Consider the following 72,089-nt stretch of genomic DNA (forward strand, 5'->3'; position numbering starts at 1 on the left):
TATTCAGTACAGCCTTTCTAATTACTTGTCCAGATTCCCTTTACCGTGGGCTATGTTGTGATGTTGGGCTTTCAATTGTAGGCTATAGATCGACTCGAAAAAAACACAAAGTTTTCGGTCCACATCATCCCATAATGATTATCTGGTCATCACCGAAAATTATAGGCGTTGTCCTTGACCATAACTTAAATAATAGCTGAGTACATAAGCACCTGTAAATATGTATGTGTAACTCCCACATCCGAGTTAAAGGTCAACCACTCCTCTTGGATATTATATCAACTTCTCGGGTCTACCTCCTTCAGGAGTAAATATATACGCCATAGAATACAAATTTTGTCATTTCTCACACAAAAGTCAGAGTCCATTTGAACCGCTGAATATTGGCCAATCTTTACGAAAAGAGTCATGCTTATTCTTTGGCCCGATCCTCTTCTCCATGTAAAAACTCGCGATGTTTGGGTCATAATTGCGGCCTCTGGAGCGACCAGAAAAAAACAACAAAAGTTAAGTATTTGGTTCATTTCATCCCCTAAATATTAACCGATTGGGTCTAGGACCAATACTTCCCGGCGCTACAAACTCCGCATGGCCGCATGGCGTGGATTTGAAAGTCATATTTTTTGATGAGGTTACGAGACGTGGATTTAAAAAATATATTTTTTTGAAAAATAAAAGAGTCTGCATTTAAAAAAAAAAAATTAAGAAATCACAAATCCTGGAATTTTATAAACATATTTTTTGAAGAATCCACAAATCCTGGACAAAAATTCCCCAGTGAAGCATAGGTTTTCTCTACAAAAACGGCCACAGTGAAATTGAGTCTTCCTTGATTGTCCTCGAATGTTCTGTAGAAACATAGCCTCTGTGTAACTGAGTGCGTAGAGGAGGGTCTGCTATAGAAAGAGAGCCTATGCTATACGAAAATGCCCTTTATAAACAGTACACCTTTCGTAGGTCTTCCATAGATAGAGGAGTTCCGATCTGAACTTTCCAAATTTACAGAAGAGTTTTGAAAGTCTTCTGTTGTCAAAAGACCTCTCGAAGTTCGTCTATACAAAAATTCCCCAGTGAAGCATAGGTTTTCTCTACAAAAACGGCCACAGTGAAATTGAGTCTTCCTTGATTGTCCTCGAATGTTCTGTAGAAACATAGCCTCTGTGTAACTGAGTGCGTAGAGGAGGGTCTGCTATAGAAAGAGAGCCTATGCTATACGAAAATGCCCTATAAACAGTACACCTTTCGTCGGTCTTCCATAGATAGAGGACTTCCGATCTGAACTTTCCAAATTTACAGAAGAGTTTCGAAAGTCTTCTGTTGTCAAAAGACCTCTCGAAGTTCTTCTATACACAGAAAAGGTAATTGTTTTGCATGTCTATAAGCCTAAAGAAGGCCCCACACAGATAGCTAGTAGAATAAAAATAGTATAATTAATCGAAATTATTCTACGGACGAAAGTCTTTTCGAAGGACTCCGAACTCTCAAACATACCGAAGGTCTTTAATAAAGAATTCACAAATCCTGGAATTTTATAAAAATATTTCTTGAAGAATACACAAAGTCCGGGGTTTTTAAATAAACTTAAAGAACTAATAAGTGCTGAATTTTGTAAGAAAAATATTTTGAAGAACTCGGAAGGCGTGGATTTGAAACAAATAATTTTGGAAGGGCCCAAATATACGATTAAAAATTATCCTGAAGAGGTATATTAGGTCTGAAAAGATATTCTGTCTATAGAAGAATACATAGATGACCTTCAAAGACCTCTATGTATTCTACTATAGACAGAAACCTTTATCGTTTTTCAATTACTTCCAAACGTTCTCATCATTAGAAGACCCTCTTTCCGACCTCCATAAAAATAAAAACAACAACAACATGAAAATTTAAATAAATTAAATTCAAGAAACCCAAAAAAAAAGAAAAAACGAGGTGAAAGAAAAGAAAACCATTTCGTTTACACTTTCAAATTGAAATACACGATTTCAATTTCAAACAAAATTACAAAAAAAAAGAAGAAGAAAACAGTATCGAAGTATACAAAAAAACTTACCTTTGGAAATTTTGTCTTTTTACATAATTCTCACGAACAAAATCAATAATTTGCTTTTGTGTACGACCGCTATAACTAAAAATGTTTACAAGCAAAAAAACGAAAAATTGAAAACAAATTAATATATTTTTTGGTTAAATATATAAACAAACAGATTACAGATGGTGAATTTGCATGGTTGAACATTTGATGGGATTCAGAGACAGGGGTGGGTGGGGTTGTACAAATTGTACTTAACAATTAACATAGAAAACAACTCCTCCGGAGAATACTTACCGAAATGAACTGCCACGTGACATGACACGGGCCTTACGCCTGGGCGTACTTTGTACCACTGTGCAACGGAAGAAACCATGATTTTCAACACATTTTTTCCAAAAGTTTTTACACTGATTACGACCGGGAAATAGAAATTCCACAGTGTTATTATAGTAACCCTGAAAAAGAGCGGAGATTTAATTTCAAATTCTGAAATTTCAATTCACTTCGTCTACTCACATAACCCTCGGGATGTAATTTAACTAGGAATCGTTTTCGCTTAAATGATATTTTCCGTATCTTAGCCCATGAGAATGTATTGATGCGTGTTAGATTCTGGAAGACTGCTATACCCATGTGAGCTACAGATAGATTTAATGGCATATCATCGTGATCCTTGGCCGGATGCATTTTCATGCCATATAATTCACAACGTCTGGCCGTTTCTAAGAGATTTAAATCGGCCTCAGCTGGGGATTGGCCACTGTAATAAAAACAAAAATCATTTATTTAAAAAAAAAGGTCTTCAGGGGAGGTGTTCCGATACTTACACATGTTTCTTATGATTTTCCATAATTTTTATTTGCATGGCCTCATCCTGATTGGGTACAAAACGATACGATGACAAGTATGTGTGATCGGGATAATCTTCAGCCACATAATCACCACACGAAGCCTGTACAATATAGCTGGCCATAAGGGCGGCGGTATTTTCATTACATTGCAGGCTGCCCGTGGCAAGGTCACGTTTTATTTGGAGGCAAAAGAGATACCTATGGGAAAGGAAGAGAGAGAAAACAAATTAATATAACAACCACAACCAGATAAGATTAGGGACTTTCATAGAGGTCCTAGATATTTTTGTCAATGGAAATGACAGGCCTCAGTGGAGCTGAGGTTCTAGAGATTTTTTGCTATAGAAAGAAAATAGACGTCAGTGGAAATGAGGTTCTAGAGATTTTTTTCTATAGAAAACAATAGTCATCAGTAAAGCTGAGATTTTTTCATAGAAAAAATAGCCTTCAGAGAGGGCTATAGATCTATTCTATAAACAAATCTATAGCCCGCTTCTGCGGAACTGAGGTTCTACAGTTTTTTTTTTCTATAAACAAAGATTTCCCTCGAAATTTTTTCTATAGAAATAATTAGCATCAGTGTAACTGTAGTCCTTGAGATTTTTTTCTATTAAAAGCATAGCTTCACTGTCATTGAGGCCTTAGAGATTTATTCTATAGAAATAAAGGACTGGATGGAACAGAGGACTGGGAGATTTTTTTTTGTAGAAAATAGGTTCTAGAAATCATTTTCCCTTGAAAAAAGCCTTAAATAGAACGGAGGTCCTAGAGATTTTTTCTATAGAAAAAATAAGTCTTAGTGTAACTGTAGAAAAAATCCTTAAAATAGCTTCTAAAAAAAGGACTCACTGGATAGAAAAAAGACTCCTAAGATAATTTTCTATGCGACAAAAATGAGGAGCAGAGGTTCTTCAGATTTGTTCTCCACAAAAAGGCCACAGTGAAACTGTCTCAGCTGGCTTCAATAGAATTGACGATCAAGAGATTTTTCTATTAAAAAATATGCCCTAGATAAGCTGAGTCTAAAGAAATATTTTCTCTACAAAAAGAGACCCGAGAGCAGAGCTTCTACAGATTTTTTTTATCTACAAAAAAGGCCTCACTGAAACTGAGTCTTCCCTGATATTTATCCATTTTTTTTTTCTGTAGAAAAAATAGTCTCTGTGTAGCTGAGGCCCTAGAGGTTTCCTTTTTTACGGAAAAATTATCAAAAGTGTAACAGAGGTCCTGCAGACTGTTTTGTTTAAAAAACAATTCAGAGGAATAGAAGACTTCTTATATTTGGAGAAGTCCTTGCGCAGCCTACAGGAGGCCCCTAGCAGGTCTTATATGGACGATAGAGGTGTTCTATGCGCAGAAGTCTTATCGACAGTGTGCTATATAAATATGGCTTCTGCTGTAGTAAGCGGGCCTCTACTATAAACAGTACACCTTTCGTAGGTCTTCTATAGACAGAGGGCTTCCGTTCAGAACTTCCCAAAGCTCTTCCATATACATTAGTCTTTCGATCATCTGTCGACAGTAGAATAAATCAAAATTATTCTAGGGCTTCTCAAAGATCTACTACAGACTAAGGACCTCTCAATATTCTTCTATAGACAGTAGAATTATCGAGGGTCTTCCATAGATAGAGGATTTTGGAACCAGACCTCCCGAAGGCCTTTTATAGACACAGAAGATCCTCGAAGTTATTATTATGACAGAGAACCTGTTGAAATTTTTCTATAGACAGAATATTTCCAGAAGTTCATTTTACGACAGAAGACCTCTCGAAAGTCTTCTATAGACAGATCTCTCGAAAGGTCTTCCATAGACAAATGACGTTTCGAAGTTCTTCACTAAACGGACCTACAAACCGAAAACCTCTAGAAATTTGTTTATGGACAAAGGGTCTTTCGAAATTCTTCTATAGACGAAAGGTCTCTCGATGTTATTCCATGGTCAGAGAACCTCTTAAAGTTCTTCTATAGAGGGAGAACCTCTCCAAGGTCTCTTATATACAGAGGACCTCTTTATGTTCTTCTATGTACAGAAAATCTCTCAATGTTACTCTATGGTCAGAGGACCTCTAGAAGGTTTTTTATAGACAGCGGACATCTCGAAATGTTTCTATAGACAGAGGACACTTTGAACTTCTTCTATAGATATTTTTTATATACAGAGGACTTTCGAAGTTCTTCTATACACATTGGACCTTTTGAAGTTCTTCGTTATTTTACAGACAGAAAATCTCTCCAAGTTTTTGTATAGACAGGGAATCTTTTGAAATTGAAGAGAATACCTCTCGAAGTTATTCTAAACAGAAGACAGCTCGAACAGGGAATCTCTCAAAGCAATTCTATAGGCAGAAGACCTCTCGAACTTATTCCATAGATATTTTTTAATAGACAGAGGATTTTCGAAGTTCTTCTATAGACGGGGTATCGCTCAAAGTTCTTCTATAGACAGGGAATCTCTTGAAGTTCTTACATGACAGGGAACCTCTCAGTGATTTTATGGTCAAAAATCTATCTCAAAGGTCTTCCTTAGGAATAATACGTATAAAAAGGTCTGGGCATCGTGAAATGCCAAAGAAAAAGGCTAAGGCCCCCGGAATATTTTTTTCTATAGAAGAAATATCAAAAAACAAAAAAAAATCAACAGCTCCCACAGAAAAATGCAAGCAATCCTAAGAGAGTTTCTAGAGATTAAAGACCTCTCACAAATGTATTTTTGAAGGTGTAGTCTCTAAAATTTGTTCAGCTTCTATTTTCTATACATTTTGTTCTGTTTTCGTCAACTCTACCACTTCCAGCTGCGATGAATCTGGTGTATAGAATGCGTATATGAAAAACGCTTCTGACAAGATAACCCGCCTAAAAAAGCCTGAGTTACGATGGGGTTCCAGAGATGCCCAAGAAAAAGACTAAGGCTCCCGATGTTTTTTCTATAGAATAAATATCCAAATAATCTAAATCTTCCATAGCAAAAGACCGACAATCTCCCAGAGAGTTCCTAGAAAAGAACATCTCTCAGGTTTTTTAAAGGTTCAGGACCTCTAAAACTTCTTCTAATTCTAAGTTCATAAAAAAAATTATCCTTATTTCAGAAAACTTACCTCGTATATTCCTCCTCCAGCTGTGATGGATCTGGTGTATAGAATTTGACGCAAAACCTTAACATCGGATCGACAAGGGATAGACCAACCTGGCGATTTAGCGACTTTTCCAGATCTAGCCAATATTTGGTTTGTGTGGTCTTCTCCTGATATTCCAGACCGAAATAGTCCGATTCCAAGAGATTTAGTTGGCGGCAGACTTGTTCGAATAGTACGCGACCCAGTGCTTTGGCCTATAAGGGGAGAGATGAGAAGAGAAAAAGAGAGAAAATTATTAAAAAATTAGTTTATTTTAAAGAAGAGAAGCAAGAATTTTTTTCTTCTGCCCATAGCAGATCTTCCCTAGGGTCTGCTATAGAAAAATGTCCTCTGCTATAGTAGGCGGGCCTCTTCCATAAAAAGTACACCTGTCGTAGGTCTTCCAAACCTAGAAAAATATCCTCAGGTCTTGCAGAATTTTTTCGTTCTTTCTTTGAAGGGAACTGCGGTTTCTCCGATTTTAAATTTGTTCCTTCGCGAAAAGACAAACGTTCTCACAGAAGATCTTTCAAAAGGTGATTAAGCTTCCCAAAGGGGCGGAAGACTTCCCGAGGATTTGCTATAGAAAGAGGGCCACGGCAATAGTAAAAGGGTCTCTTACATAAACATTACACATTTCGCAGGTTTTCCATAGCCAGAGGATATTCGAACCGGAAAAAATAACATCTGTGTAACTGAGGTCCTAGAGTTTTTTTTTCAATAGAAAAAAAAATAACCTCAGTGGAACTGAGGTCTCGCAGATTTTTTTCTAAAAAAAAAGCGCTTCAGAGGATCTTCGGTTTTTGCGATTTTAAATTTGTCCTCGAGAAGACAAATGTTCTTAAAGAAAATCTTTCAACGGTCCAGAAGCAGCCTACGGCCTCGGCTCTAGTAACAGTACCTCTTAAATAAACAGTATAACTTTTGCAGGTCTTCAAAAGACATGGGATATTCGAATATCATTTGTTTAACTGAGGTCCTAGATATTTTTTCTGTAGGAAAAAAACTATCCTCAGTGGGACTGAAGTCTTGTAGACTTTTTCTTTCATCACTGCGGTTTCTCCAATTATAATTTGTTTGCCCCCGAGAAGACAAAAATATCTCTCAAATATCCTTGCCTAGCCTACAGGAGGCCCTAAGCACAAGGCTTCCCGAGTGGCAGAAGACTACCCGAGGGTCTGCTATGGAAAGAGGGTCTCTGCTATCGGTATTTAAGGTGTTAATGTGCCAGTGGCTAATTTTTTAAGATGCCTAGCCTACAGGAGACCCCAAGCACAAGGCTTCCCGAGCGGCAGAAGACTTCCCGAGGGTCTACTATAGAACGAGGGCCACGGCAATATGGAAGAGGCCCACTCTTCCATAACCACTACACATTTCGCAGGTCTTCCATTGACAGGAGATATTCGAACCGGAAAAAATAACATCTGTGTTACTGAGATCCTAGAGATTTTTTCTATAGAAAAAAAAATATCCTCAGTAGAACTGAGGCCTTGTAGATTTTTTCTTAAAAAAAAGGCTTCAGAGGAACTGCGGTTTCTCCGATTTTAAAATTGAGTATCTCTCAAAGTTCCTGGCACAGCAGGCCTCTAAGAGATCTTCTATGGGCAGAAGACTTCCCGAGGATCTGCTATAGAAAGTGGGTCTCTGCTATAGATATTTAAGGTGTTAATATGCCAGCGGCTTATTTTCAAACACAAAAATAAATAAATAAATATTTAACATATTTAAAACATTTATTTATTTTTTTCAATATTTGTTATTGTTGTTATTAAATTGTTTAACTGCCTGTAAAGGCATTAATTAAAATCTCGTCATGGAACCAAACACCACACCATTGGGAGAGCTATTTAACAAACATAGCCCCTTCCTCCCCCCACACACAGAGAGTTCCAGTGTGCTAATGGCAATGCTGCAGTTGCTGTTGGGTTTTTGTTGTTGTAAATTTGCATCATTCCCGTCATAGCTGTGGCACACTTCACTGCACAGCATTCCAAAATAGAGTATTAAATTACCGCTGTTATTGTTGTTGCTGTTGCCATCTCTTTAATTAATTTGTTCTCAATTGGTTCAATGTTGTTGTTATTAATCGAAATGAAACATTAAATAAATATGCAATGACAATAACAACAATAAATATTATATGGAATGCATAAATTTTTAATTGAGGCCCATTTCAGAGATTCAATCAAAGTTGAAGATGACATGAATGTGTGGTCAAAGCCATTCTAATGATGGCTGGAACTAAATATGACAATTTGTATGTCTTTGACAATAATTAGCGTCGCATCGGCAATTTACAACAATTCACTTGTTTCACATGGTCGGTTGTTCGGTTGTTCTTTCTACATTTCTTTTTTTTTTTTTAAATAAAAATGTAGGTCAACGGTTTGTTGTTGTCGATGACAAATCTGATGACATCAAAAGAAATATTTGCTTCCAATAACAACCTTCCGAATACTGGGCATAACAAATTGGTCATTGAAGTGGTCGTCTTTAATCGATTTGTTGCCATCAAGTCACGGCAATTAAGTTTCATTGGTAGAGAGCTCAAGACAACGTCAATGCAATTGTTGCAACGTGAGGTCCAAAAGTATATTTTTTATTTATAGATGTGTGTCACGCAATGACATTTATTCAGGAAGAGGCATTAATAATTTAAATCGAAATGTCTTTTAAGTAAAAAATCGAAATCTCCAAACAAGCAAAAAAGAAAATGACATTAAGTTCGGCCGGGTCGAGATTTTTATATCCTCCAACATTGGTGTACATTCACAATTTCGTTAAATTGGTCGGTACATTTACATAGAGACTATGCTATTGCCTTATGAGATAGTATGTTGTTCCTGCATTCCATATAATAAAAAGTTTATCTTACAATAAAAACTATGACATTGATCCAACGGGCCACCCTGACATTAAATCCTGTGTACGTGTATGGTGGGACTTTTTTGTGTAGGCTACATGAAAATTTGAACTTATAAAGAAAATGTTTCGCAAAAATCAGTTTTACCCTCCAATATCCTGGAATGCAAAATTACAGCCACTACAATGGGAAAATGTGCCTAAGCCCTTAAAAATACAAACATCAACGCTCTAACCTTATATGACAGGGTTATATTAAAAGATGGACCTATATTCCATATTTTCTGTACATATGTGAGGCATATATGTCCGGCCATTTAATAGCAAATTACAACCACATTGGTGGGAAAATGCGGCTAGAGCCTTGAGAATATCTAAAATTGTTCATAGTATTTAATATGGGAGCTATACCAAAATTAGGAGGTAATTAAGTTGAAAAACGTGTCCAAACCTCCAAAAACGATAAAATACCTATATATGGGGGTTATCCTTTTTGGTAGAGGAGGTTATCCTTTGGGAGATTTCCTGCTCAGTCTTCTGAGGTGTATTTTTTCTATAGGAATATATTCCTCAGGCTCCTGAGTTTTCATACATTCCATGGTAAACTTAACTTTTCAGACAAACATGACGATTTTTTCCAGACCTCCAGGGCCTGAGAAAATTCTTTCTATACAAAGAACACACCTCAAGGCTTGAGGTGTCTTCTTAGTCCTTGGGGATGTCTTTCTTCTGTATAAAATATTCCTCAGTTGTAATTTTTCTATAGAAAAAAATCCATATGTATCTTTTTTCTACTGGAAAATTTCTCACATCTCTAAGGTGTCTTCTTTAACAGAAAAACAAATTCTCAGTTCTCTGAGTGTCTTCTTTCAATAGAAAAAAATACTCAGTTCCCTGAGGTGTCTTTTTTTTATAGAAAAAAGTCCTCAGGCCACTGGAGTGTCTTTTTTCTATAGAAAAAAGTCCTCAGGCCACTGAGGTGTCTTTTTTTATAGAAAAAAAAAATTGGTCAGAGTATCTAATATGGGAGCTATACCAAAATTAGAACCAATTCAGTTGAAAAACATGTCCAAACCTCCAACAAACGATAAAATACCGATATATTGGGTTATCCTTTTTGGTAGAGGGAGATTTCCTGCTCAGGCTTCTGAGGTGTATTTTTTCTATAGGAATACATTCCTCAGGCTCCTCAATTTTCATTCATTCTATGGTAAAATTAACTTTTCAGGCAAACATGACAATTTTTCCAGACCTCCAGGGCCTGAGAAAATTCTTTCTATACAAAAAACACACCTCAAGGCTTGAGGTGTCTTCTTAGTCCTTAGGGATGTCTTTCTTCTGTATAAAATATTCCTCAGTTGTAATTTTTCTATAGAAAAAAATCCATATGTATGTTTTTTCTACTGGAAAATTTCCCAGATCTCTGAGGTGTCTTCTTTAACAAAAAAACAAATTTTCAGTTCTCTGAGGTGTCTTCTTTCAATGGAAAAAATCCTCAGTTCCCTGAGGTGTCTTTTTTCTATAGAAAAAAGTCCTCAGGCCACTGAGGTGTCTTTTTTATAGAAAAAATTCTTTAGGTCACTGAGAATCATAATAAAATACTCCACAATTTTTTCTGTAGGAAAAAGACACCTCCGGGGCTTGAGGATTTTTTTCTATAGAAAAACAGACACCTCTGGGACCTTAGGCGTTAGGAGTGACAAATTTAATAAACACTCCACCTTGTCGTAGAGGGAATATTAACAGCCTTAGTAGAGGATGTAGTTGTTGTTTTTTTTTTTTTTTTTTTAAATAGCCTCAGTTGGACAGATATACTAGAGATTTTTTTCTATAGAAAAAAGCCTTTGTACAACCGGTCCGGAATATTTTTTCCTATAGAAAAAAAACAAATAATCTCGGTGTAACTTAGGACCGGAAGAAAATAATATAGGCAAAGTAGAATTGCGGCTTTGTAGATAAATCCCTCAATGAATAACCTTTAAGAGATCGTCTGCTGATAGAATACCATTCGGATGTCTTGTATGGACAAATCTATTTCGAAGGTCTTCTCTAGACATGGACCCTCTTGAAGTTCTTCTATAGACAAAAGACCTCATAAAGTTATTTTACAGACATAGGGACCTATCGTAGGTCTACTATATACAGATGACCTCTACATATTCTCTTATAGACAGTAGACATCTCAATGTTGCTACATGGTCAGAGGAACTCTAGAAGAATTTGCATAGACAGAGGATATCTGAAAGTTCTTCTATGGACAGAGGACATCTGGAAGTTCTACTATGGACAGATGACACCTACAAACAGAAGATGATCATTTTATAAAAAGAGGATTCTTCTCTAAGTTCGTCTATAGATAATAGACCTCCCAAAGTTATTTCTATAGACAGAGGACCTTTTGGACTTCTTCTATAGACAGAGAATCTTTTGAAGTTATTTTATAGACATAAGTCTATAGGATACATACAAATGTATCCTATAGACAGATAAATTCTCGAAGTTCCTTTATGAAAGAAAACGCCTCAAACTTATTGTATATAGAGAGGAGATGTAGTCAAAATATATCTCAAAAGTCTTCTTATAGACAGAATACGTCACGAAGTCCTTAGTAGATATAACTATTAAATGACTTCGATATAATGAAGTTCTCTCGATGTGCACTACATAGAAACATAAATGAAATCCTTTATGCGGAAATTTTAATAAAAATGGGGATATTCACTTTTAAAAAAATGTATAAGTTTTATTGGGAAATCTTGGAGGGCATAAAAATATCGACCAGTTAAAACTTTTCGAAATTTTTACACGCTTTATTTATTGTTTACGTTATTTTTATCGAAATAATTTATTTGCCCAGTCTTTTTCTAAGCTATTATTTATCGAACCTGTCATAAAAGATAACAAAATATTTACAATCACATCGACAATGTCGTTCCGATATTACAATTAAATTCCTAAACAAATATCTGATAAATTATTAATGCAATATTTCCCCCCTCCGCAAATATTGAAGATATGTGGAACGTCAGTATTTCACAGAGATCAAAATTTAAGGTAATGGCATTTTTTATAATTTTTATAAATAACAAAAAAATATTTTCATTTAAACTTCTTGACAATCTCCACTTAATAGATATTTAATTTTATCCAAGTACAACCAACCATCGGACACAACCATTCAACCCAACATTACCATGAACAAACCTTAAATGAAAAAATGTTTTTTTTTCTGTTCCTTATTTATTAACAAAGTTGGTGACATGGTCGTGTATTTTATGACCAAATAGGCTTAGAGAGAGTGGAGGCAATGGAGGACCGGCTGACTGAAAAAGTCAAGAACGTGCTTAACATGTCTTATGAGCCATGCTGAACAAAAAAAGCAATAACAAACTATGGTTGTTATTTTTACCGGCTTCTTTTTGTCGAGGTTTGGTTGTGTGGTCAATGTTGCACGAAAAAACACAGTAGAGAGGCCTAACCAATGGTCCCCCACCATATATGAATTGAGCATGTGTTGAGTAGCGTGTCTGTTCTTTATGAGTAACAAAAAAAAAAAACAACTATCATTGCAACTGTTTTCCATGTAGGATCTACATTGCAGAGGACAGGAACAGGTAGTAAGTGTGAATTTATTGGCGAGCATTTTTTTTATAGCAAAAATATATCTCAGGGCCCTACGAAAATTTTCTTCTATAGAAAAAACTCAACTCATGGAACTGAGGATTTTTCCTATAGAACAAATACAATATACACTTTTTCTATAGAATAAAAGACCTCAGGAAAACTGACAAATTTTTTTCTATAGAAAAAAGACCTCAGGAGATCTGATGAATTTTTTTCTATAGAAAAAATACCTCAGGAGACCTGATGAATTTTTTTCTATAGAAAAAAGACCTCAGGAGACCTGATGAATTTTTTTCTATAGAAAAAAGACCTCAACGTAGACCTGACGTATTTTTTCTATAGAAAAAAGACCTCAGGCGAGACTGACGAATTTTTTTCTATAGAAAAAAAGGCCTCAGGCGAGCCTGACGAATTTTTTTCTATAGAAAAAAAGACCTCAGGCGAGCCTGACGAATTTTTTTCTATAGAAAAAAAGACCTCAGGCGAGCCTGACGAATTTTTTTCTATAGAAAAAAGACCTCAGGCGAGCCTGACGAATTTTTTTCTATAGAAAAAAAGACCTCAGGCGAGCCTGACGAATTTTTTTCTATAGAAAAAAAGACCTCAGGCGAGCCTGACGAATTTTTTTCTATAGAAAAAAAGACCTCAGGCGAGCCTGACGAATTTTTTTCTATAGAAAAAAAGACCTCAGGCGAGCCTGACGAATTTTTTTCTATAGAAAAAAAGACCTCAGGTGACCTGACGAATTTTTTTCTATAGAAAAAAAGACCTCAGGTGACCTGACGAATTTTTTTCTATAGAAAAAAAGACCTCAGGTGACCTGACGAATTTTTTTCTATAGAAAAAAAGACCTCATGAGACCTGGCGAATTTTTTTATATAGAAACACAGACCTCATGAGACCTGACGAATTTTTTTCTATAGAAAAAAAGACCTCAGGAGACCTGACGAATTTTTTTCTATAGAAAAAAAAGACCTCAGGAGACCTGACGAATTTAGAAGAGAAATAAATTGTCGAATAATATATGCAGTTTTATAAGGATTTTTGTAGGCCCCTTTTAACAAATCCCTTAAATCTGTACACCCCTTCCTACCTAACCAGAAATAAATGTTTGTAAGTTCCGAACATCATTTATTCTTCTTCCATTATAATTATTAATTAATTTAATTTGTTTATTACTTAAATGACCTCTAACCGGTATGAAAGACATAAACCTTGGATGCGAACAAACATAATCACATTCCAGAAATATGGTCCCACCACAAATACATACTCCTCCCTTCATTTACAAAGTACTAACAAATAGTGGCTTCTTCATTTGTGGCTACCTCTACAGCTCCCTCCAACAGACACACACACTCACACATATTGGACCTATAATTGGAAGTTACGTTCAAACAATTAATTTGTTAGCAAGAAAGGGATATGCAGAAGTTGAAACAGGTGGTGCGGGGCCCAATGAATTATATGGTAAATACTAAAATATGCACAACTAATGTTGTCGATGAGCCCGACTACAGCGTGGTTGCTGGCTGGATGGAAATGTCCAACTAAAATTAAAATAACCTAGCAAAGAATTATTAATGGCTATTTGGGTATGCAAAGAAATTTACACGCGCACACATACATACTTCTGAGTGTATGTGTGTAAGATTGAGCAGTTAATAATTTTGTTAAGCTCCATGAAGTTGAGTAGATATTTTGCTATTTAAAGACCCAAAGGATACTTTGATTTTATAATAATTATTTATAGGAGGAAGGACAGTAGGGTTAATGAGCAGAATAATCTTCTGCTCTCCGATGAAAAAAATCATCACAATTTCTGCGGTCTATTTTTCTATAAAAAATCGTTAGGTCACCTCACGTCTTTTTTCTATAAAAAAAAATTCGTCAGGCCTCTTCAGGTCTCTTCAGGTTTTTTTATAGAAAAAAATTCATCAGGTTTCCTGTGGTCTTTTTTTCATAGAAAAAAAAATCGTCAGGTCTCCTGAAATCTTTTTTTATAGAAAAAAATTCGTCAGGTCTTCTAAGGTGTCTTTTTTCTACAGTAAAAAAAATCCTCAGGCCCATGAGGTGTCTTTTTTCTACAGAAAAAAATTCCTCAGGCCCCTGAGGTGTCTTTTTCCAATAGAAAAAAATCCTCAGGCCCCTGAGGTGTCTTTTTTCAGTAGAAAAAATTCCTCAAGCCCTTAGGTGTCTTTTTTCAATAGAAAAAAATCCTCAGACCCCTGATGTTTTTTTTCTATAGAAAAAAATTCCTCAGTCCCCTGAGGTGTCTTTTTGCTATAGAAAAAAAATTCGTCAGACCCCTGAGGTGTCTTTTTTCTTTAGAGAAAAATTACTCAGGCCTCTGAGGTGCCTTTTCCTATAGAAAAAAATCCTCAAGCCCCTGAGGTGTCTTTTTTCAGTAGAAAAATTCCTCAAGCCCTTAGGTGTCTTTTTTCAATAGAAAAAATCCTCAGACCCCTGATGTTTTTTTTTCTATAGAAAAAAATTCCTCAGTCCCCTGAGGTGTCTTTTTGCTATAGAAAAAAAATCCTCAGACCCCTGAGGTGTCTTTTTCCCTGAGGTGTCTCAGGTCCCTGAGGAATTTTTTTCTATAGAAAAAAATCCCTGAGGTGTCTTTTTCTATAGAAAAAAATCGTCTGGTCTCCTGAGTTCTATTTAGCTATAGAAAAAGTCCGCACGTCTAATTATTTCTTACTTTAAATCTTAAATTCCGTCAAGCCCTGCCATTTGAAATACACCATTTATTCAGCCCCGCATTTTTGTGTGACAACAAAAAGATCCCCTTCCTGCCCTCACTCCCTACTTTCATATCCTGCATTCGTTGAGTGCCACTATTCCTAGTTTTGTTCTGCATAGTGTGGCCCTAAGGCTAAGGGGAAATACATTGCGCTGAAAAAGAACAGAGAAAAAAACTTTTCTTCTTCAAACACAAAAAAGTTCTTTTGCAACATTTTTCTCCCGTTCTCTGTTTGCTCTTTTGTGTGATGTTTTATGAGCTATTATTGCTGTTGTATTTGTTGTTGTTGCTGCTGCTGCTACTGTGTTATTGTTGCCAGTTTCTGGAATGCCAAGCTCTTAAATATTTGCGAATAACTATTTTCATTTTGAGGTTGAAGGAATAAAACGCTTGTGATGAATAGTTGCAGTGCTGGGCAGGAATGATGAAATATTTGGGGAGGGAAGTGTTTGCAAATATTTGATTACAACCAAAGGCAATGATGTAGGACAGATTGCGGAATATGATGATGATGCTGATGGTGGTAATGGTATTGGAACTAGGAAGTTACACAGTGGCTAATGTGAAAGTGTGTTGATAGACTGTCGAAGGATAGGTCTGAGTGTTCGCCGGCCGGCAATCTCTCAGTTCCCCAATACCACTGTAGTAATAACTTATTGATTTGTTTTGTGCTTCTTGTAGTTCGCTAGGCATAATGGTTTTTGTGCATTGTTTGCTAGAAATTACCGGCATTTTTCGGTTTTGTTTTTTATTTAGCGGAAAACAGCATTGGTCGCGTGTCCATAAAACATTTTCCGGGGTTTTTCCCAAAGCACATAACCATAAAGAAGAGAATAATAAAACAAAGTTTTGTTTGTTTTAATAAAAAAAGAAGAATGGTGGAGAGGCTAAATTAATTGGTAGTGAGCATTATGCGAACATTCAGGTGGGACGTACAATTTTCAGAGGCATGCATATTTTTTATTTAGAAAAAGTATAAAAAATAGACCTCAGGCGAGCCTGACGAATTTTTTTCTATAGAAAAACAGACCTCAGGCGAGCCTGACGAATTTTTTTCTATATAGAAAAACAGACCTCAGGCGAGCCTGACGAATTTTTTTCTATATAGAAAAACAGACCTCAGGCGAGCCTGACGAATTTTTTTCTATATAGAAAAACAGACCTCAGGCGAGCCTGACGAATTTTTTTCTATAGAAAAAAAGACCTCAGGCGAGCCTGACGAATTTTTTTCTATAGAAAAAAAGACCTCAGGCGAGCCTGACGATTTTTTTTCTATAGAAAAAAAGACCTCAGGCGAGCCTGACGATTTTTTTTCTATAGAAAAAAAGACCTCAGGCGAGCCTGACGATTTTTTTTCTATAGAAAAAAAAGACCTCAGGCGAGCTTGACGAATTTTTTTCTACAGAAAAAAAAGACCTCAGGCGAGCCTGACGAATTTTTTTCTATAGAAAAAAAGACCTCAGGCGAGCCTGACGAATTTTTTTCTATAGAAAAACAGACCTCAGGCGAGCCTGACGAATTTTTTTCTATAGAAAAACAGAACTAAGCGAGCCTGGCGAATTTTTTTCTGTAGAAAAAAAGACCTCAGGCGAGCCTGACGAATTTTTTTCTGTAGAAAAAAAGACCTCAGGCGAGCCTGACGAATTTTTTTCTGTAGAAAAAAAGACCTCAGGCGAGCCTGACGAATTTTTTTCTATATAGAAAAACAGACCTCAGGCGAGCCTGACGAATTTTTTTCTATATAGAAAAACAGACCTCAGGCGAGCCTGACGAATTTTTTTCTATAGAAAAACAGACCTCAGGCGAGCCTGACGAATTTTTTTTATATAGAAAAACAGACCTATAGAAAAACAGACCTCAGGCGAGCCTGACGAATTTTTTTCTATAGAAAAACAGACCTCAGGCGAGCCTGACGAATTTTTTTCTATAGAAAAACAGACCTCAGGCGAGCCTGACGAATTTTTTTCTATAGAAAAACAGACCTCAGGCGAGCCTGACGAATTTTTTTCTATATAGAAAAACAGACCTCAGGCGAGCCTGACGAATTTTTTTCTATATAGAAAAACAGACCTCAGGCGAGCCTGACGAATTTTTTTCTATATAGAAAAACAGACCTCAGGCGAGCCTGACGAATTTTTTTCTATATAGAAAAACAGACCTCAGGCGAGCCTGACGAATTTTTTTTTATATAGAAAAACAGACCTCAGGCGAGCCTGACGAATTTTTTTCTATATAGAAAAACAGACCTCAGGCGAGCCTGACGAATTTTTTTCTATATAGAAAAACAGACCTCAGGCGAGCCTGACGAATTTTTTTCTATATAGAAAAACAGACCTCAGGCGAGCCTGACGAATTTTTTTCTATATAGAAAAACAGACCTCAGGCGAGCCTGACGAATTTTTTTCTATATAGAAAAACAGACCTCAGGCGAGCCTGACAAATTTTTTCTATAGAACAAAGACTTCAGGAGACCAAACGATTTTTTTCTCCACAAAAGAATAGACCTCAGGAGATCTGGAGAGAAGAAGACCTGATTTTTTTTAAATGGAACCTTAGGGTTTTCTGAGTTATTTGTTGATTTGTTTAAGACCCGCCTTAATGTCTCTGTATTGCGTGTGTACTCATAATACACTTCTAATGTAAACAATTAGTTGTTGTTCATCAACATGTCAGTCACTGGTGGTAGTGGTGGCTCTGCTGCTGCCGCCCGTGTAGTTGTCAGTTGTTTCTGATCTTGTTAATATCTTTGTTTTCTATGTTCGAGTTCGTGGCGTTTCTTCAGATGTTTTACCAGATGTTGTGTTGTGGCAGCCAAACACATGCACACACACACACACACACCTAATAAACATTATTACCATCCGCCCGTTCCCTTTATCCCACCGCCTAACACTTTTTATATGGCTCTAGTAGAAACATTCTGTTGATAGAAGTCGGCACGAACATCATTAGCAGTAGCAACATCAGCTTCGTCAGTATTTTCCATAGCCTTAGCCATTTGCTGATGCTGCTAATTTCGGAAATTCTTTTCGTTTATTAAAACTTGATCATGCCATTAGTGCTGGCATCCATCAGTGGGTTCATTTGACGGAATGGATTCAAGCATTCGGTATAAGTAGTTTATGGAGATTTTTTCTTTTTATTTTTTTGTGAACATATGTCGGGTCTGCTGGACTCCATCATTTATAAATAAATCGTTTATTTGCCAAAGGCAATATAACATGTGTAGTGTTGTAGAATGTGTTGTTGTTGTTGTTGCTGTGGTATGGGTGCGGCCAAAACAAATTTATTTAGTATCGTAATTTAATATTAAGTCAATAAACATTGAAAAGTTAATCAAGCAAACGATTGGAAAGAGTAAAGAAGGAAGAGACACTCGCTAGGGGTCCTGGCGATTATTTTTCTCTAGAAAAAGAAATACCTCAGATGAGCCTGTGGGATTTTATTTCTATAGAAAAAACCACAGGCGAGTCTGTCGCATTTTTTTATAGAAAAAGAAAGCCCTCTGGAGATCGAACGATATTTTTGTTCTAGTAAAATATACCAAAAGATTTTTTTCTATAGAGAAAATACCTCAGGCGAGCCTATCGGATTTTTTTTTTATAGAAAAAGACCTCAAGCGAGTCTGTCAGATTGTTTTCTATAGAAAACGAAAGACCTCAGGCGAGTCAGACGAATTCGTTTCTATAGAAAAAGAAATCGTCCAGGCGAGCCTGCCAAAAAGAGAGACCTTAGGCGAGCTTGTCGGGTTTTCTATAGAAAAAGACCTCAGGTAAGCCTGTCGGATTTTTCCCCTTGAAAAATAACTCATGCGAGCCTAATGATTTTTTTTCTATAGAAAAAAGCCAGATTTTCCCTTTAGAAAAATACATCAGGCGAGCATGTCAAAATTTTTCTATAGGAAAAGACCTCTAGGAAAAGACTGTCGCATTTTTTATAGAAAAAGAAAGCCCTCTTGATATCGAACGATTTTTTTCTAGTAGTATAGACCAAAAGATTTTTTTTCTATAGATAAAAGACCTCAGGCGAGTATATCGGAATTTTTTTTATAGAAAAAGACCTCAAGTCAGATTGTTGTCCGACGAATTCGTTTCTATAGGAAAAGAAATCACCCAGGCGAGCCTGCCAATTTTTTTCTATAGAAAAAGAGAGACCTTAGGCGAGCTTGTCGTATTTTCTATAGAAAAAGACCTCAGGCAAGCCTGTCGGATTTTTTTTCCGTTGAAAAAGAACTCATGTGAGCCTAATGTATTTTTTCTATAGAAAAAGACCAGATTTTTCCTTTAGAAAAATACATCAGGCGAGCCTGTCAAAGTTTTTCTATAGGAAAAGACCTCTGGCAAACCTGTCGGATTTTTTCCTATAGAAAACCTAGGTCCTCAGGGACATAATGAAGATTTCTAACGAAGATTTTTAAGACCAGCATGAGCTCAATAGTGGTGGGTTTTTAAAGAAGATTTCTGACGAGAATTTTAAGGACCAGCTCCATAGGCGTGGATTTTTAAAGATGATTTCTGACGAGGATTTTAAGGACCAGCTCCATAGGCGTGGATTTTTAAAGAAGATTTCTGACGAGGATTTTAAGGACCAGCTATATAGGCGTGGATTTTTAAAGAAGATTTCTGACGAGGATTTTAAGGACCAGCTATATAGGCGTGGATTTTTAAAGAAGATTTCTGACGAGGATTTTAAGGACCAGCTATATAGGCGTGGATTTTTAAAGAAGATTTCTGACGAGGATTTTAAGGACCAGCTATATAGGCGTGGATTTTTAAAGAAGATTTCTGACGAGGATTTTAAGGACCAGCTATATAGGCGTGGATTTTTAAAGAAGATTTCTGACGAGGATTTTAAGGACCAGCTCCATAGGCGTGGATTTTTAAAGAAGATTTTTGGGACCAGGCGTCCATTTTTAAAAAGATTTTTGGGACCAAGCGTCCATTTGTAAAGAAGATTTCTGGCGAGGATTTTAAGGACCAGCTCCATAGGCGTGGATTTTTAAAGAAGATTTCTGACGAGGATTTTAAGGACTAGCTCCATAGGCGTGGATTTTTAAGGAAGATTTCTGACGCGGATTTTAAGTACCAGCTCCATAGGCGTGGATTTTTAAAGAAGATTTCTGACGGGGATTTTAAGGACCAGCTCCATAGGCGTGGATTTTTAAAGAAGATTTCTGACGGGGATTTTAAGGACCAGCTCCATAGGCGTGGATTTTTAAAGAAGATTTTTGGGACCAGGCGTCCATTTTTAAAGATGATTTCTGGCGAAGCTTTTTGGGACCAGCTCCATAGGCGTGGATTTTTAAAGAAGATTTTGGGACCAGCTTGCGCTCCTTTGGCCTGGATTTTTAAAGAAGATTTTGGGACCAGCTTGCGCTCCTTTGGCCTGGATTTTTAAAGAAGATTTTGGGACCAGCTCCTTTGGCCTTGATTTTTAATGAAGGACCAGCTCGAGATTTATGAGTGGAGATTTTTAAAGAAGATTTTGGGACCAACTTGCGGTCCTTTGGCCTTGATTTTTAATGAAGGACCAGCTCGAGATTTATGAGTGGAGATTTTTAAAGAAGATTTTTAGGGATAGGCGTTGATTTTTTTAGATATTTTTTTGAGAACCACAGGCGTGATTTTTATACCCTACACTACTATGTTGTCAGGGTATTATAGCCTTGTGCAGCCCCAAGAGTTTGTAACGCCGCGAAATATTGGTTCTAGACCCACCTTTAAGTATACCGATCGTCATATCTCGAATAGCTGAGTCGATCTAGACATGTGTGTCTTTCCGTCCGTCCGTCTGTCCATTATAATTTGTAAAGACGATACAGGCCACCGTTATGGACCAATCTTCACGAAATTGGGACCGGTTCTAGCCAATGAAGACTCCTATTGTTTTTGGTAAAGATTGGTTAGTATTTAGGGGATGATATGGACCAAATACTTAATTTTTTGTCAGTTTTTCTGGTCGCTCCAGAGGCCGCAATTATGGCCCGAACATCGCGAAATTTTACATGGATAAGGGGATCGGGTCAAAGAATAACCATGCCTGTTTTGATAAGGATTGATCAATATTTAGCGGGTCAAATGGACCCTGACTTTTGTGTGAAAAATTACAAAATTTGTATTCTATGGCGTATATATTTACTCGTGAAGGACATAGGTCCGAAAAAGGGGAGTAGTTGACCTTAAGAGGAGTGGTTGATCTTAAATTGATACCAATTATATGGTCGTATGTACTCTGATGTGGGAGTTACACTTAAATATTTACGGGTACTTACGTATTGAGATATTATTTATTAACCCATTACCACACTAGAGGTCGGTAATATAGCGCTGATCGCTTTGAAATTTTCTATGAAGTTCTAGGTATGGTCAAGGACAACGCTTATAATTTTCGGTGATAATCAGATAATAATTTTGGGATGAAGTAGACCGAAAACTTATTTTTTGGGTGTTTTTTTTTCGAGCCGATCTAATAGGCCACAATTGAAAGCCCAACATCACAACATAACCCAAGGTAAAGAGAATCTGGCCAAGTACAGCCCTCGTCTACAGAATATTAGAAATATTTGTTGACATCTAGTCGGTCAAGAGGGTGCAAATATCGCGACATATTGCCCAAGCTCAGAATATATAACCACTGAAAGTTAGATTTTCGTGGAAGTTGTGTAGGTAGGGTAGGGTAGAGGTCGGAAATATAGCGCTGATCGCTTTGAAATTTTCTATGAAGTTCCAGGTATGGTCAAGGACAACACTTATAATTTTCGGTGATGATCAGATAATAATTTTGGAATGAAGTGAACCGAAAACTTATTTTTTGGGGTTTTTTTTCGAGCCGATCTATAGGCCACAATTGAAAGCCCAACATCACAACATAACCCAAGGTAAAGAGAATCTGGCCAAGTACAGCCCTCGTCTACAGAATATTAGAAATATTTGTTGACATCTAGTCGGTCAAGAGGGTGCAAATATCGCGAAATATTACCCAAGCTCAGAATATATAACCACAGAAAGTTAGATTTTCGTGGAAGTTGTGTAGGGTATCATATGGTCGGCAACGTCCGACTATACTGCTCCGTTCATTGGTTTAAAAATATATTCTACATAGGTGTGTATTTCCAAAAATATATTTAGGGCTATCTTGAGCTCAGCTTGAGCTATATAGGGTTGGATTTTTTATGAGATTTAGCGCTATACCACAAAAACATTGGTGTGGATTTTTAAAGAATACCTTGTGGGTCATTACAATTCCATCGGTTTGGATTAAAAAAGATTAACAGGTGGGTAGACTTGTTTACTCTGAAGATCTTTTCTATATAAAAAAACACCTCAGAAGGGACTTAGAAGCATTTTTCTATAGAAAATCCCACCTCGGGGTGATCTGCGGAATTTTTTCAATAGAAAGGAGATATCCCAACGCAGCGTGATATATTTTTTTCATAGAAAAAAGGTAAATCATCGAAGCTTGAGGTTTTTTTTAAGATTAATACATCTCAGAGGTTTCTGATGATATTTTAATTAGAACAAAATTATTTTTCTATAGAAAACAAAATTGTCCTATTTTTTATTTTCTATATAAAAAAATAATTATAGAAAAACTCTCAAGGATTTTTCCTACAGAAAAGCGTATTTTTTATTAGTGTGTGTGTTTTTTTTATCGCTAACCTATATTGACACTCTGCAGTTAGTTGACCTATAAACTCGTCAATCATTGCTTTATTTTCCGGCCACAAACCACAACTGAACTACATAAATCATACTTTGTAATACAAATCGGCTCAGACATTTAAGACCGAAAGGAAAGTACGTTGGCAAACAAAATGGAATGGCAGACAGGTAATACTCAGAAATGCATACAGCTATGGTTGAGAAAATAGCACATCATTTTAATGATACCCACAGTCAGACTCCATTAATATCAACTATTCATGAAACAGCTTGATTGAATGGTGTTATTAAAAAAGCCAAAATCACATCCACTGCTATTTTTTTACACACAACTGTCTCTATGCCATAGAAATTATAGGGGCATTTAAACTCTTTCTTTTTGTGGGTGTATGTGTAGAAATACTTAGTGTCAACATTGTCATAAATGATAACTGAACTCCACATTTTATGGCACATTAAGTATGAATACCTTTCATACTTAGGACCTACCTGCCGCCCCTCCTATCTACCGGCTCACTTAACTATCTACTCATCCGGGCAGCTAGGCATTCATTCAGTCAGTCATACAGCTAGCTAGCAACTCATTTAGACAACAGCATTCGAAAATAATGAATGAATGAAAAAAGAATTGCAGAGGTCCACAAAACGGCACTACTATTGTACCGTCATGCGGTTCCAGTCTTTGCCAACCATAAACGATGACATTAAAATGTTTCAACAGCAACAAAAAACGAGAGAAGAAGGCTTAAAAACTTGTGTTTGTTGAAATCTGATTGAGTGGTGGGATCTTTGTCCCACAGACTCCCCCGGGCTCAGGCTCTGTGTATGATGCCCTCTGAAGCTCCACACACACACACAGTTGGTTATGGTGACCCCCTTTCGAGAGGAATTTACAAGTCCTTAACTTCAAATAAACAACAGCAACAACAACAAAACATAGGTTTTTGTAGTCACATCAAAAGTTTTGAAGTAGTGTGACTGCGCCCGCAAAAGTGCCGAGGATGAAGTACCCACTTACTCATTCCGTTAAATATCTCTCGCATGTCAAGAGAATTTACATTTTTTCTCGTCCCCATCATCGCCATCGTCGTAAAGTTTGTTTTGACGGAAATGTCCTAAAAATGTGACAAGAAATTTCGTGTAATGTCTGCGGAGGGGGAGAAGGGTTGTGCAGATTGATTTTGTGTGATAACCGATTTGAATAGATTTAATTGAGAATCCTTCTCGCTTGAGGTTTTTTTTTCTATGGAAAAAATCCTGCTGGCTCGCCTGAAGTCTTTCTCTAAAGAAAAAATTGAGAGGTCTCCTGAGGACTTCTTTTTCTGTAGAAAAAAATGCATCATGTCCACTGAGGACTTCCTCAGGTCTTCAGGAATTCCCAAGTCCTCAGGTCCCCTGAGGATTCATAAGAGAAAATCCAACAGACTCGCATAGATTATTCTCTGTCCTCCTCCATAGATCCTCTGAAAACTTTTCTATAGAAAAAAAATTCTCCTGCCCCCTGAGGACTTCTTTTTCTATAGAAAAAATTCTCCTGCCCCCTGAGGACTTTTTTATCTATAGAAATATTTGTTGACATCTTGTCGGTCAAGAGGGTGCAAATATCGCAAAATATTACCCAAGCTCAGAATATAAAACCACAGAAGGTTAGATTTTCGTGGAAGTTGTGTAGGGTATCATATGATCGGCCCCATCCGACTATACTGCTCCGCTCACTGTTTTAAAAATATATTCTACAAAGGGGTGTATTTCCAAAAATATATTTAGGGCTATCTTGAGCTCAGCTTGAGCTGTATAGGGTTGGATTTTTTATGAGATTTAGCGCTGCTATACCACAACAACATTTGTGTGGATTTTTAAAGAATACCTTGCGGGTCTTCAGGACTTCCAAAGTCCTCAGGTTCCCTGAGGATTCATAACAATAATCCAACAGTGTCGCATAGATTATTCTCTGTCCTCATGACTTCTTTTTCTTTAGGAAAAAAATTCTCAGATCCTCTGAAAACTTCTTTTTCTATAGAAAAAAATTCTCCTGCCCCATTGAGGACTTCTTTTTCTATAGAAAAAAATTCCTCTGGTACCCTGAAGATTTCTATTTCTATAGAAAAATTTTCACAGGTCCTCTGAAAACTTATTTTTCTATAGAAAAAAATTCTTCTGCACACTGAGGACTTGTTTTTCTATAGAAAAAAATCCTCAGGTACCCTGATTATTTCTATTTCTATAGAAATTTTTTCTGAAAAAAAAATTGTTATTCTATAATAAAAATATTCAGACCCAACAGAGGTATATATTTTCTATAGGAAAAATTCGTAGGACCACCATTAGATATTATTTCTTATACAAAAAATCCTCATTCGTCTCAGAGGTACTTTTTATCTATAAAAAATTCCTGGGAACCATTTTCTATACAAAAAAAATTCCTCAGATCCTCTATAGAAAAAAATTCTCCTACCCCCTGAGGACTTCTTCTATACAAAAAAAATCCTCAGGTACCCTGAAGATTTCTATTTCTATAGAAAAATTTTCTCAGGTCCTCTGAAAACTTATTTTTCTATAGAAAAAAATTCTTCTGCACACTGAGGACTTGTTTTTCTATAGAAAAAAAAAATTCCTCAGGTACCCTGATTATTTCTATTTCTATAGAAAATTTTTCTCAAAAAAAAATTTGTTATTCTATAATATAAAATCTTCAGACCCAACAGAGGTATATTTTTTCTGTAGGAAAAAATCGTCAGACCACCATTAGATATTATTTCCTATACAAAAAAATCCTCATTCGTCTCAGAGGTACTTTTTATCTATAAAAAATTCCTGGGAACCATCTGAGGACATCTTTTTCTATAGAAAAAAATTCCTCAGATCGTTTGGAAACTTCTTTTTCTATAGAAAAAATATCTCTATAGAAAAAAATCCTCTGACCTCTCAGAGGTAATTTTTTCAGAGAAGTGTCTTCTTCTATAGAATAAATCCCGCATCCAAAAAAGAGCAGCAATCAAATATAATTCTATTTTTGGCCTTATAATAAAGAAGGCAATTCGGAGGATTAGTACAGTTACGGAAATGTCAGTACTTCAGGACACAAGAAATGAGAAGTATCCTCAGGGACTTGAGGATATTTTTCTATAGAAAAATGTGTCCTCAGGTACCAGAGGATTTTTTTTGTATAAAAAAGTATCCTCAGGGACATCAGGATATTTTCTATAGAAAAAAGTAGTCCTCAAGGGACCTGAGGAATTTTTTTCTGGGATCTTTTTTCTATAGAAAAAAATCCTCTAACCTCTCTGGGGTAATTTTTTCCGAGAGGTGTCTTCTTCTATAGAATAAATCCCCCAAAAACACATTTGAGGTCTCTTTTCTCAATAGAATAATATTTATTATTTAAACTTATATTCCTCTTCTAAAAAGCAGCCTTACCACCACTCTCCATCCCATTCAATTACCCCAACTTCTGCAATCAAATTAAAAACGGAACTTTCAATAATTGTTATCTTATAAATGACACCAATTCTCTGTCACATAAGCTCCGTTCGCTTTATTCATAACTTCGAAATTAGTTTTGACTGCACAATCCCACAATATCAGGACTAAGTGGTTTAAAGGCTAGGCAGAACATAGCTGAACAGGATAAAAGTCATCAAGACCATTAATTTCCAAGTCTGTTTGTTCGAATGGTTGGATGAATAGATAAAACAGTGTTTGTTATCCGTCCTACAACCCATTCAAGCTAAAAACTCCAAAAGTTAGTCCTCCGTTTTGTTGAATAGTTTATAATCCAATTAGTGGCTTCCGTTTACTTGAAGAGAGGAAGAGCTGGAGCTAAGAGGACGACCATTGTGTTGGTGACAATGCCGAATGTCACATTCGTGAAGAGAACGTACGTGTGTGTTTGTCAAACAATATCAACAACAGCAAAGGGTAGGAGTACCAATTTGTGTTGTTGTTTACAATCTGTACAAAAGTCTCGAGTTGTTGTTGTGTTTTCTCACCAGGATTCTAAGGATTTGTTTGTTAGCAGCATAGAAACTAATAATACTGCTCGTGGTGGTATCACCACACAATAGCTGCAGAATTACGACGAACAATTCAACAGCATCCAAAAAAAGAGCAGCAATCAAATAAAATTCTATTTTGATGCGATCCTAATGCTATGGAGCATGACAATGTTTGCAGCAATCAAGGCTGCCTTCTTTGGCCTTATAATATTAATAAAATTTGTAACTTTCGATAACATAAAGAAGGCAATTCGGAGGATTAGTACAGTTACGAAAATGTCAGTTCTTCAGGACACAAGAAAATTTAATTTTAAGAATGAGAAAATAAACTGCGAAGTATCCTCAGGGACCTGAGGATTTTTTCTATAGAAAAAAGTAGTCCTCAGGGGACCTGAGGAATTTTTTATATAAAACAGTATCCACAGGGACCTGAAGAACTTTTTGCTGTAGTGTCCTCAGGGACCTAAAGAATTTTTTTTCTATAGAAAAAAGTAGTGCTCAGGGGACCAGAGGTTTTTTTTTTCTATTGAGAAAAAAGTCTCCTCAGGGACCTGAGGAATTTTTTGCTTTAGAAAAAGTTTTTCTATAGAAAAAAATCTCCTCAAGAACCTGAGGAATTTTTTTCTATAGAAAAAAAGTCTCCTCAAGGACTTGAGGTTTTTTTCTATAGAAAAAAGTAGTGCTCAGGGGACCTGAGGTTTTTTTTTCTATTGAGAAAAAAGACTCCTCAAGGACCTGAGGTTTTTTTTTCTATAGAAAAAAGTAGTCCTCAGGGGACCTGAGGATTTTTTTCTATAGAAAAAAAGTAGTCCTCAGTGGACCTGAGGATTTTTTTCTATAGAAAAAAGTAGTCCTCAGGGGACCTGAGGATTTTTTTCTATAGAAAAAAGTAGTCCTCAGGGGACTTGAGGAGACTTTTTTCTATAGAAATAATGAATTTCTACATGAGGAATTTTTTTTTCTATAGAAAAAAGTAGTCCTCAGGGGACCTGAGGATTTTTTTTTCTATAGAAAAAAGTAGTCCTCAGGGGACCTGAGGATTTTTTTCTATAGAAAAAAGTAGTCCTCAGGGGACCTGAGGAATTTTTTTTTCTATAGAAAAAAATAGTCCTCAGATACCTTAGGAATTTTTTCTATAGAACAAAAGTGGTTCTTGGAATACCTGAGGATTTTTTTTTTCTATAAAAAAGTGTCCCAAAGGACCTGAGGGTTTTTTCTGTAGAAAATCGTGTGCTCAGAAAAAATGTCCTCAGGGATCTGCGGGAATTGTTTTATATAGAAAAAAGTGTCCAAGTGTCCTTTCTATAAAAATTCTGTACAGAAAAGTGTACTCAGGGACCTCATCATTTCTTCCTTAAACAAAAAAGTATCCTCAGGGACCTGGGGATGTTTTCCTTTAGAAAAGAATTATTGTTAGGGACCTGAGGATATTTTATATACAAAAAAGTATACTCAGGGACCTGAGAATTTCATTCCTATAGCAAAAAATGTCCTCTGGTGCCATATAATTTTTTCCTATCGGAATTGCTACAAAAAATCTCTCTTCTGCTTCACTAAATACTGTTCACACCAATCAATAAAATCCGACAAAAACGAACAGTCATTCGCAAATAAAGCCATTCACCATTCACAGACCAAAACGAAAACTGTTATCGAATACCGACACTCGAAGCGGGCAACAAAAAACCGCACATCACTTCACAGAAATGCATCCATTTAGCACTCCAAGCAATTATGATGGCTGCCTGCCATCGAACGGCGTGGTAGCTAAAAATAGCGCCTGCCAAGAACGAAGGTTCAACACCACAACCACCACCACCTCTGTAGCAATTTGGACTGGGTCAGGACAAAAAATGTTGCCGCGACACAATAGGAAGAGAAATGAATGTGCCACGCCATGAACTGGATGAATGAAAGAATTGGTGGAAGACGAATGCGGACAGATTAAGAAACAGCCAAATAACAACACCAGTCGTTAGTCGTAATTCCTAGAAGTGTGGTGTCAGTTGTTGTTCTTGTTGTTGTTCTAATGCAATCCGAATTTTAGCAAAAGATAAATTGAAAGCAGAAATAATGGTTGATGCCATTCCAGAGAAGAGAAAAAAGGACAACTCTGAAATGCTGGAGTATTTCCGAGCCAAATGAAATAGGGGGACTTTAAAAGACAAATGTAAAGGGGAACACAAAGTGCAAATTGCAAAAACAAATATTCAAGCTTTTACAAATACATCCTGACAAGAATTTTTTTAGGTTACAAAAAGGATGAATGGGTTGTTCATTCAAAGAAAAGAAAAACAAAAATAAAACTTGGCAACCATCCTCTATATTTAGTTACGTGACACAAAAGCCATGGACAAACAGAGGCTGGGTAAACCAACAACAACATGAATGGCTACAACTATAAACTGAATTTACCTCCACTTTCAATGGAACGAGTAACAGTATCAGTGTCAGGTCTTTTTGTGAAATGAGGAAGGTCTATGACCGTTTGGTTTACGCCCATATTGTGTTCTCTATGGGTGGTATTTCATGCTAATGGGGACTTTTTGTGCATTTTTTCTATAGAAAAAAGACACCTCAGGGACCTGAGGAATTTTTTTCTATAGGAAAAAGACACCTCAGGGACCTGAGGAATTTTTTTCTATAGAAAAAAGACACCTCAGGGACCTGAGGAATTTTTTTCTATAGAAAAAAGACACCTCAGGGACCTGAGGAATTTTTTTCTATAGAAAAAAGACACCTCAGGGACCTGAGGAATTTTTTTCTATAGAAAAAAGACACCTCAGGGACCTGAGGAATTTTTTTCTATAGAAAAAAGACACCTCAGGGACCTGAGGAATTTTTTTCTATAGAAAAAAGACACCTCAGGGACCTGAGGAATTTTTTTTATAGAAAAAAGACACCTCAGGGACCTGAGGAATTTTTTTCTATAGAAAAAAGACACCTCAGGGACCTGAGGAATTTTTTTCTATAGAAAGAGACCTCAGGGACCTGAGGATTTTTTTCCTATAGAAAAAAGACACCTCTGGGACCTGTGGAATTTTTTCCTACAGAAAAAGGACACCTCAGGGACCTGTGGAATTTTTTCTATAGAAAAAAGACACCTCAGGGACCTGAGGAATTTTTTTATAGAAAAAAGAAATCTCAGGGACCTGAATAATTTTTTTTCTATAGAAAAAAGACACCTCAGGGACCTGAGGAATTTTTTTCTATAGAAAAAAGACACCTCAGGGACCTGAGGAATTTTTTTCTATAGAAAAAAAGACACCTCAGGGACCTGAGGAATTTTTTTCTATAGAAAAAAGACACCTCAGGGACCTGAGGAATTTTTTTCTATAGAAAAAAGACACCTCAGGGACCTGAGGAATTTTTTTCTATAGAAAAAAGACACCTCAGGGACCTGAGGAATTTTTTTCTATAGAAAAAAGACACCTCAGGGGACCTGAGCGAATTTTTTTCTATAGAAAAAAGACACCTCAGGGTCTATAGAAAAAAGACACCTCAGGGACCTGAGGAATTTTTTCTATAGAATTTTTTTCTATAGAAAAAAGACACCTCAGGAACCTGCGGATTTTTCTATAAAAAAATACATCTCAGGTACCTGAGGAATTTTTTTCTATAGAAAAAATAGAAAAAAGACACCTCAGGGACCTGAGCGAATTTTTTTCTATAGAAAAAAGACACCTCAGGGACCTGAGCGAATTTTTTTCTATAGAAAAAAGACACCTCAGGGACCTTAGCGAATTTTTTTCTGTAGAAAAAAGACACCTCAGGTGTCTGAGGAATTTTTTTCTGTAGGAAAAAGACATCTCAGGGGCCTAAGGATTTTTTTTCTATAAAAAAGTCATCAGTGACCTGAAGACACTCAGCTTCCAAAGGAGTGGGAATATTGAAAATCTTTTTATTTTAAATATTCCACAATAATAATTTAATACCCAGGCCAGACATAAAAGGTAATGCAGGGTCAGCCGTTCATTCATAAATAACAATTTCGGATTTTTGTTTCTGTTTTTTTCGAACTTCCAGCCAAGTTAACGAACTTGTAAATATTCCTTAATGGTGGCAAAGACGGCTCTGCCGTGCTGGGCAGAGCCAAGAGGAACAATGTTTGCGGCATAACAGTTCGTTTTTTTATTTGAAACTTATTTTTGTTGTCTGCTGCTGCTTCTTCTTCTTCTTCTTTTGGCAATAAATCACAGAGGCAATGAAAAAAGGCAAGAAGTATCTTTTAATTATGTGGCAAGAAGATGAGGACGTGGTGAAGTCTAAGAAGTTGTTGGTTTTCAAGAACCCGCAGAAGTTTAGTTGGAGTTGTTTGAAAGTGGATGAATATTCATTTCTTTGGGAGGAAAATATCTTCAATAGATTTTAAAGGCCTATAAGGCTTGATGAGTAAATAAAGTATGGAATACCGGAGCGTAGCTGGTTGCTGCCCCAGGAGGGTATTTCTCTACTATTCCATTTAGCCCTTTTGAAAGGCTGCATAAATAAAATCGTGACTGAGCGGTTGTCCTAAATAAAACAGAAGTCTGCCACCTCAAGCTGCAGTTGGTGGCATCTACTGATTACATCCTGAAAAAACAAAATTATTTTTCCTTCTTTACCCAGGATTGCAAAAGTTTGTTTTATTTTCTGATGTTGAAAGCAACAAAAAAATCATTTTTTCTGGCTACCGAAAAAAACACTCCTGCTAAATTATGCAGGACTTGCATGAAAGCATGCAAGACCAACAGAAAAAAATCCCTTCCTTATTTTCTTGGCCATTTTCCAAAAACCATGATCACATTAAAGTTAAAAGGAAACCAACGAACGGAATAAATTTCTTTGCTGCTCTTCTTTGTCTTTTGGCTAGGAAATGAAAAGAAACAAAAAATCCGTTATCCTTTTTTTCCTTCGCCACAAATTTTCTTAGCAGCCTGGCATTAGTTTTCCATTAAAACATGTCCATGGTTCCAAATGAAGGGAACAAATTTTGTTTGTTTTGTTTGCGGGGGAAGGGGTTCCTAAGGGATCCATTGGAATTACTTGCCAATATGGGGAATGTATTTCAGTCGTGGTGGTAAATGCAAGGTGTGTGTGTGTGTGCGTTTTTTCTTCCGTTTTTTGTTTGTCTTTTTGGCAATCGGATGCTGTGTATGATGATATTACAAAGAAGGAACCATGGAAGGATAGTAATATTGTCATTACAATAAGTACTACAGTTGTCACACAAAACGGAGATCCTGTCAAAATAGGATACATACGTTCATTATCCTCAAGAGACACAAACATCGTTCCATTGAAGAACAAAAAAAGGTCTCAGCGAGTTTTGAGCAAGATTTTCTATACAAAAGACACCTAAGAGACCCGAGTTGTCACACAAAACGGAGATCATGTGAAAATAGGGTACAGACGTTCATTATCCTCAAGAGTCACAAACATTGTTACATTGAAAGAACAAAAAAAGGTCTCATCGAGGTCTTGGGAAGATTTTCTATACAAAAGACACCTAAGAGACCCGAGTATTTTTCTATATTTCAAAATAATCCTCATTGACCTGAGGAGGAGTCAAGAAGGCCTGATCACACCAAAAAAGCACTATGTAAGGTCTGAGGTATTTATCTTTAGATAGCAAAATGGAGAAAAAAACAGCCCTCTGAGTAAGACCCCAAAAAAGAATACACCTACGGATCTTTTCCATATAAAAAAATCCTCATTGAGGCACTAGGAATTCTGTCTATAAAAAAAAGTCCTCATCGAACTGATTATTTTGATCCTTTAGGGAAAAAGAGTCATGGGTGGCCTGTGGATTTTTTCGTCCTTTGAAATAAGGACCCTCGCTATCCTTATGAATGTTTTTCTATAGAAAAAAATTCTGTTGAAATGTTTCTTCTATAGAAAACGGCACATGTGGAAGGTCTGTGGATTTTTTTTTAGAACCAATGGATTTTTTCCTTTTAAAAATAGACCTCAGGGGGATAAGGACTATTTTTTTTATAGAAAGACAACATAAGGAATCAAATAATTCAACTCAACTGACCATTTAAAAAATCATCAGGGACTCTGAGGACTTTGTTCTATAGAGAGATAACTTGAGGCTATGTTAGCGATTTTTTCTATAGAAAATAATTTTTTAAGACCCACTTTCTATTAAAAAACCCTCAGGTGTCCCGAGGTGTATTTTCTTCTACAGGTAAACCTTTAACGGAAGAAAATCCTGGATTCTCAGAGGTGCATTTGTTATTAAAAAAAATCCTCAGAACCCTTGAGGTGCCGAATATCAATAAAAAAATATATCTCTCAGTTCTCAGATCTAAGAACCATTTTCTTCTCTGGAAAACAATTTTTGAGGGACATCTGAGGACTACTTATTTTCTATAGGTCTCCTGAGAATTATTTTTTTCCATAGGAAAAATTCCTCAGGTATCATGAGGTCTATTAAGGTCACCTGAGGACTACTTCTAGAAAAAATTGACCAGGCTCGCATGATAGCTAAAACTATTTAACCAAAAAGTTTTCCACATCCCCTAAAAATTGTAAAAAAGACACATTGAGCTGATAAAGGAAAGAGGTGAATTAATGGGGTCCGAAATGGTATCCCAAAATTTGTTTCTGTAGGAAAAAAGAGTCCTTTAAAATGATTAAGTAATTTTTTTCTATAAAAGAAATTCCTCAGAGGAAAAGTGTACTCAAGAAGGCATAACGAATATCTTCGATATATAAACCGAAACCTGAGAGAAACCCTGAGGAAGGGTTATTTAAAAAAATTGCCGCAAGGGGGGAGGAGATTTATGGAACATGTTCTATAGAAAACAGAAGATCTCAGAGATCCTCAGGAGCCATGCGAAGTTTTTTTCCTATATAAGAACTATGTTCATAGGGCCTTGAAGAATATTTCCCACGCTCCATGGCCTCAAGATGTGACTTGGCGAGATTTTTAAAATAAAATCAGTGAGCGGAGCAGTATATTCGGGCGGGGCCGACCATACGTTACCCTACACAACTACCACGGAACTCTAACTTTTTGTGGAAGTTTATTCCGAGCCTGGGCAATATTTCGTGATATTTGCCCCGACTTGCCTGATTAGAGGTCAACAGCACCTCTACCTTACACTGAAATATTTTCGGAATATTACTAATATTCAGTACAGCCCTTCTAATTACTTGCCCAGATTCCCTTTCGCCGTGGGTTAAGTTGTAATGTTCGGCTTATATTCGACTAGAAAACACACAAAAGAAATTAAGTTTTTAGTCCACTTCATCCCAAAATGTTATTCTGATCATCACCGAAAATTATAAGCGTTGTCCTTGACCATAATTGGAACTTCATGGAAAATTTCAAAGCGATCTGCGCTATAGTTCCACTCTCTAGAGTGATTATGGGTTACTAAATAATATACGAATACGGAGATACCTATAAATATGTAGGTGTAACTCCCACATCTGAGGACTTACAACAATGTAGTTTGTATTAATTTAAAGGTCAACCATTCCTCTTGGATATAATATATCGGGTCTATGTCCTTCAGGGGTAAATATATACGATGTTCGGGCCATTATTGCGGCCTCTGGAGGGATCATAAAAACCGACAAAAATTAAGTATTTGCTCCATTTCATTCCCTAAATATTAACCGATCTTTACCAAAAACAATAGGGGTCTTCATTGGCCAGAACCCATCTTATATGCAAAATTGCGTGAGGATTGGGACATAACTGTGGCCTGTATCGTGTTTACAAATTATAATGGACAGACCGACGGACACACATGTCTAGATCGACACAGCTAGTCGAGATATGACGATCGGTATACTTAAAGGTGGGTCTAGGACCAATATTTCGCGGCGTTACAAACTCTTGGGGCTGCACAAAGCTATAATACCCTGACAACATAGTTCTGTAGGGTATAAATAATCCTCATTGACCTGAGGAGGAGTCATGAAGTCCTGATCATATAAAAAATAGCACTATGTAAGATCTGAGGTATTTATCTTTAGATAGCAGATTGGAGAAAAAACAGTCCTCTGAGTAAGAACCCAACCCAAAGATAGTGAGGGAAGAAGAGCGGAAGAGAGGTTATTTTAGCCATGTAAAATTTTTGACAAAGCCTAGGATCTGATATGGGTCTATTATGGAGAAGATGTCGAGATTATCAATTTCATATCTTCCAAACTGTTTATGTCTTCTGCTAATCAGCGATGGACACTTACAGAGGATGTGTTCAATTGTTTCCAGTTTCCAGTTCAGTAATCATCTCCACTGGAGTCCCACTTCGAAGTGAGATATCTAATTTTGCAGTGACCTATTATGATCCCCACAACGATTTTGATCTCCCTCTTATTGTGTGTCAGCAGCGAAGAAGTTCTTTTACGAGAAAATTCAGGCCAGATAGATTTTGAAATTCTGCAAACAGGATCCCTTAGCCATCTGTTACCGACTGCCTCGCAGTGGAACGCATGGATTCTGCCAATGAAATAGCCGATGGGAGGTTTCACAGATCTTTCAATGAGACGATTGGACGACTGTGAGCCCCCTCGAGCAAGCTCGTCGGCAATCTCACTTTCTAGGAAAAATACAACTCAGGTCCCCTGAGTTGTATTTTTTCTATAGAAAAACCCTTTCTCAAGCCCACCTGTAACAGAAGAAAATCCTAGGTTCTCCGACGTGGATTTTTTATAACAAAAAATCCTCAGGACCCTTGAGATATCGAATATCAATAAACAATACTTCTCAGGTCATCTAAGGACTATTTTCTTCTATAGCAAATAATTTTTGAGGACATCCCTTGAGTTGTATTTTTTATATAGAAAGAAACCCTTTTCTCAAGCCCACCTCTAACAGAAGAAAATCCTGGGTTCTCCGACGTGGATTTTTTGTAAAAAAATCCTCAGGACCCTTGAGATATCGAATATCAATAAACAACATTTCCCAGGTCATCTAAGGACTATTTTCTTCTATAGAAAACAATTTTTGAGGACATCTGAGGACTATTTTTCTATAGGAAAAATACTTTAGGTCTCCTGAGAAATATTTTTTTCTATAGGAAAAATTCCTCAGGTATCATGAGGACAATTAAGGCCACCTGAAGACCACATTTATAGAAAAAATCATCAGGCTCCCATCAGAACTAATTTTTTCTAATGAAAAAATTTGGCAAATCCCCTAAAGATTTTTTGGTACAAAAAAAAGGATAAAGGAAAGGAAAAAAGTGGGGTCCGAAATGGCATCCCAAGGTTTTTTTTCTGTAGGAAAAAAGAGCCCTTGAAGATAATAGAGTACTTTTTTCTATTGAAGATATTCCTCAGACTAAAAGTGAACTCATGAAGGCTTAAGGAATATTTCCGAAACCTGAGAGAGCTCTAAGGAAGCTTTATTCCAAAAAAATTTGCATCAAGGGCGGGAAAAGACTTATGGAATTTGTTCCATAGAAAACAGAGGTCCTCAGGAGCCTTGTAAAGTTTTTCCTATACAAAAACTATGTCCTTTGGGAATTCAGGAATTTTTTCCATGCTCAATGGCCTCAAGATGTGACTTGGCGAGTTTAAGAAAAATACTGTAAATACTTTTTGTATAGAAAAACGAATTTTTGGGATACTGACGTTTTATTTCTACAGAGAAAAGTCCTCAAGAAGATCTGACATTTCAAGAACATGAGTAATTTTTTTATATAAAAATCGGAAGACATATGAAATTTTTAATAAAAAGGATATCTCAGCGATACACCACAGATCTCTGAGGTATAATTTTTGTCTAAATTCATAAGTCCTACATAGAAATCGGAAGACCTATGATTTTTTTTTTATAAAAAGGATATCTCAGAGAGCTCTGTTGAATTTTTTTCATGGAAAAAATATCCTCAGGTCCATTGAACATGAGTAATTTGTTATATAAAAATCGGAAGTCATATGAAATTTTTAATAAAAAGTATATCCCAGAGACGCACCACAGATTTTTGAGGTAACCTTTTTGTCTAAATTCATATGTCCTCCATAGAAATCGGAAGACCTATGATTTTTTTTATAAAAATTAAATTTTTTCCATGGAAAAAATATCCTCAGGTCCACTGAACTGACATTTTAAAAAAATTTTTCTGCAGAAAAAATCCTAAGGACTAATTTTTTGTATAAACAGGATTCCATAGATCTGCTGATGTGCCCTTTTTACATTGGAAAAAATACTGAGGACCAGTGCATTTTTCCTACTCCTGAGGACTACAATTTTCAATCGGAAAATTTAGAAAAAATAATTGTCAGAATCATCTGAGGACTAAAAACGACATCTCGAAGAGAGTTGATAAAGGAACGAAGGATTTTAGTGGGGACCTAAATTCAATAAAAAAAACCCTATAATTCTCTAAGGACAACTTTCTTGTATATACAAGATTCTACAGACCACTAAGGTATCCAGAGGACACTTTTTTTTATAAAAATACTCTTTAAAAAAATGTTATACCCTCAGACGCCTTCTTCAATAGAAGAAAGCTTGCAGGTCGACGGATAAAATTTGCAGTTCGCTGCGTATAAGTAAAATTTTTACAGAACAAAATCTACAGGAAACACTAAGGTCTTTTTTTAATGGAAAAAATTCTAAAATTTTTATAAAAATATATAGAAAAAAAACCTCGAAAAGGTAATGCGGATTTTATTAAAAAAAAAAAAAAAAACAATTTGTCTTCAAAGGCCTTATGAAGTTCTCTGTTAGACGGAATGTTATTTTTCTGGGTCATGAGCATATTTATAGAAAATATAATTCCCAGTGTCCTGAGATTTTTTTTAAATAAAAAATATGGACCTTCTTGGTAGTCTTCTTCTTCTTATCCCATATTTAATTCTATAAGAAAATAATATATTTTTTATTTTTGTTGTACTCACCTGCACTTGAAATATTGTCACCGTATCGTCCAACATTTGTATTCGCACTGTCAATTTTTTACCACCCCGATGACGGGGTGTCGATGGGGTACCATCAACACCAGATGGTGTGCTCAATGAATGTTTCATATTGGAGCCGACCATGTAGCATTCATCTGTGTTGCGGCCGCCGCCGCCACCACCACTACTGCGACCCAAATCAGCAGCACCGCCGCCGCCACCACCCACTTTCGACCTCTCGACCAGAGACATTTTGTACAACAATTTGTATGATTTGTTGTTGGCAAATCGAAGGAACAAATAAAGGACAACAACAATAACAACGACGACAAAAATAAAATCGAAGACGTTGACAGTGAAGAAGATATTGGAGGTGCTGGTTCCGCTGGTTGTGATGTGGGAGGTCTATGTGCAGGGAAAGGTTGTTGTTATTCAGCTTCTTCGAGGAAGTCGTGCTTTGGAACTTATAGTCTAAGTTTCGTGAACACAATTTTTCTTTGGGATTAGGGCCGGTGAAAGGATATATTTTTTTTTTAGTTTCGAAACAATTTTTTGGAAATTTTGAAAAAATTAAAAGTCTCAAAATTCGGAATGTCTTTTTTTTTCTTGTTGTTGCTACATTTAAATGGATTTTAAGGGGTAGGGTGCAACAGAAAATAAAAGCTTTAATGGGGAGACCACAACAATCTCTCTCTCTCTCTCTCTCTCGAAAATTATCTCTCTATGTAGATGACACGTGGTTGTTGTTGCTGTTGGTTCTGATGTTGTTGTTTGATTTCATAGCCGGAAAAACAAACAATCGAAATCGAAGAAAATTAAAATGTTTGGAGGTGTAAAGAGGGGCTGTGCTCTACAAATGTTGGTCTACAACATGAATCCAACGGCAATTAGAGAGGTGTGGATTGTTGCAGGGTTTAAAACTCGAAGCAATTTGTTGTTCCTCAACTTGTCCCCTTTTTTCTCTTCTTCTTCTTCTTCAACTAAGTCGTGGTGTGTAGTTCTCAAGTGTCTGTTTGCAACAGCAGCAGCCGCCAGTAGTGGTTGGTAGGCGTTTAATTTTCTGGGTTGCTTCTTCCGACAACTTCTTGAGAAGATGATGCTGCTTTACTGGTGTTGGCTGGTTTCTTGTCTGGGTGGGGTAAGGGTGGATGTAACTTTGTGTGTGGGTGTAAATCTTAGATTTCTCGAAATGCAATTCAGTTTCAGATTCGTTCGATTCGTGTTAAAATGGTGTTGTTGTTTTTTTTCTTTTGTTGTTGTTGGTTTTCTTCTTAAGCAGTCTTGGTCCGGTTCTTTTGTTTTGTTTATTTTGTTTTTTTTTTAATATTCTCTTAAGAATTTCACTCGATCCAGATTTCTTGATGTTTGTTGGATTGGTTTTTAAAATGCAAACGTTGTACTTGTTGTTGTTGTTGCGGATTGTAATGCAGCTGCTGTAGTTGTTGGTCAGTAAATATTTGCTTTCGTTTCGTAGCTTGTTGTAATTTTTTATCGGATCGAAGAAGAAAACTCCACATCTCGTCGATGTCGTAAAAAGTTGAATAGGATTGGTTGGTTGTTATTTGGAACGGGTGGAGTTGTTGGCTAAAGTTTCCATTAAAATCTGTAAAAAACCAGAAGAAGAACATATATGGGTTAAATTTTTTCTAAATATGTAAGAAGGATTTAAAAGAAAAGTTATTTAATAGGAACTGTGATAGCCTGAGCGGAATGATCTTAGGAAATCTGAAAATATTGAAAAAATCTTCTTTAAAAAATCCACGCCTTGTTTCCTGCTTGAAAAAATCTTCTTTAAAAAATCCACGCCTTGTTTGCTACTTGAAAAAATCTTCTTTAAAAATCCACGCCTTTGGTATTCCTTGGACAAAATATTCTTTAAAAAATCTACGCCTTTGGTAGACCATGAACAAATCTTCTTTAAAAACTCCACTCCTTTGGTAGACCTTGGAAAAAATATTCTTTAAAAAATCCACGCCTTTGGTAGACCTTGGAAAAAATATTCTTTAAAAAATCCACGCCTTTTGTAGACCTTGGAAAAAATATTCTTTAAAAAAAAAATCACGGCTTTGGTAGACCTTGGAAAAAATATTCTTTAAAAAATCTACGCCTTTAGTAGACCTTGGAAAAAATATTCTTTATAAAATCCACGCCTTTGGTAGACCATGAAAAAATATTCTTTATAAAATCCACGCCTTTGGTAGACCATGAAAAAATATTCTTTAAAAAATCCACGCCTTTGGTAGACCACGAACAAATATTCTTTAAAAAATCCACGCCTTTGGTAGACCCTTGAAAAAATATTCTTTAAAAAATCCACGCCTTTGGTAGACCCTTGAAAAAATATTCTTTAAAAAATCCACGCCATTGGTAGACCCTTGAAAAAATATTCTTTAAAAAATCCACGCCTTTGGTAGACCTTGGAAAAAATATTCTTTAAAAAATCCACGCCTTTGGTAGAACTTGGAAAAAATATGCTTTAAAAAATCCACGCCTTGTTTGCTACTTGAAAAAATCTTCTTTAAAAAATCCACGCCTTGTTTGCTACTTGAAAAAAATCTTCTTTAAAAAATCCACGCCTTGTTTGCTACTTGAAAAAATCTTCTTTAAAAAATCCACGCCTTGTTTGCTACTTGAAAAAATCTTCTTTAAAAAATCCACGCCTTGTTTGCTACTTGAAAAAATCTTCTTTAAAAAATCCACGCCTTGTTTGCTACTTGAAAAAATCTTCTTTAAAAAATCCACGCCTTGTTTGCTACTTGAAAAAATCTTCTTTAAAAAATCCACGCCTTGTTTGCTACTTGAAAAAATCTTCTTTAAAAAATCCACGCCTTGTTTGCTACTTGAAAAAATCTTCTTTAAAAAATCCACGCCTTGTTTGCTACTTGAAAAAATCTTCTTTAAAAAATCCACGCCTTGTTTGCTACTTGAAAAAATCTTCTTTAAAAAATCCACGCCTTGTTTGCTACTTGAAAAAATCTTCTTTAAAAAATCCACGGCTTGTTTGCTACTTGAAAAAATCTTCTTTAAAAAATCCACGCCTTGTTTGCTACTTGAAAAAATCTTCTTTAAAAAATCCACGCCTTGTTTGCTACTTGAAAAAATCTTCTTTAAAAAATCCACGCCTTGTTTGCTACTTGAAAAAATCTTCTTTAAAAAATCCACGCCTTGTTTGCTACTTGAAAAAATCTTCTTTAAAAAATCCACGCCTTGTTTGCTACTTGAAAAAATCTTCTTTAAAAAATCCACGCCTTGTTTGCTACTTGAAAAAATCTTCTTTAAAAAATCCACGCCTTGTTTGCTACTTGAAAAAATCTTCTTTAAAAAATCCACGCCTTGTTTGCTACTTGAAAAAATCTTCTTTAAAAAATCCACGCCTTGTTTGCTACTTGAAAAAATCTTCTTTAAAAAATCCACGCCTTGTTTGCTACTTGAAAAAATCTTCTTTAAAAAATCCACGCCTTGTTTGCTACTTGAAAAAATCTTCTTTAAAAAATCCACGCCTTGTTTGCTACTTGAAAAAATCTTCTTTAAAAAATCCACGCCTTGTTTGCTACTTGAAAAAATCTTCTTTAAAAAATCCACGCCTTGTTTGCTACTTGAAAAAATCTTCTTTAAAAAATCCACGCCTTGTTTGCTACTTGAAAAAATCTTCTTTAAAAAATCCACGCCTTGTTTGCTACTTGAAAAAATCTTCTTTAAAAAATCCACGCCTTTGGTAGACCTTGGAAAAAATTTTCTTTAAAAAATCCACGCCTTGTTTGCTACTTGAAAAAATCTTCTTTAAAAAATCCACGCCTTGTTTGCTACTTGAAAAAATCTTCTTTAAAAAATCCACGCCTTGTTTGCTACTTGAAAAAATCTTCTTTAAAAAATCCACGCCTTTGGTAGACCTTGGAAAAAATTTTCTTTAAAAAATCCACGCCTTTTGTAGACCATGAAAAAATATTCTTTAAAAAATCCACGCCTTTGGTAGACCTTGGAAAAATATTCTTTAAAAAATCCACGCCTTTGGTAGACCTTGGAAAAAATCTTCTTTAAAAAATCCACGCCTTTGGTAGACCTTGGAAAAAATCTTCTTTAAAAAATCCACGCCTTTGGTAGACCTTGGAAAAAATCTTCTTTAAAAAATCCACGCCTTTGGTAGACCTTGGAAAAAATATTCTTTATAAAATCCACGCCTTGTTCGGACCTTGGAAAAAATATTCTTTAAAAAATCCACGCCTTGTTTGCTACTTGAAAAAATCTTCTTTAAAAAATCCACGCCTTGTTTGCTACTTGAAAAAATCTTCTTTAAAAAATCCACGCCTTGTTTGCTACTTGAAAAAATCTTCTTTAAAAAATCCACGCCTTTGGTAGACCTTGGAAAAAATTTTCTTTAAAAAATCCACGCCTTGTTTGCTACTTGAAAAAATCTTCTTTAAAAAATCCACGCCTTGTTTGCTACTTGAAAAAATCTTCTTTAAAAAATCCACGCCTTGTTTGCTACTTGAAAAAATCTTCTTTAAAAAATCCACGCCTTTGGTAGACCTTGGAAAAAATTTTCTTTAAAAAATCCACGCCTTTTGTAGACCATGAAAAAATATTCTTTAAAAAATCCACGCCTTTGGTAGACCTTGGAAAAAATATTCTTTAAAAAATCCACGCCTTTGGTAGACCTTGGAAAAAATCTTCTTTAAAAAATCCACGCCTTTGGTAGACCTTGGAAAAAATCTTCTTTAAAAAATCCACGCCTTTGGTAGACCTTGGAAAAAATCTTCTTTAAAAAATCCACGCCTTTGGTAGACCTTGGAAAAAATATTCTTTAAAAAATCCACGCCTTTGGTAGACCTTGGAAAAATATTCTTTAAAAAAATTTAAGCCTTTGGTAGACCTTGGAAAAAATCTTCTTTAAAAAATCCACGCCTTTGGTAGAACTTGGAAAAAATATGCTTTAAAAAATCCACGCCTTTGGTAGACCATGAAAAAATATTCTTTATAAAATCCACGCCTTTGGTAGACCATGAAAAAATATTCTTTATAAAATCCACGCCTTTGGTGGACCTTGGAATAAATATTCTTTAAAAAATCCACGCCTTTGGTGGACCTTGGAAAAATATTCTTTAAAAAATCCACACCTTGTTCGGACCTTAAAAAAATATTCTTTAAAAAATCCACGCCTTTGGTAGACCTTGGAAAAAATATTCTTTAAAAAATCCACGCCTTTGGTAAAAAAAATTCTTGGAAAAAATATTCTTTAAAAATCTCATTCTGGAGCTCTGCTACAAAATTCAATTATGTTTCAAAAAAAATATTTTCACATTTTACAAATTTCCAATCTAACAAAGTTTGCAGTGCCAGTGTTTCTATTTAGTATTTGTGTCGTCTAAGCACAAACGATACGATAATATTTCATAATCTAAAATTTCATATTCTGCATAGCTGTAACTGACTTTAGATATTCTCAGCACCTCATCCATCCATCCATCATCAGCATCTACTATGTTCCGCAGATAATATTTTATTATTTTGCTTGGTTATGAGTTTTGTTCGCACAAGCCAGCCAGCCAGCCTGCATGGCTGCCTATGTAACGTGTTCTGTGTATGTTCTGACTTCGTCTTTGGAACATTAAATTATGAAAATATAAGTCAAAAAGTGAAGGTTATGCCAAAGAGTCAACGATAGAATTTGTTATGGTAATGGTAATAATACTGATGACGATGATGATGATGATGACGCTGACGATAACTGTGGCCTGACAGATGCCATTGATATTGGTCAGGGTTAGCTGAAAGCAATGGAGAGGGTAGATATAAAGCATGTTTTGAGTAAAGTAGATCTGTGGCGTATAATTAATGTCGTTACTTATACGCATTGGCATACACGTTTTAATAAATCAAATTTTATGTTAATAGATGCTCAAATGAAGGGTGTTTTTTTTAAATATTTTTTGAGCAACCAACAGGAGCTTGGATTTCTTAAAAATATTTTTTCAACAGGCAAGTGAGGTACTTTATTAGGAAACACACTCTCATAGAATATTTAAATTAAAAAAATATTCGTAACATATAAGTAACGTCGTTAGTCATACGCACCAAAGGTAATCGGGAACATGCATTAAAAAAAATATTAAACATCGTTTGTCAAATCGTGGACCTATAAATAGTGGCTTATTTAAAGAAAATGTTTCAATACCGAACGGAAATGTCCAAATTTTATAGGATAATTTTTCAATGGATTTTAGAAATTATTTTTTTTAATAAACAATAGATGAATAGTTATTGTAAGGAGACAGGATTCCTTTTCGCTTTGTATATATTCTATAAAAGTGATATCTGTGGAAAATAGTCTCTCAGAGAATTTTTAAATTGAAAATTTTAAAAAACGTATAAGTAACGTCGTTAGTCATACGCACGATAATACAAGGGTAATCAGGAACGTACATTAAAAAAATATTTAAAATCCGTTGTCAAGAAGAAAGAAAATTTTTCGCATACCGAACCTTTAAAGAGTATTTTTTTCAAGGTCCATCAAAAGCGAGGATTTAAAACAAATTAATAATACCCAAAATATTGATATTTATTTTAATGAGTCTGGCTTTCTATTCGTTTTATCTATGTTCCCTAAAAGTGATTTATCAGGAGAATAGTCTCTTAGAGAATAAATAAATTGGAAAAAAGTCCGTAACGTATAAGTAACGTCATTAGTCATACGCATCATAGTTCAAGGGTCATCAAAAGCATGGATTTTTAATGAATATATTTTCAAGGGACATACAAAGCGGGGCTTAACAAGAGTAGATTTAAAAAAAACATTTTTTCAACACCAAAGAGAAGCGTGCATTTTTTAAAGAATATTTTTTCAACATCCAAGAGAAACCTGGATTTTTAAAGAGGTCAGCAATAGCGTGGAATTTTAAACATTTTTATAATACCCAATACGGTAGTATTTTTTGTTGTCTAATTTTATGTTCGTTTAATCCGCGTTTCCTAAAGGAGCTTCATCAGAAGAATACTCTCTCAAAGAAATTAAAAAAATGTCCGTGACGTATAAGTAATGTCGTTAGTCATACGCACCTGGTTTAAGGGCTATCAAAAGCTTAAATTGTTAATGGACTTTTTGCAGGGGCATCCACAAGCATAGATTTAGCAGAGAATACATTTTCAAAGGACATACAAAGCGGGGCTTATTTAAACATATTTTGGAATACCCAAAAGTAGAAAAGAATATTTTTCCAGGTTCATCAAAAGCTCGGATAAAAAACAAATGTTTCTCTCAGATAATATTTAAATTGAAAAAAATCCGCAACGTATAAGTAGCGTCGTTAGTCATACGCCCCATAGTTCAATGGCAATCACAATCGAATATTTTTAAAGAAAATTCCATGGCCATCAGAAACATGGCACCTTCGAAGAACTTTTTTCAATGCCGAAAGGAAGCGAGCATCCTTAAAAGAATATTTTCTTGAGGACCCTTCAAAAGCGAGGATGTTTTTAAATGCCCAATAGAATAATTATTTGTTAAGCAGTCTGGCTTTATCTTTGCTTAATAAATTCATTCTTAAAATAGCTTTATCGAAAGAATTCTCTTTCACATTAAAATTTAAATTGGAAAAAATATCCGTAACGTATAAGTAACGTCATTAGTCATGCGTACCATGGTATACAATACAATTAATATTATGTTAAACTAAATTCATGTTAGACCTAGATCTTGGAAAATTAATCTTCAAAAAAATGTGTGATAGTTCCTTTGAAATTATTATTAAAAAATCCACCTTTTGTAGAACATAAAAATATCTTTTCTAAAAAAAATACCATGCTGAGCATCTCATACCACTTACAAATAGGATATAAATTTCAAAAATATTCACAACGTATAAGTAACATCGTTAGTCATACGCATTATAGTACGCATCACAATTAATTGTAAATTAAATCAAATTCTCATCAATTTCGTTTCGAAAATGTCTTTGGAAGATATTGCACATATTTTTTATTTAATAATTCAATTTTGCAATTTGAAAGTAAAGAGAAAAAGATCTTCAATGTTAAAAATTGTATTTTTTAAATGCCAACTCAATGCCTTCTCAACAAGGAACAACTTTCCCCCAAAGACTAGTACACTTGTGTGAAAAAGTTTTCAAGTACTCTCAATGTTCCACAAGACGACGAAGAAGAGCATGAAGAATAGAGAATAAAAACTTTTAACAACAAAACTAAAAAACTACGAAAGAGTATTCCATATTCGTGGATAAGACTTTAATATTGCCTAGCGCTTGTCTTGGTTCTTACAAAACTTTTGTGATTGACGTGGCATAGTTTTGAATTCAGCTATTCCAGCTTACAAGAACTCCAGCAGAGATCTGGAGGAGCAGGAAAAGGAGGAGACTAAGCAGAATATAAGTAGAAGAAAGAAGTGTCACACAGAATAGAAAAATAACAAGAAAATCGGCTTGCGTGTACGACTGCATATCAAGATGAGAACAGCTATCAAAATGACAGAACCAAACCGTACAGTCTCACTAGACGACTTCTGATAGCCAGTAAACCATGTCATTGCATGATAGTAAGCAGTGGCAGAATGTCAAACAACTACATGCTTGGCATCACTTCACAGAGCAACATCAAGAATCCCATGAAGCAACAAATAATCTTGAGAATTGTAATAAATTGCTATCAAATTGAGCCACGACGAAGAGAGCTCCCAGGAAAAAATAAGCAAATAAAAATATAGAAGAAAAAAACATTTCTAGGTAAACTCAAATACTTTTTACCAAATTTGTCTTAGCCAGAAAGTAGAGAAAAGAAACTTTATTAGGAATACTACGATAGGAGATTCGTTCCACCACCACTTGACCATATTTGGTAGTTCAACAAATTCTTGGCCATTGACAGATATGGATGCTTGGATCTTCAAAGCAATGCTATGCTGACCTGGTTGTATGAAGAAATTTAATTGTGATTTATATGGATGGTCATGAACATGATCATCATCATGATTCACAATTATGGTCTGCCGCTTATTATGAAATGTGGTTGGATTTGCTTAAAATATATAATGGACCGCATTATAAGCTTTATAAAATTTATGAAATTATTACTCTTTAAAGAGCATTTTTTCAAGACTCTAGTAAAGAGCGAATTATTTAAAGGAGAGTTTTTATATATTTTTTAAGAGCCATGACTTAAAAAATATATAAAAAAGAAAAGAATATTTTTTCCAAGGTCTACCAATGGCGTGGATTTTTTAAAGAATATTTTTTCCAAGGTCTAGCAAAAGGAGTGGATTTTTTAAAGAATATTTTTTCCAAGGTCTACCAAAGGCGTGGATTTTTTAAAGAATATTTTTTCCAAGGTCTACCAAAGGCGTGGATTTTTTAAAGAATATTTTTTCCAAGGTCTACCAAAGGCGTGGATTTTTTAAAGAATATTTTTTCCAAGGTCTACCAAAGGCGTGGATTTTTTAAAGAATATTTTTTCCAAGGTCTACCAAAGGCGTGGATTTTTTAAAGAATATTTTTTCCAAGGTCTACCAAAGGCGTGGATTTTTTAAAGAATATTTTTTCCAAGGTCTACCAAAGGCGTGGATGTTTTAAAGAATATTTTTTCCAAGGTCTACCAAAGGCGTGGATTTTTTAAAGAATATTTTTTCCAAGGTCTACCAAAGGCGTGGATTTTTTAAAGAATATTTTTTCCAAGGTCTACCAAAGGCGTGGATTTTTTAAAGAATATTTTTTCCAAGGTCTACCAAAGGCGTGGATTTTTTAAAGAATATTTTTTCCAAGGTCTACCAAAGGCGTGGATTTTTTAAAGAATATTTTTTCCAAGGTCTACCAAAGGCGTGGATTTTTTAAAGAATATTTTTTCCAAGGTCTGCCAAAGGCGTGGATTTTTTAAAGAATATTTTTTCCAAGGTCTACCAAAGGCGTGGATTTTTTAAAGAATATTTTTTCCAAGGTCTACCAAAGGCGTGGAATTTTTAAAGTATATTTTTTCCAAGGTCTACCAAAGGCGTGGATTTTTTAAAGAATATTTTTCCAAGGTCTACCAAAGGCGTGGATTTTTTAAAGAATTTTTTTTCCAAGGTCTGCCAAAGGCGTGGATTTTTTAAAGAATATTTTTTCCAAGGTCTACCAAAGGCGTGGATTTTTTAAAGAATATTTTTTCCAAGGTCTACCAAAGGCGTGGATTTTTTAAAGAATATTTTTTCCAAGGTCTACCAAAGGCGTGGATTTTTTAAAGAATATTTTTTCCAAGGTCTACCAAAGGCGTGGATTTTTTAAAGAATATTTTTTCCAAGGTCTACCAAAGGCGTGGATTTTTTAAAGAATATTTTTTCCAAAGGCGTGGATTTTTTAAACAATATTTTTTCCAAGGTCTACCAAAGGCGTGGATTTTTTAAAGAATATTTTTTCCAAAGGCGTGGATTTTTTAAACAATATTTTTTCCAAGGTCTACCAAAGGCGTGGATTTTTTAAAGAATATTTTTTCCAAAGGCGTGGATTTTTTAAAGAATATTTTTTCCAAAGGCGTGGATTTTTTAAAGAATATTTTTTCCAAGGTCTACCAAAGGCGTGGATTTTTTAAAGAATATTTTTTCCAAGGTCTACCAAAGGCGTGGATTTTTTAAAGAATATTTTTTCCAAAGGCGTGGATTTTTTAAACAATATTTTTTCCAAGGTCTACCAAAGGCGTGGATTTTTTAAAGAATATTTTTTCCAAAGGCGTGGATTTTTTAAAGAATATTTTTTCCAAAGGCGTGGATTTTTTAAAGAATATTTTTTCCAAAGGCGTGGATTTTTTAAAGAATATTTTTTCTAAAGGCGTGGATTTTTTAAAGAATATTTTTTCTAAAGGCGTGGATTTTTTAAAGAATATTTTTTCCAAGGTCTACCAAAGGCGTGGATTTTTTAAAGAATATTTTTTCCAAGGTCTACCAAAGGCGTGGATTTTTTAAAGAATATTTTTTCCAAGGTCTACCAAAGGCGTGGATTTTTTAAAGAATATTTTTTCCAAGGTCTACCAAAGGCGTGGATTTTTTAAAGAATATTTTTTCCAAAGGCGTGGATTTTTTAAAGAATATTTTTTCCAAAGGCGTGGATTTTTTAAAGAATATTTTTTCTAAAGGCGTGGATTTTTTAAAGAATATTTTTTCCAAGGTCTACCAAAGGCGTGGATTTTTTAAAGAATATTTTTTCCAAGGTCTACCAAAGGCGTGGATTTTTTAAAGAATATTTTTTCCAAGGTCTACCAAAGGCGTGGATTTTTTAAAGAATATTTTTTCCAAAGGCGTGGATTTTTTAAAGAATATTTTTTCCAAGATCTACCAAAGGCGTGGATTTTTTAAAGAATATTTTTTCCAAGGTCTACCAAAGGCGTGGATTTTTTAAAGAATATTTTTTCCAAGATCTACCAAAGGCGTGGATTTTTTAAAGAATATTTTTACCAAGGTCTACCAAAGGCGTGGATTTTTTAAAGAATATTTTTTCCAAAGGCGTGGATTTTTTAAAGAATATTTTTTCCAAGGTCTACCAAAGGCGTGGATTTTTTTAAGAATATTTTTTCCAAGGTCTACCAAAGGCGTGGAATTTTTAAAGAATATTTTTTTCCAAGGTCTACCAAAGGCGTGAAGTTTTTTAAGAATTATTTTTCCAAAGATCCAACAAAGGTGTGGATTTTCAAAGAACAAATTTTGATTGTAATTTATTTTCCAAAGAAAGGGAAGTAATTATCTAATACTTTTCCGTTCAAAAGAATCATCCTTACAAACTTCTCACCTGTCCAATGAACTATGTCGAAGCAGAAGAAGTTTTTCATAATTAAATTCCCTGTTATTTAAAAACATTGACACTTAACCCGAAGAGTAGTCTACAATGGCTGCTAAGAGTCACACAGATACCTCTTCTCATTAGGGATAATGATGAGCATGTAGTGGTGTTGATGGTGGTGGTACTGGTGTTTCCTTTGAAATATCAACAATGGCGAGGTGATGCCAAACAAACTAACGAATAATAATGACGATGATGATGACGTTGTTGATGGGGACTCCGACACATAGTCACTCTGTATTTTATTTGAACATGAACAAAAAAAACAGCTACACCAACAAAAGCAACAAAATTCTGAAAAAATAACATTTAATCCCAATTTGTTACAAAAAAAAACTAAACTGAAAAGAAAACCAAGGAATAGAAAAAAGAAACGAAAAAAAAACCAAGATAAAGACAATGTGGCCGCCACGAACAAATAAACGATAATGATGAGCATTATGACGACAGTCACCCAGCCAGCCAACAACCAGAAGACGATGAAGTACAAGAATGGGGAATGCTGCTGCTGCTTCTTCTTCTTCTCCTTCATTTGTTCATAATAATGTTGAAGCAGAAGTACTTGTTTGGCTCTGGAGACGGTACTTGGCGCATTTGGGGAGCACTTCGTTGTTTTATCCTCCTCAACGTCTTTTTGCAAAACTGCGAATGGTGTTGGTGACACAAAGACAGTGAATCAACAAATACGGGAAGAAGAGCCAAGAAACTAGGCATCATTAGTGGAGAAGGAAGCTGAGAGAGCAGAAGGGAGGAGTAGGGAGTGTATGTGTGTGTGTCTGTTTTTTGGTGAGACCTAAGAGGAGCCACGCTTGGCTAACGTTTAAATTCATAAAATAAAACATATTTTGAAATCTCCCAGGGCACAACAACTGCAATTATGAAATGGAAGGGTGGGGAAGTGAAATATTATGGTGGTTATCATTGAAAGAGGCTACCATGAACCTCAAAAACACATAGGATGTCACATCATTAACGATAATCCCAAAGAATTGTAATTTAATTCGATGATTATGACCAAAATAATGTGAGGATAATGGGAATGTGGTTGATAATATTTAAGGGACGTAAGGTAAAACATGTGGTTGGATATAGAGAGATCATTTCCACGCTTTGGGGGACCTTAAAAAAATATTCTTTAATAAATCCACGCTTTAGATGACCTCTATACGACCCATAAAAAAATATTCTTAATAAATCCACGCCTGGCCAGTTGGCCCTTGAAAAATATTCTTTAATAAATCCACGCCTCAGTTGGCCCTTGAAAAATATTCTTTAATAAATCCACGCCTCAGTTGGCCCTTGAAAACTTGAAAAATATTCTTTAATAAATCCACGCCTCAGTTGGCCCTTGAAAAATATTCTTTAATAAATCCACGCCTCAGTTGGCCCTTGAAAAATATTCTTTAATAAATCCACGCCTCAGTTGGCCCTTGAAAAATATTCTTTAATAAATCCACGCCTCAGTTGGCCCTTGAAAAATATTCTTTAATAAATCCACGCCTCAGTTGGCCCTTGAAAAATATTCTTTAATAAATCCACGCCTCAGTTGGCCCTTGAAAAATATTCTTTAATAAATCCACGCCTCAGTTGGCCCTTGAAAAATATTCTTTAATAAATCCACGCCTCAGTTGGCCCTTGAAAAATATTCTTTAATAAATCCACGCCTCAGTTGGCCCTTGAAAAATATTCTTTAATAAATCCACGCCTCAGTTGGCCCTTGAAAAATATTCTTTAATAAATCAACGCCTCAGTTGGCCCTTGAAAAATATTGAAAAATCCACGCCTCAGTTGGCCCTTGAAAAATATTCTTTAATAAATCCACGCCTCAGTTGGCCCTTGAAAAATATTCTTTAATAAATCCACGCCTCAGTTGGCCCTTGAAAAATATTCTTTAATAAATCCACGCCTCAGTTGGCCCTTGAAAAATATTCTTTAATAAATCCACGCCTCAGTTGGCCCTTGAAAAATATTCTTTAATAAATCCACGCCTCAGTTGGCCCTTGAAAAATATTCTTTAATAAATCCACGCCTCAGTTGGCCCTTGAAAAATATTCTTTAATAAATCCACGCCTCAGTTGGCCCTTGAAAAATATTCTTTAATAAATCCACGCCTCAGTTGGCCCTTGAAAAATATTCTTTAATAAATCCACGCCTCAGTTGGCCCTTGAAAAATATTCTTTAACAGTTGGCCCTTGAAAAATATTCTTTAATAAATCCACGCCTCAGTTGGCCCTTGAAAAATATTCTTTAATAAATCCACGCCTCAGTTGGCCCTTGAAAAAATCTTTAATAAATTCAGTTGGCCCTTGAAAAAATAATAAATCCACGCCTCAGTTGGCCCTTGAAAAATATTCTTTAATAAATCCACGCCTCAGTTGGCCCTTGAAAAATATTCTTTAATAAATCCACGCCTCAGTTGGCCCTTGAAAAAATATTCTTTAATAAATCCACGCCTCAGTTGGCCCTTGAAAAATATTCTTTAATAAATCCACGCCTCAGTTGGCCCTTGAAAAATATTCTTTAATAAATCCACGCCTCAGTTGGCCCTTGAAAAATATAAATTAAAAAATCCACGCCTCAGTTGGCCCTTGAAAAATATTATTTAATAAATCCACGCCTCAGTTGGCCCTTGAAAAATATTCTTTAATAAATCCACGCCTCAGTTGGCCCTTGAAAAATATTTTTTGGCCCTTGAAAAATATTCTTTAATAAATCCACGCCTCAGTTGGCCCTTGAAAAATATTCTTTAATAAATCCACGCCTCAGTTGGCCCTTGAAAAATATTCTTTAATAAATCCACGCCTCAGTTGGCCCTTGAAAAATATTCTTTAATAAATCCACGCCTCAGTTGGCCCTTGAAAAATATTCTTTAATAAATCCACGCCTCAGTTGGCCCTTGAAAAATATTCGCCTCAGTTGGCCCTTGAAAAATATTCTTTAATAAATCCACGCCTCAGTTGGCCCTTGAAAAATATTCTGTAATAAATCCACGCCTCAGTTGGCCCTTTTAATAAAAAAATATTCTTTAATAAATCCACGCCTCAGTTGGCCCTTGAAAAATATTCTTTAATAAATCCACGCCTCAGTTGGCCCTTGAAAAATATTCTTTAATAATCCACGCCTCAGTTGGCCCTTGAAAAATATTCTTTAATAAATCCACGCCTCAGTTGGCCCTTGAAAAATATTCTTTAATAAATCCACGCCTCAGTTGGCCCTTGAAAAATATTCTTTAATAAATCCACGCCTCAGTTGGCCCTTGGAAAAATATTCTTTAATAAATCCACGCCTTTGAAAAATATTCTTTAATAAATCCACGCCTCAGTTGGCCCTTGAAAAATATTCTTTAATAAATCCACGCCTCAGTTGGCCCTTGAAAAATATTCTTTAATAAATCCACGCCTCAGTTGGCCCTTGAAAAATATTCTTTAATAAATCCACGCCTCAGTTGGCCCTTGAAAAATATTCTTTAATAAATCCACGCCTCAGTTGGCCCTTGAAAAATATTCTTTAATAAATCCACGCCTCAGTTGGCCCTTGAAAAATATTCTTTAATAAATCCACGCCTCAGTTGGCCCTTGAAAAATATTCTTTAATAAATCCACGCCTCAGGGCCCTTGAAAAATATTCTTTAATAAATCCACGCCTCAGTTGGCCCTTGAAAAATATTCTTTAATAAATCCACGCCTCAGTTGGCCCTTGAAAAATATTCTTTAATAAATCCACGCCTCAGTTGGCCCTTGAAAAATATTCTTAATAAATCCACGCCTCAGTTGGCCCTTGAAAAATATTCTTTAATAAATCCACGCCTCAGTTGGCCCTTGAAAAATATTCTTTAATAAATCCACGCCTCAGTTGGCCCTTGAAAAATATTCTTTAATAAATCCACGCCTCAGTTGGCCCTTGAAAAATATTCTTTAAAAAATCCACGCCTCAGTTGGCCCTTGAAAAATATTCTTTAATAAATCCACGCCTCAGTTGGCCCTTGAAAAATATTCTTTAATAAATCCACGCCTCAGTTGGCCCTTGAAAAATATTCTTTAATAAATCCACGCCTCAGTTGGCCCTTGAAAAATATTCTTTAATAAATCCACGCCTCAGTTGGCCCTTGAAAAATATTCTTTAATAAAGCCTCAGTTGGCCCTTGAAAAAAATTTTTTTAAAAAATCCACGCCTCAGTTGGCCCTTGAAAAAAATTTTTTTAAAAAATCCACGCCTCAGTTGGCCCTTGAAAAAAATTTTTTTAAAAAATCCACGCCTCAGTTGGCCCTTGAAAAATATTAATAAATAAATCCACGCCTCAGTTGGCCCTTGAAAAATAAATAAATCCACGCCTCTTTGGCCCTTGAAAAATAAATTCCACGCCTCAGTTGGCCCTTGAAAAATATTCTTTAATAAAATCCACGCCTCCCTGTAGACCTCCAGAAAATATTCTTTATTAAATCCACGCCTTGTAGGCCTCCAGAAAATATTCTTTAATAAAATCCACGCCTTGTAGGTTTCCAGAAAATATTCTTTAATAAAATCCACGCCTTGTAGGGCCTTGAAAAATATTCTCTATAAAATCCACGCCTTGTTCGGCCTTGAAAAATATTCTCTATAAAATCCACGCCTTATTCGGCCTTGAAAATATTTTCTATAAAATCCACTCATTGTTGGGCCTTGAAAAATATTCTCTATAAAATCCATGCCTTCTTCGGCCTTGAAAAATACTCTATATAAAATCCACGCCTTGTTCGGCCTTGAAAAATATTCTCTATAAAAGCCACGCCTGATTCGGCCTTGAAAAAATATTCCTTAAAAAGTCGGCCTTGTTCGGACCTTGAAAAAATATTTATTTAAAAAAAAACACGTCTTCTTTGAAAAATCTAAAAATGTAGGCTTTATTTGATTTTGAAAAATAAATCATATTTCATACCAGCCTCTGTATGCATGTATGTATGTATGTTAGATGGTGTATGTCAAATGTCAATCATATTATTGCTAATTATTCTATAATTGACATAGATTTTTTGTATCGTGACGTCGATTATGATGTTGTTGTTGAGAGGGGGCTTCCTTTCATCATAAATTCACTTTCATAGCTCAAATCGATTTTCTCTTGATGTTGTGAAAACATGCAAAGCCTTTCAACCAGAACAGTTGGATGGCAAGACTAATTTTTAATTTTTAGGGTGTTACCCCACCCCCCCCGAAACCGAAATGCAATGTGTGTCAATAATTATTGTGACAATAGATTTTTAATGATTTTTTCTTACGATGACTTCAAAGCCCATAAGAAACCCATAGCCATATGAATGACGGGTCAGACACCACCACCAACAAAAACAACAACAACAATAAAATGTGTATTGCTTGTAACACACCCATAATGACCTACCGAAACATAAAAATACCTGGCCGACACAATCGCCACTGAATGCATGGATTGTCGTTGTTAATGATGGCCGGGGCCGGTCAGCCAGGCCATTCACACATTGTTGTTGACTGACCAGCACCACCACCGCCGCCACCGTCAACAACATGCATGGCAATCGACCGAATGAATATCTGCTGTCCGAATGCATTATTATTTTGTTTTTTTTTTTTGTAGAAAGAATGTTGAGGAAAAATGCCACTGTAAAAATCAATTAAGGTCGATAGACTGGTACATAAAGCCGTGCTTAGTGCCCTTTCGAGAAAATCGACTGATGTTCACCCACAGCCAGATGATAAGTGTAACAAAATCTGTTTATACACCACCGGTGGCCCTAGCTACTCCTCTAGACAACCATTCGTAGTTAGGTAGATAGGTCTAATGACCACATTAATGGTCAAATGCTAATTGACTTCTACGCTGCCATGGTATGGTGTGGTACCTATTGTAATCGATCCACCGGTCATTGAATGATTTGACACGGTAAGCTAGGCAATTGGGGTGGCCAGATTATGGAGAAAAAAATTATTCAATTAAATATTTTTCGAGGTACCCTAAGCTTTGGATTTATTAAAGAATATTTTTCAAAGGTCCAAACAAGGCGTGGATTTATTAAAGAATATTTTTTCAAGGTCCAAACAAGGCGTGGATTTATTAAAGAATATTTTTTCAAGGTCCAAACAAGGCGTGGATTTTTTAAAGAGAATATTTGTTCAAGGTCCAAACAAGACGTGGATTTATTAAAGAATATTTTTTCAAGGTCCAACTGAGGCGTGGATTTATTAAAGAATATTTTTCAAGGGCCAACTGAGGCGTGGATTTATGAAAGAATATTTTTCAAGGGCCAACTGAGGCGTGGATTTATTAAAGAATATTTTTCAAGGGCCAACTGAGGCTTGGATTTATTAAAGAATATTTTTCAAGGTCCAAACAAGGCGTGGATTTATTAAAGAATATTTTTTCAAGGTCCAAACCAGGCGTGGATTTATTAAAGAATATTTTTTCAAGGTCCAAACAAAGCGTGGATTGGATTTATTAAAGAATATTTTTCAAGGTCCAAACAAGGCGTGGATTTATTAAAGAATATTTTTTCAAGGTCCAAACAAGGCGTGGATTTATTAAAGAATATTTTTTCAAGGTCCAAACAAGGCGTGGATTTATTAAAGAATATTTTTTCAAGGTCCGAACAAGGCGTGGATTGATTAAGGAATATTTTTTCAAGGTCCAAACAAGGCATGGATTGATTAAGAAATATTTTTTCAAGGTCCGAACAAGGCGTGGATTGATTAAGGAATATTTTTTCAAGGTCCGAACAAGGCGTGGATTGATTAAGGAATATTTTTTCAAGGTCCGAACAAGGCGTGGATTGATTAAGGAATATTTTTTCAAGGTCCAAACAAGGCGTGGATTGATTAAGGAATATTTTTTCAAGGTCCAAACAAGGCGTGGATTGATTAAGGAATATTTTTTCAAGGTCCAAACAAGGCGTGGATTGATTAAGGAATATTTTTTCAAGCTCTGAACATGGCGTGGATTGATTAAGGAATATTTTTAAAGGTAAACAAGGCGTGGATTGATTAAGAAAAATATTTTTAATAAATCCACGCCTCAGTTGGCCCTTGAAAAATATTCTTTAATAAATCCAAACGCCTCGTGGATTGAAAAATATTTTTTAATAAATCAAGGCGTGGCCCTTGATTAAAAATATTTTTTAATAAATCTGAACATGGCGTGGATTGATTAAGGAATATTTTTTCAAGCTCTGAACATGGCGTGGATTGATTAAGGAATATTTTTATATATTTGTATTCAAATATATCCTTGATTCGAATTCATTTTTCAAAGATTATTGAAATGTGATTAGCCTCTCGTAACCTCTTTATCCACTTTTTGTGTGTTCCACTCGAAGAACAAAACAAATCTGCAATGACGTCAATAAACATTATTTGACCATTATATAATACACAACAAAAACAACAACAAGAATGATACGAAAAACCAAAACAAAAGTTCACAAGTTCGATGACATACTTTTGCCCTTAAGTGTTTGGTTTTCTTCGGGGGGTTTTATGAACGTTTGTTTGCTTGACTTTTTTTTTGCTGCTATGAATAGGACATCTCGTGACGTACATACACACATACACTGTACGTTTGTGTGTGTGTGTGTAAGAAAATCAAAGCATTTTATTTTTCTAGGTACAAAATTTTGTTCGCAAAACATTTGCCATCCTTCCAGCAGCCCTGCTGCTGCTGCTTCTGCTGTTGACACCACTAACGATGATGAGGATGGCGATGATTTGTCAATTTGTCCTCGTGGTCGTCTACAATTTCATTACGACGTTATAATTTTCTCAGTTCGTGACTAACACCCTAAATCCTTTTTTCTACTCTTTTTGTTGGTTTGCTTTGATGTCTGCATTCCGTTTCTGTGTCAATACTAAAAAGCGAGGAAAAAAATTGCATGGACCTTGTACTTTTTTGTGAGATTTTAGTTTTTTACTTTTTTTTGCAAAGATAGCTGATGTTTAGGCCTACATATCAAGTATCACTTGTCATGGAAATAATATCGGAACAAACTTAACGATGGCGGCTGTGGCATCGGCGACAGCGACGATGCAAAACCAGAATATATTTGACGAGTTGGTTTTCTAATGGCCTTCAACTTTTGATAATGTACTTAAAGCAAGGTCGATTTGGATTTAAATACATACAGATTCACCCACATATAGGGAAGGGGGTTGCATGTGAGAGGAATGAGTACTTTTCCCAAGCGATAATTATTATTGCGACGCAAATAAGTATTCTATGTAGAATTAAAAATATGGAAACAGCTTTGAAATTGATTTTTGCATGTGAATTTGCATTCTCGGGACAATACATAATTTCGGAATACTGATAGACCTTGTTTGGGCCTTGAAAAAATATCCTTTAATAGATCTACGCCTTGTTTGGGCCTTGAAAAAATATTCTTTAATAGATCTACGCCTTGTTTGGGATAAATCCACGCCTCAGTTTGGCCCTTGAAAAATATTCTTTAATAAATCCACGCCTCAGTTGGCCCTTGAAAAATATTCTTTAATAAATCCACGCCTCAGTTGGCCCTTGAAAAATATTCTTTAATAAATCCACGCCTCAGTTGGCCCTTGAAAAATATTCTTTAATAAATCCACGCCTCAGTTGGCCCTTGAAAAATATTCTTTAATAAATCCACGCCTCAGTTGGCCCTTGAAAAATATTCTTTAATAAATCCACGCCTCAGTTGGCCCTTGAAAAATATTCTTTAATAAATCCACGCCTCAGTTGGCCCTTGAAAAATATTCTTTAATAAATCCACGCCTCAGTTGGCCCTTGAAAAATATTCTTTAATAAATCCACGCCTCAGTTGGCCCTTGAAAAATATTCTTTAATAAATCAACGCCTCAGTTGGCCCGTGAAAAATATTCTTTAATAAATACAAGCCTAAGTTGGCCCTTGAAAAATAATGGCCCTTTAAAAAATATTCTTTAATCTTTAATAAATTCACGCCTCAGTTGGCCCTTGAAAAATATTCTTTAATAAATCCACGCCCAGTTGGCCCTTGAAAAATATTCTTTAATAAATCCACGCCTCAGTTGGCCCTTGAAAAATATTCTTTAATAAATCCACGCCTCAGTTGGCCCTTGAAAAATATTCTTTAATAAATCCACGCCAGTTGGCCCTTGAAAAATATTCTTTAATAAATCCAGTTGGCCCTTGAAAAATATTCTTTAATAAATCCACGCCTCAGTTGGCCCTTGAAAAATATTCTTTAATAAATCCACGCCTCAGTTGGCCCTTGAAAAATATTCTTTAATAAATCCACGCCTCAGTTGGCCCTTGAAAAATATTCTTTAATAAATCCACGCCTCAGTTGGCCCTTGAAAAATATTCTTTAATAAATCCACGCCTCAGTTCCTTGAAAAATATTCTTTAATAAATCCACGCCTCAGTTGGCCCTTGAAAAATATTCTTTAATAAATCCACGCCTCAGTTGGCCCTTGAAAAATATTCTTTAATAAATCCACGCCTCAGTTGGCCCTTGAAAAATATTCTTTAATAAATCCACGCCTCAGTTGGCCCTTGAAAAATATTCTTTAAATAAATCCACGCCTCAGTTGGCCCTTGAAAAATATTCTTTAATAAATCCACGCCTCAGTTGGCCCTTGAAAAATATTCTTTAATAAATCCACGCCTCAGTTGGCCCTTGAAAAATATTCTTTAATAAATCCACGCCTCAGTTGGCCCTTGAAAAATATTCTTTAATAAATCCACGCCTCAGTTGGCCCTTGAAAAATATTCTTTAATAAATCCACGCCTCAGTTGGCCCTTGAAAAATATTCTTTAATAAATCCACGCCTCAGTTGGCCCTTGAAAAATATTCTTTAATAAATCCACGCCTCAGTTGGCCCTTGAAAAATATTCTTTAATAAATCCACGCCTTGTTGGCCCTTGAAAAAAAATCTACGCCTCAGTTGGCCCTTGAAAAAATATTCTTTAAAAAATCCACGGCTTGTTCGGCCCTTGAAAAAAATATTCTTCAAAAAATCCACGCCTTGTTGGCCCTTGAAAAATATTCTTTAATAAATCCACGCCTGTGTTGGCCCTTGAAAAATATTCTTTAATAAATCCACGCCTTAGTTGGCCCTTGAAAAATATTCTTTAATAGATCGTTAGCTCGATGTTTGGTTGTATCTATTCAAAATACAAAAATCTGGTTTTATGACAGACGAGTTTGTGACTCAAAATTTGAAACCGGCACACATGTGCAGACCACTGACCGACAGACATACGATGAGAACTTCAGCTAAGCTAATTTAAACGTGACTTAATAATTCAAATATAAAACAAATTTAAATTTTGTTCCCCACATCATATAAAATTTTAAAAATAGATTTTCGATACAAAATGAAAATCGTAAAGAAGAAGAAGAATAGTACGAGAAACCTGTCTGTATCATGGCTACATCCAACAAAGCTATTAAAATTTAATTAATTGTACATTTATGTCCGACATTGATCGCTCTACAATGAATGGGACAAGCCAGAAGAAGAATGGTTGGTAGATGGGCTTCTAGCCCATGCTCTTGCCGTTTACAAACATATCAACAGACATATAAAAAAATAAATGTCATCGGATGAACCACCTAATACCGTTGTAAAAGTATTCTCATCTGTCAAAATAGACACACACACAACACAATCGAATTCATAAAATATTCAATAACTTCGAAAAGAGGAAATGTCACGTCACGTCACCATGATGATAAAGTGATGTCAGGCAAGCAGGGAATAATAGGTCCGGGGTGTGGTGAGTAGTACAAATGTTCGACAATTTTGTACCCTTTACCAGTTATAAATTTAAATATTCATTACAAAATTTATGGTAACCAATTTAGGTGTGTGTGTGTGTGGCTGTGTGTTTTGTCTCTCAAGGGTTGGGCAGATCTGACCTAGTTAATCCAATTGGTGGTTGAAAATTGCTAATAGATTGTAACGCATTGCTATAAAGACAATTTACAATATTACCATTTGGTTATCCATTGCCAGCCAGATGCGGTATAGGTATTGAAGTGATACTCCTCTTCAAAGAAATTGAAATGGTTGGGAACCCGATAGAAGTGAGAAGGTGTGTCTTTCACAATGCAGACATGGGTTCTGCCATTGACATTCAGTGGGTGCTACAGTGAAGATGAGATATATGTTATCTTGGAATGAAAAGTCATGTTTCAATATCAAGTTGAGGCCTAGTTTTTAAGATCTAGCAGATCATGGATATTTTAAGTAGCCACACCTTCGTTGGTCCTTCAAAAATAGATTTTTTTTAATTCACGCCTTTGTTGGCCATCTAAAAAATATATTTTTGATATTGAAAATGTACTTTTTTTTCAAAATTTACGTCTAAGGTGGAAACATGAAAATATATCTTAAAATTCACTGACCAACAATCTACTTTGAATGTAACTGGCAGAGCCCATACAACAAAGTTGGTCCTTCAAAAAATAGATTTTTTCTTAATTCACGCCATTGTTGGCCATCTAAAAAATATTTTTTTAAACATCCACGCCTTTGTTGGTCCTCTCAAAATATTTCATTAAAAATCCACGTCTTCGATGGTCCTCCAAAAACTTTTTTTTTAGAGGACTCTAAATTAAAGTAAGTTGTCTTAGAAGGCCTTTAGTTTATAGTGACTGTCCTCAATGGCTCTACAAAAGAGTAACAGATCTTAAAATGTCTCTGCTTTAGAGTTACTGGGCCCATAGTTGACTCCTATAGTGTATCTTAGATTACTCTAAGTTTTAAGAAAGTGACCTTAAAAGGCCTTTAGATTAGAGTGGCTGGCTTTAGAGACCTCTACTTTGCAGTAACTGGCCCCAGGAGCTTCTAATTTAAAGTAACTAAGCTCGAAATACATCTACAAAACAGTAACAGACCTTAAAAAGCCTCAACTTGGCCACAAAGGTCCCTAAATTACAGTCACTGGCCTCAGAAGACTCTGCTTTAATGTAGCTGGCCTCGAAACGGCTCTACAACAGATTAACGGACCTTCCAATGTCTCTACTTTACAGTTATTGGGTTCAAAGTTGACTGCTACCTTTACATGACCCTTCGTTTTAAGAATGTGATCTTAAAAGGCCTTTAGTTTAGAGTGGCTGGCCTCAGAGACCTCTACTTTACAGTAAGTGGCATCAGAATTCTCTAATATAAAGTAACTGACGTCGAAATAAATGTACGACAAAGTAACGAACAGCATTTAGAATCCCTGTATTAGAATCTCTGGCCTCAGTAGCCTTTACTTTAAAGTAAGTAGCCTCGAAACGCCTCTAAAACAGAGTAACGGACTTTAAACAGCCTCTGCTTTAGGGTAGCTATCCTCTGAGATCACTACTGAAAAATAGCTGGCATTAGAGAATTCTACTTAGAACTAAGTGACCTTTAAAGCCCTTTAGCTTAGAGAAGCTGACCTCAGGGCCCTCTAATTTATTTCCACTGACCTCAGATGCCGCTAAATTCAACTAACCGGCATCAAAACGCATTTAGAATAAAGTAACGGGCCTTAAAAGGTTTCTACCTTAAATAAGCTGTCCTCAGATTAAATAGCTGGCCTTAGATTACTTTACTTTAAAGAAAGTGGTCTTAGAAGTGTTTTCGTTTAAGGTGGATGGCATTAGAGACCTCTACTTTTCAATAACTGACCTCTATAATTTCAAACCTATAATTTCAACAGAGAAACTGTCCATATAGGGCTCTACATTAAAGTAAGTGTTCTTAGAAGGCATTTAGTTACTTTAAACTGGCCTCAGAGGTCTGTATTTTACAGCAACTGGCCTCAGAAGCCTCTACTTTAATGTAAAGGAACATAAACGGTCTCTACTTTAGAGTAGCTATCTTTAGAGGTCACTACTGCACTTAGGAGTCGCTACTATAGAGGGACTTCCGTAAGTGGACTCTTATTCCGGGGATTTTGCCTCAAAAAGTTCCTATTATGAAGTAACTGGCCTGGCAAGTTTCCACTCAAGAGAGTTGTTCACCAAAGAATTCACTACAATAGAGTAGCTGGCCTCAAAAGAACACCACTCAGAGGTGGTGGAGAGAAACACCACTCAGAGGTGGTCAGATACTACTACGAGGTATCTGGCCTAAAAATCCACTTTAATAGAGTTATATTACAGTTACACCATGTGCAACTATTCTACGGTAGATGGCATCAGAAGCCATTACTCTGAAGTAACTGGCTTCATAGGTCCCTACTGTATATCAGCTGTTCTCAGCGGTCACTATTGTAGAGCAGCTGGCCTTAGAAGGCACTACTACTATCATGTATTTGGTAATGAGGCCTATATACTATAGAGTAAATGCCCTTAGAGGACAAAAATATAGAGTATCTGGTCTCAGGGTTGACATATCTAGAGTATGTGACTATATTTGTCTTAGAGGCCAATATGATAGAGTTCCTTGCTGTATGGTCGCCGAATTTCCAATTAACCTTAACGGAACGCCATTGAAATTATGTATTAGTGTCAAATTTAGATTTCTTCTGGAACAAAATTTAATTTGATATCACAAGGTATGAATAACACAGACTACTACAGATGGTAAGAGGTTTCAAATTCCAAATTATTCGATTATTTTTCCTTTCGAATTCGCCAAAAATCTCCTTAAAATTCAATTAATCTTCTTACAAAGAAGAATCAATTAAAAAAGCAGAGTATTTCACTTGAATTGCTTTTCAATCTTTCTTAAGCGGATAATTTTTTCTCACTGCTTTCTTTATATCATTGGCCAAGAATATATCATCCATCACAGTTATATAACAAAATTCTACTTACACTCAAGTATCATCAACAAAAGAATAAGAAAAAAAAGATTTATTACCTAAAATGAGACAGAAAAAAAAACAAATAGAATATTAAATAATAAAAATGAGCATTGATTTGAAAATATTTATAAGAAAAATCCATCAATTATAAAATTTTGGGGAGGAAATGGGAGGATACAAATGAACAGTAACTTTAATTGAAATTGAGAAAAAATGTATATTTAAAGCTATAATGGTCTAAATACTAATTTACCTTAAAGTGTCAGACCTTAAAAGGCCTCTACTTTATGGTAGCTGTTCTAGGGTTTTAGTTCACATGCCTCTAATTTGAAGTTACTTAACTCAGAAGCCCATACTTTACAAGACTGAACTAAAAAATCCATAATTTAGAGTAACCATCCTCAGTAGCCTCTACTTTGAAGAAACAGGCCAAATAATGTTTATAAAACAGGGCACCTGTCCTCAGATGCTTAATTCATAGTCATCTAAGGGGTTGCTACTATAGAGGGACTTGCTTAAGAGGAAACTTTTTAAGGGAAATTGCCTGAAAAAGTTCCTCATATGATGTAACTGAACTGAGAAGTCTCTACTTGAATGTCGCGGGCCCCAACAGACTCTACTTTCAAGTAATCGACCTCACAAGACCTCTACTTCAAAGAAACTGGTCTCATAAGCGTCTACTCTAAAGTTACTGACCTCAGAAACCTCTATTTTAGAATATCTGTCCTCAAAAGGTCTCTACATTGAAGTAGAGAACCTCTAAAAGACACTGATTTACAATATCTGGCATTTGAAGACCCTTCATTAAACTCACTACCCTAATACATAGTAACTGTGAAGGGGTCGCTACTATAGAGGGACTTGTATACGAGCATTATTTTTAAATAGAAATTACCTCAAAAATTACCTACTATGAAGTTACTGACCTGGGAAGTCTATTCTTGAAAATCGCTGGCTGCAGAAGACTCTACTTTCGAGTAATCGACTTCAAAAGACCTCAACTTCAAATGAACTGGTCTCAGAGGCATCTGCTTTAAAGTAATTGTCCTCAGAAGCATCTACTTTAGAGTACATGACCTCAAAAGGCCTCTACATTAAAGTAGCGAACCATAAAAAGACACAGATTTAGAATAACTGGCATCAGAAGACCCTTCATTAAACTCACTGGCCACAGAAGTCCCTACTTCATTGTAATTGTCATCTTAGGGGTCGATACTGTTGAGGTATATGCGTAAGAGGATTTTTTTAAAGGAAATCACCTCAAACATTCCCTGCTTTGAAGTAACTGACCTGCGAAGAATCCACTCAAATGTCATTGGCTCCAGAAGTCTCTACTTTAGAGTAATCGACCTCACAAGACCTCAACTTCAAAGTAACTGACCTCAGAACCATATACTTTAAAGTAACTGACCTGAGAACTATCCACTTTAGTGTAGCAACCTCAAAAGGCGTCTACAATAAAGTAACGAACCTCAAAAATACCTTAATTTAGAATAACTGGTATCAGAATCCCCTTCATTTAACTCACTGGCCTCAATTGTCCCTACTTCATAGGGACTTCATAAAAAGATTCTTTTTAAAGGGAAACTGCCTCCAAAAAGTCATACAATGAAGTAACTGTCCTGGGAAGTCCTTACTTGAAAGTCGCAGTCCCCAGAAGCCTCTACTTTAGAGTAACTGACCTCACAAGACCTCTACTTGTGAGACCTCAAACAGCCTCTACTGAGAGTAGTTGGCCCTTAATTAAAGTAGCGAACCTCAAAGAGACACTTATTTGGAATAACTGGCAATAGAAGCACCTTTCATTAAACCCACTGGCCTCAGAAGTCCCTTAGGGGGTCGCTACTTGCGTAAGAGGACGCTTTTTTAAGGGAAATGGTCTACTATGACGTCAATGACTTCAGAGTGACACTTCTTTAAAATAACTGGCCTTTAAAGATCTCTAATGTAAATTAACTGACCTCTGAAGTCTATATTTTAAAATAATTGGTATCAGAAGCTTCTAAGTTAAAGATACTGGCTTCAGTGGCCTCTACTTTAATGTGACTGATATAAAAAGGCCTCTACATTTCAATAACTGGCCTCAGAAGTATCTACCTAAAGGTTACTGGCCTCAGAAGCACAGCCTTTAAAGTAACCGGGCCCTAATTTATAACTGTCATTTTAGGGGTCGATACTGTAGTGGGACTTGCATAAGAGGAATTTCCTATTTGAAGGAGAATTTCCATAAAAAGTTCATATCTTGAAGTAACTTCCCTCAGAATGTCCCAACATTAACGTATCTGGCCTAAAAACACCTTCAAATTAAACTAACTGGCCTCAGAATTCACTACTTGAAAGTCACTGGCTTTAGAAGACATACCTTAGAGTAACCGAGCTCAGAAGGTCATCTAGTTTAAATAACTGGCCTCAGAAGTCTCAAATTTAATGTAATTGGTCTCAGAAGTGCCTACTTTAGAGTAACTTACCTCAAAGGGCCTCTACATTAAAGTAAAGAACCTCAAAAGGCATCTGCTTTAGAATAAATTGTCTCAGAGAGAGTAGAATAGCTACCCTTCGAGGACATGTCTTTAAAAGTAAATATGTCCTGAGGTTTGGAATAGCTGGCCTAGGAGATCACTTATTCACAACAGCTGGTCTCAGGTACCACTAACATCAGAGGACATCGTTATAGTATTTTTTGTATTAAAAAAACCCAATTACCCACCATCATCCTCTAATCCACCCTGACCTTTAAAAGTCTGCATACATATATTATCGTATAACCACATATGGCGATAAAGTTTCTTCTCACACCTTATTCGTAGAAAGAAAATTGACAGCTTTTCTAAAAAATTTTCCCGACTGCATTTAATAAGAAGAAAGGTGCGAAAACTGACGCTGCCAACAAACCTGTTAACTAGCTTCGACTAGCAGCCATCAACACCACTAGCTTCATCATTACCATCATCCTATCAATAACAAAGGAGGAAAGCTTCAACACAACCTAGCAGCAGCTATCCATAAATTACCGGCACAAAAAATAATACCTTCTGTCCGGCCAAGAGTTTACAGCTCCGCACAACAAGCAAAAAAATATAGAGATGCACAAAAAAAAATTCCAACATCTGGATAGGTGGATGGTTGGATGGCTTTCCATGAATATCAACGGATCATGGTTAGTGGCGTATATGTGATGTGGGTTGGTCGGTTGGTTCGTTAGTTCGGGCTACTAAAAAAAGTATTTGGGTGTGTAGCGGTATGTGGTGAGTGAAAATCAGCTCTATACACACATGCACACACTTTTCATGGCTCATTTCAAAATCATAGTCTAATTATATGGATGCCTTTCCTCTGAATCGCCATCTATCTTCGAAAAGATTAGTAGTGGGCACATTTTCACATGAATTCCATTTGCTCTCAAAAATTTGCATATTATGGCTGTTAATGCATAGTTCATTGAAATTGTTAAACATTAACTGGAGCATTTAATTTGAAATGCATTTAAATGTGCAGTAGAGTGGATGGAAGGAAAGGAGGACAGTTAACAGCGGTCTCTGAAATCAGCCACGCTGTATCAGCATAATTTGGGACATGTGGGACTAGGTGCTTTATAACAATAACATTCGATGTCAGCTACTATAAAGCAGTGGACTCTCTGACTAACCCAAAGCAGTGATCTCTGAGGTCTGTTTCTATACAATATTGACCTCTGAAGCCTGGTAATATTCAGTAGAGGTATACGTGTCCAGCTACTCTCTTATAATGGTCCAACTACTGTATATATTATGTATTTTAGTGGCATCTGAGATCAGCTACTCTACTACTTGCCTTTCGAAGCCATTTACTTTATAGTAGCGTCCTCTGATGCCATCTACGCCACAGTAGCGATCCCTGAGACTTGTTACCCTGAAGCAGAGACCTTTTTAAGTCTGTTACTTGAATTTAAAGACTAAAGAATCTGATCTCCAAAGTCTCTACTTTAAAGTCCCATATAGCTAGCTGCCTTAAATTAAAATCACCTGAGGCCAGCTAGTCAGAACTAGAGGTCAGTTAATTTAAATTATGTGTTTGAAATTATACTGAGTAAGATTAGTTTAACTAGTTCTTAAGGTAAAAATGTTTTACAATAAAATCGAAATTGAAATAACAAATAACGATTAATTTAAATTGGAAACTTCTGAAAACAGCTAAAGTAGGGGCCTAACTTTGAAGTATTTTAAAATAGAAACCTCCGGAAAAGTATTGATAAAAGTATTGTGTGTTTGAGATTGGGCTAAGTAAGATTAGTTTAAGTAGAAACCTCTTGAACCTACTTCTCCACTCGAAAGTAGAGGCCTTCTGAGGTCAGTTACTGCAACGTAGAGGCTTTTGTGGTCAGTTACGTTAAAGTAGAGGCCTTCTGAGGTCAGTTACTGTAACGTAAAGGCGTTTGTGGTCAGTTACGTTAAAGTAGAGGCCTTCTGAGGTCAGTTGCTGTAACGTAGAGGCGTTTGTGGTCAGTTACGTTAAAGTAGAGGCCTTCTGAGGCCAGTTATTGTAACGTAGTGGTTTTTGTGGCCAGTTACGTTAAAGTAGAGGCCTTCTGAGGTCAGTTACTGCAACGTAGAGGCTTTTGTGGTCAGTTACGTTAAAGTATAGGCCTTCTGAGGTCAGTTACTGTAACGAAGAGGCGTTTGTGGTCCGTTACTGTAACATAGAGGCGTTTGTGGTCAGTTACGTTAAAGTAGAGGCCTTCTGAAGTCAGTTACTGTAACGTAGAGGCGTTTGTGGTCAGTTACGTTAAAGTAGAGGCCTTCTGAGGTCAGTTACCGTAACGTAGAGGCGTTTGTGGTCAGTTACATTAAAATAGAGGCCTTCTGAGGTCAGTTACTGCAACGTAGAGGCTTTTGTGGTCAGTTTCGTTGAAGTAGAGGCCTTCTGAGGTCAGATACTGCAACGTAGAGGCTTTTGTGGTCAGTTACGTTAAAGTAGAGGCATTATTCGACCAGTGGATTTAAAGCAGATACCTCTGAGGTCAGCTAATCTAAAGTAAGCGCCTTTTGAGATCACTCACTTTAACGTGGAGGCTTTTGAGACCAATTATATTTAAGAGGATATCTCTGAAGCCAGCCCTTTTAAAGTATAGAACTCTGAGACTAGAAACTTTAAACAGAATACCTTAAAAGTCAGATACTTTTAATTAGAGGCTTCTGAAGTCAGAAAATAAAAAAATGAGGCATTTAAAAACCATTTCATTCAAAATATATACCTCTGAGGCAACCTAATCTAAAGTAGGCGCCTTTTTAGTTAATTAAATTTAAGTTGAAGCTTCTGAAGCCAGTCCATTTAAAGTAGATGTCTCTGATAAAAGAAACTTTAACCAAGAGGCCTTATGAGACCAGTTACTTTAAAATACACACCTCTCCTTTTAAGGGCAGTTATTTTAAAGTAGAGACTATTGGGCCCAGATACTTCAAGGTGGATGCTCTTCAGGCCAAATAGTTTTAAATAGATACTTCTGAAGCCAATCCTCTTAATATAGAGGACTCTGAGGCCAGAACCTTTAACCTAGAGAACATATGAAGCCAGTTCCTTTAAATTAGAGGGTTCTGAAGCCACAAACTTAAAAAAATATTAGGCCTTATGAGCTCATTTAATTTAAAGTAGATACCTCTGAAGTCAGCTAATCTAAAGTAGGCGCTTTTGAGGACAATTACTTGACTAGAGACGTCTGATGCCAGTCCTTTTAAAGAAGAGAGACCAGAAACTTTAAACCAGATTCCTAATAAGGACAGTTACATTCAATTAGAGATTCTGAAGCCACTAATAGGCTAGTCCCTTTAAACTAGAAACCTCTACAGAGTAGAGGGAGGCTTTTGAGGATAGCTATTTTAAAGTAGAGACTTCTGAAGCCAGTCCTATCAAAGTATAGGTATCTGAGGCCAGAAACTTTAACCTAGAGGTGTTATAAGGCCAGTTATTTTACATTAGAGACTTCTGAAGCCAGTTCTTTCATAGAAGAAGTCCCTGAGGCATAAAACTTAAAAAAAGGGGCCTTATAATTCCAGTTAATTTAAAGTAGAGAGGCTTTGAGTACAGCTACTCTAAAGTAGAAGTCTCTGAGGCCAGAAATTGTAAACCAGTTCCTTTAAAGTAGAGGTCTCTGAGTTCAAAAACTTTAAACCAGTGACTTTTCAAGTCCAGTTATTTTAGAGTAAAGACCTCTGAAGCCAGCTACTCTAAAGTAGGGGCATTTTGAGGTTAGTTACTGTGATGTAGAGACTTTTAAAGCATGTTAATTTAAAGTAGAGACCTCTGAGAACATATATTATGACTTTAAGGCCACTTACTTTTAAGTTGGAACCATTTTCGATCAGTTTCGTTAAAATGTAGTCTTTAAAATTGGTCAATTTATGGAAGCAGCCGTTTATGGTCATTTTCTTCAAAAGAATCCGGTAAGGACAGCTACTCTACAGTAAGAATCTCTAAGATATAATTAGTCTACAGTCGGGACATTATAAGTTAGCTACCCAAAAGCAAAAACCTAAGTGCAAGTACTTTGCAGTAGAAGTCTTTAAGTCCATCTACTCTACAGCAGAGCTACCCAAAAGCAAAAACCTAAGAGCAAGTACTTTGTAGTAGAAGCCTCTAAGTCCTTCTACTCTACAGCAGAGGTCCTTAGAAGCCAATTACTTCAATGTCAATGTCTTTAAGCAGTGGTCAGATAGGGTGTCTTTGTGATCGTCTTGTAAAAATCTGTCGACTCAGAGTCGTTATAGGAAAGCTTTGATTCAGATACGTCTTCATAGGTCAATCATAATGCTTCGTTGCATTTTTTATTCTTCTTCCTTAGCTTTGGCAGGTAGTTTTTACGGACCAGCTGTAATGCAGGTAGTATCACAATCAGAGGCATGTAGACTTCTCCTCTACGGCAAAGATATAAAGAGGTCTATTACTTTAAAATAGATGTTTCTAATGCCAGTTATTCAAAAGCAGTGGTCAGATAGGGTGTCTTTGTGATCGTCTATGTAAAAATGTAATAGTCGTAATAGTCTTATAGTCGTTATTAGATTCAGATACATCTTCATAGGTCAATCATGATGCTTCGTAGCACTTTATATTATTTTTTCTTAGTTTCGGCAGGTAGTTTTTACGGACCAGCTGTGCTGCAGGTAGTAACACAATCAGAGGCATGTAGTCGAACTGAGAAGCAAATTGGGTTAAGTGGTAATAGGTAGTATTAATATACAAGCTTTCTTCGACGCCAGTATTTTTTGAGCACCCCTTTGACAGAAGTCATATGAAGGTATGAGGAAGGTATAGGAGGAAAACCTTGAAACGTTTAGAGGTAGAATCATACCCTGCCTTCATGGTTTAATTATAAGCTTTGTAGCTCTTCCTCCTGACTTCTGCCGATAGCTTAATTAGCCTGTGAGGACATTTGAAGATCAGTTACACTATTGCAGTTTCCTATGAAGCCAGATAGTCTAAAATATATGTCTCTGAGGCCAGCATTGGTTTGTGAATACAGCTCCTCCATAGCAGAGACCTCTGAGACCAGTAACCCTATAGAAGTGACCTCCGAGCCCTGCTACTATTGAGTAGAGACCATTGGAAGTTTGTTACCCTATTTCAGTTGGTTAAGTGATAACAGGTAGTATTCATATACAAGTTTTCTTCGACGCCAGTATTTTTTGAGCACCCCTTTGACAGAAGTCATGTGAAGGTAGAGAGACTTATAGGAGGAAAACCTTGAAACCTTCAGAGGTAGAATCATACCCTGCCTTCATGCTTTAATCATAAGCTTTGTAACTCTTCCTCCTGGCCTCTGCCGATTGCTTAATTAGCCTGTGAGGACATTTGAAGATCAGTTACACTATTGCAGTTTCATATGAATCCAGATAGTCTAGAATAGATGTCTCTGAGGCCAGCATTCGTTTGTGAATACAGCTCCTCCATAGCAGAGACCTCTGAGACAAGTAACCCTATAGAAGTGACCTCCGAGCCCTGCTACTATTGAGTAGAGACCTTTGGAAGTTTGATACCCTATTTCAGTTGGTTAAGTGATAACAAGCTTTCTTCGACGCCATTATTTTTTGAGCACCCCTTTGACAGAAGTCATGTGAAGGTAGAGAGACTTATAGGAGGAAAACCTTGAAACCTTCAGAGGTAGAATCATACCCTGCCTTCATGCTTTAATCATAAGCTTTGTAGCTCTTCCGCCTGGCTTCTGCCGATAGCTTAATTAGCCCGTGAGAACATTTGAAGATCAGTTACACTATTGCAGTTTCCTATGATGCCAGATAGTCTAGAATAGATGTCTCTGAGGCCAGCAGTGACCTGTGAATCCAGCTACTGCATATCAGAGACCTCTGAGGCCAGTTACCTTATAGAAGTAACCTCTGAGACCAGCTACTATTGAGTAGAGACCTTTGGTAGTTTGTTACCTAATTTCAGTTACTTCTGAAGCCAGCTTGGTCTGAGGTACCTCTTGCAGTAGCATTGCTTTCTTCCCCGACACTTTGCAGCACTTTTCCTTTATGGTTCCGAAACTAACCTCCTCCGTCTTCACTATGAAATGAATTGAACTTTTCACTTTGATTTCCAAACCACCACCACCACAAAAACTAGTATTTCATATTTCAATGAACCAACAAAAGTTTTGAAATTCAATCAAATTCTTGTTTTATTTTGGGCGTATCAAACTATGACAATAACGGCCCCCACCTCTTATAAAACGCTGACACCTCCACATTCGATTCATTCATGCATTCGTACGTTCGCTTGCCAAAAGGTTAGCCGAACAAAACGAAATACCCACAATTAAATTTTGGCTT

At 36.0% G+C, this 72,089-nt stretch overlaps 1 protein-coding gene across 1 annotated transcript; it reads right to left on the reverse strand.

The window, feature by feature from the left end:
- Window positions 1-2,049: 2,049 nt before the first annotated feature.
- LOC133329303 (FERM, ARHGEF and pleckstrin domain-containing protein 1-like) lies at window positions 2,050-38,067 on the reverse strand. Its single transcript, XM_061537793.1, has 6 exons — window positions 37,738-38,067; window positions 5,984-6,216; window positions 2,863-3,084; window positions 2,552-2,795; window positions 2,330-2,490; window positions 2,050-2,128 (listed from the first exon to the last, which is right to left on the reverse strand). The coding sequence occupies exons 1-6, from the start codon at window positions 37,987-37,989 to the stop codon at window positions 2,050-2,052; spliced, it is 1,191 nt and encodes a 396-aa protein (XP_061393777.1). The 5' UTR covers window positions 37,990-38,067.
- Between the last annotated feature and the right edge of the window lie 34,022 nt (window positions 38,068-72,089).

Source organism: Musca vetustissima, unplaced genomic scaffold, assembly GCF_032173495.1.
Source record: "Musca vetustissima isolate MV318-11 ecotype Yass unplaced genomic scaffold, APGP_CSIRO_Mvet_v1 utg3448, whole genome shotgun sequence".
Lineage (NCBI taxonomy): Eukaryota > Metazoa > Arthropoda > Insecta > Diptera > Muscidae > Musca > Musca vetustissima.

Coding starts and splice junctions, on each gene's coding strand:
- LOC133329303 (XM_061537793.1), bottom strand. CDS start 37,989: ATGTCTCTGGTCGAGAGGTCGAAAGTGGGTGGTGGCGGCGGCGGTGCT. Junction 3,085..5,983: donor CTGGAGGAGGAATATACGAG/GTAAGTTTTCTG, acceptor CCTTTCCCATAG/GTATCTCTTTTGCCTCCAAA. Junction 2,491..2,551: donor AATTACATCCCGAGGGTTAT/GTGAGTAGACGA, acceptor GCTCTTTTTCAG/GGTTACTATAATAACACTGT.